The sequence below is a fragment of the Rana temporaria genome, chromosome 8 (assembly GCF_905171775.1).
Source record: "Rana temporaria chromosome 8, aRanTem1.1, whole genome shotgun sequence".
Lineage (NCBI taxonomy): Eukaryota > Metazoa > Chordata > Amphibia > Anura > Ranidae > Rana > Rana temporaria.
Genome location: NC_053496.1, coordinates 12,738,930 through 12,811,018, shown reverse-complemented (window position 1 = coordinate 12,811,018; position 72,089 = coordinate 12,738,930). Strand labels below are relative to the sequence as shown.

At 45.1% G+C, this 72,089-nt stretch overlaps 1 protein-coding gene across 1 annotated transcript; it reads left to right on the top strand.

Moving 5' to 3' along the window:
• Positions 1-29,240: 29,240 nt before the first annotated feature.
• Positions 29,241-67,685, top strand: LOC120910363 (C-type lectin domain family 7 member A-like). Its single transcript, XM_040322122.1, has 7 exons — positions 29,241-29,301; positions 42,112-42,213; positions 42,392-42,460; positions 59,212-59,277; positions 61,447-61,598; positions 67,356-67,468; positions 67,562-67,685. Exons 1-7 carry the CDS (start codon positions 29,241-29,243, stop codon positions 67,683-67,685), a joined length of 687 nt encoding a protein of 228 aa, XP_040178056.1.
• The last annotated feature ends 4,404 nt before the right edge of the window (positions 67,686-72,089 follow it).

Below are 72,089 nucleotides of genomic sequence, written 5' to 3'. Positions count from 1 at the left end.
CGGGGGGGGGGGGGGTGGCTGTGTCAGTTTCATTCCGGGACACTGTATTGTCCTGGAATGAATGTGCCCGGGACAAACCTGCAAAATGCGGGACTGTCCTGGGCAATCCGGGACATGTGGTCACCCTAATTCAGACTCCATGTTTCTTTTTCCTGGGGCAGGATAAAGAAAAGATGATGATATGTGGCTATTATGGGCATTAGCCTTGTCATCTGTCCTTTGGTTCCAACACTATTAGCTAGATTCATGTACCTTGCCGCATCTTTGCGGTGGCGTAGCATATCGTATTTACACTACGCCGCCGTAAGTTAGCTAGGCAAGTACTGTATTCACAATGGGCCATATTCACGTAGCCCGGGCGCAGCGTAACGTAACCGATTTAGGTTACACCGCGCGCAAATTTTCTGGCTAAGTGCCCGATCCACAAAGCACTTACCTGGAAATTTGCGGCGGTGTATCCTAAATCCGTCCGGCGCAAGGCGGGCCAATTCAAATGGGACGGGTACCATTTAAATTAGGCGCGCTCCCGCGCTGAACGTACTGCGCATGACGTGCTTTGCGCGTAATTACGACGCGCCAACGTTTTGTGAATCGCGACGTGAAAAAAAGACTTGCGCCGGGAAATTTTTTTTTTAAAGAAAATTCAAAAGCGACGTGGGATAGACAGGTATACTTTTACATGGTGTAGTAAGTTTACACTTTGTAAAAGGTGCCCTATCTTTGCGACGGCAAACTAACACTTACGGCGACATAACGACGGGAAAAAGTTTTGTGGATCGCCGTAACTGCTAATTTGCATACCCGACGCTGGTTTACGACGCAAACTCCCCCCAGCAGCGGCCGCGGTACTGCATCCTAAGATCCGACAGTGTAAAACTATTACACCTGTCGGATCTTAGGAATATCTATGCGTAACTGATTCTATGAATCAGCCACATAGATAGAAACAGGGATACAACGGCGTATTAGCAGATACGCCGTCGTATCCCTTTTGTGAATCTGGCCCAAAGTACTTGCCTGCTAAGTTACGGCGGCGTAGCGTGAATAGGCCGGCGTAAGCGCGCCAAGTTCAAATGAGGTTGTGGGGGGCATGTTTTATGTAGATTAACTGTGACCCGACGTGATTGACGTTTTTTTACAAACGGCACATGCGCCGTCCGTGTACATATCCCAGTGTGCATTGCGGCAAAGTACGCCGCAACGACGTATTGGTTTCGATGTTGACGTAAATTACGTCCAGCCCTATTCACGGACGACTTACGCAAATGACGTAAAATTTTCAAATTTCGACGCGGGAACGACGGCCATACTTAACATTGGCTACGCCACCTAGGGGGCATGTTTATCTTTAGGCGGCCTATCTCTTACGGAAACGGTGTATCTTTACTGCGACAGGCGGATGTACGTTCGTGAATAGGCGTATCTAGTGATTTACATATTCTACGCCGAACGCAATGGAAGCGCCACCTAGCGGCCAGCCTAAATATTGCACCCTAAGATAGGACGGCGCAAGCCGTCGTATCTTAGATAGGTTTAAGTGTATCTCAGTTTGAGAATACACCTAAACTTAGGTCGGCGCAGATTCCGAGTTAGGTCGGCGTATCTACTGATACGCCGGCATAACTCTTTATGAATCTAGCTATATAACTGTAAATGAACATAAAACAAACATACAAGCAATAATAGGACAGTACACAGGACTATAACGATATCATGTACAAACTCAACTGAAGATATTTCCATATCAGCCTCCTGATATATAAAGGCCCAAGCCACAAAATTCAGCTTACATCAAGAGATTATCAAAGCTCCAGGAGTAGAAGTGGCAATGATTTCAGATATCCATGTCCTTTATTAAGTCATATTTTTTATATGCTGATGTATTACCATAGGCCACTCATTTTTAGACAGGTCCTCATGTACCACTACAGTATCTCCTAGTTCATATATTACGTGAAGATTACGTGAAGTGAAGAATTTCTTGATACTGCATCTAAGGCCCCTTTCACACGGACAGTCAGTTTTGACGGCGGACCTGAACGGCCGCTCCATGCAGTCCTATGGAGCGTCAGATGTCAGCGGAGACATGTCCGCTGACATCCGACCCGACCCGCCAAAATCAGACGTATGACGATACATCCATATCCATCCATGGCGGATCGGATCGGGTGAGATCTGATAAATGGTCATGCTGTCCGTTTTCATCAGATCGCTCCATAGGAGACAGCGGTGCTGTACAAGCCCCTCCCCGCTCAGTGAGCAGAGAGGGACTTGTCATCCGCCAGCTCAGCGGAGATCTGCAGACTGATCTCCCGCTCAGCTGGCGGGAGCAGGCAGACTCCGTCTAAACAAACCCCTGATGTCTCACTTTTGACGCAAAGATTCCCCAGTGTCTTTCTCTGCAGCCAAGCAGCAGGGGGAATTTGAGCAGCACAGGGTGATTACAGTGTGCCCAGGCACACCTGGCACACCCTGTGCGCACGCCTATGTCTATGATCATGCTCCAAACTCAACCTTCACCCACTCTAAACAGCACTGTCCCTCCTAACTTTCTCTCTGATACCCTCTGGCCCTTTACACAGTCTTGCCAGCACTCCTGTCATGAACAGGTGTGACCAGACTGTGTGGACTGCATAGAGAGAACCAAAACACATGTACAGTGAATAAAAATTTATTAAAGCGGGAGTTCACCCAATTAGTTTTTTTTTTCTCTTTTCCCCTTAGATGGATGCTCGTTTTGTCTAGGGGAATCGGCTAGTTGTTTTAAAATATGATCCGTACTTACCCGTTTTCGAGATGCATCTTCTCCGTCGGCTTCCGGGTATGGGTCTTCGGGAGCGGGCGTTCCTTCTTGATTGACAGTCTTCCGAGAGGCTTCTGACGGTCACATCCATCGCGTCACTCGTAGCCGAAAGAAGCCGAACGTCGGTGCGGCTCTATACTGCGCCTGCGCACCGACGTTCGGCTTCTTTCGGAAAATCGTGACGCGATGGATGCGACCGTCGGAAGCCTCTCGGAAGACTGTCAATCAAAATAGGAACGCCCAGTCCCGCAGCCCATACCCGGAAGCGACGGAGAGGATGCATCTCGTAAACGGTAAGTACAGCTCGTATTTTAAAACAACTAGCCGATTCCCCTAGACAAAACGAGCAGGAATCTAAGGGGAAAATGTAATATATACGGGTGAACCTCCGCATTAAGGAAAGTAAATATGAATAAATACACCACCAATAACAAATTGAATACAATCAACCCACAACAAGACAGTGACTCAAAAACAGCAACAGACAAACAAGCGAGAATAGATAGAATGGGTTATACCAGAATCATAAACGTTAGCCAGGCCAGGGTCATACACAGGGGGTCAGCAGATGGGGGAAGGGACAGGACAGGAGAAGGAGAAGGTAGACGGGATCAGAATATAGAGCAGGCTTGCAGGGTAACAGGAACACAGGAGGGACAGGATCAGGATAGGCTCGGGATCAGGATCGGGTACAGGCTCAGGATCAGAATCAGGAGCAGGCACAGGTTCTGAATAACAGGCTCGCAGGTCAGGGCACAAGGACAATACCAAGGCAACTTGTGTGTGTTGTCGGGTATTTATACACATCTCCTGCAATCAGGCTCAGGTGACGCCTGATCGCAGGAGATAATGAGCTAGATAATGGGCTAGATTCAGGTAGACTTACGTTGGGCGTATTAGTAGATACGCCGTCGTAAGTCCGAATCTGCGCCGTCGTATATTTAAGCATATGCTCAAATTGAGATACGCTTAAATGTTGCTAAGATACGACCGGCGTAAGTCTCCTACACCGTCGTATCTTAGCTGTCTATTTACGCTGGCCTCTAGGGGCGTGTACGCTGATTTACGCCTAGAATATGTAAATCAGCAAGATACGCCTATTTACGAACGTATGCACGGCCGTCGCAGTAAAGATACGCCGTTTACGTAAGGCGTTTTCAGGTGTAAAGATAAACCACCAAAAAAAACCACCAAAAACATGGCGCAGCCAATGTTATGTATGGACGTCGGACAGCCATCAAATTTTTCACGTTTTACGTCGTTTGCGTAACTCGTCCGTGAATGGGGCTGGGCGTAAGTTACGTCCGCGATGAAAGCATTGACTTTTTGCGACGTGATTTGGATCATGCGCACTGGGATACGTCCACGGACGGCGCATGTGCCGTTCGTTCGAAGCGTCATTTAGGTGAGGTCACGATTAATTTACATAAAACACTCCCACCTCTTCCACATTTGAATTAGGCAGGCTTACGTCGGCCTAGTTACACTACGCTGGCGCAACGTACGGCGCCAGATCTTTCTGAATACTGGTCTGGGCTCACTATTTTACGTCGGCGTAGCGCATATGAGATGCGCTACGCCGGCCAAACTATACGCCGAGCTACGTGAATCGAGCCCAATGTCTGCTCCACACTGCCGGAAAGCACCCACTGGTGGACACCGGTACCACGACCCACGGATCCAACCGTGCCACCAGCAGGTGAAACCCTTTACTACAGGTCCTGGCTGTTAGAACACACCCACTGGTGGACACCGGTTCTACGATCCCCAGCGCCAACAACAGGCAAACATTTTCATGACAACTCCTACTTAAACCAATAAAAATTAATAGTAAAGTGAAGTGGCGCTTAATATAAGACACAAATATGCAATCCTGTGCTAGTATATAGAAACAATCCTTATGTGCATAATAATAAAAAATGATATATAAATATATAAAACAATCAAATCAAGTGTATTGCAATATATCCGTGAAATAAAAGTGTTTTCCAATCTTAAATAAAGACCATAAAGAACCAGCTGCTGACAGACACTGTTCTTCTGCACCAACCCAGGTCAAGTAAAACGTTTTCTTCCTCATTCTGCCTACAAACCAAAGCAATAGTCCTCTATGTATTGCTTTATTCTTCCCATGTCACATACAGAAACAGCATATGCTGCATTTAGCCGACCACCATTTCCGTACACCGTTTCCATCCAATCCCATTGTAAATTCTGGTTTATTCCCATTCTTTGCCCCAAATTCTATATTGTCTTCTGCAGCACTTATAGCCATAGCACACTGTTGGTTCACACACATTGGCCTAAAATTAGGAGGGCCGAGCCTAGTCTTTTTAGGCTACACCGCCGTAAATTATTTAGGCTAGTAGTGATTCTTAAACCACTTACCTGCTAATTTTCGGCGGCGTAGCCTAAAACGAGCCGGCGTAAGGGCGCCTAATTCAAATAAATGGGAGGGGGGCGTGTAGTATGGAAATGAGGCTTGACCTCACGTTTTTTACACTGCGCATGCACCGGGCGACTACATTTCCCAGTGCGCATTGCGGCTAAGTAGGCCGTACGGGCCTATTGATTTTGACGCGGACGTAAACGATGTAACTCCCGATTCGCGGACGACTTACACAAACGACGTTAACATTTTGAAATTTGCGGCGGGAACGGCGGCCATACTTAACATTGGCTAGGCCACTAGAGCATAGCTCTAACTTTAGGCGGCCTATCCCTTACGGAAACTACGTAATTCGACGGCGTAGGCCTGCCGTATGCTTGCGTTCGGTCGTGAATTGGCGTATCCCCTCATTTAAATAATCTACGCCGGCCGCAATGGAAGCGCCATCTAGCGGCCAAAAGAAACATTGCAATCTAAGATAGGACGGCGCAAGCCGTCCTATCTTAGATGTGTTTAAGTGTATCTCTGTTAGAGAATACACTTAAACATAGGTCGGCTTAGATTCAGAGTTAGGTCGGCTTATCTGTAGATAAGCCGGCTAACTCTTTGTGAATCTACCTATGTTTTTTTAGCATTCATTATATAATGTAGTCCTACATTGGAGAGACATGTTAAATCAAACTTGTGTGGGGTATGGCCTCTTCTTCCCAAATCCTTTGCGATATCCACTTGGCTGTAGGACCATCTACCAAATACAGTGCCTTGCAAAAGTATTCACCCCACTTGGCATTTTTCGTGTTTTGTTGCCTCACAACCTGAAATTAACATGGATTGTTTGAGGATTTGCATAAATTAATTTACAGAACATGCCCACAACTTTGAAGATTTTTTTTTTATATTGTGAAGCAAACAACAAATAGGACAAAATAACTGAAAAAGTCAATTAGGTGGATTCAGAAAGACTTAGGCTGGCGTATCAGTAGATACGCGAGCCTAAGTCTGAATCTACGCTGACGCAAATTTAAGCGTATTCTGGTAACCAGATACGCTTAAATTAGGCTCAGATACGAGCGGCGTAAGTGTCTTACACCGTCGTATCCTAAAGTGTACTTTTTAGGCTGACTGCTAGGTGGCGCTTCCATTGCGGTCGGCCTAGAATATGTAAATGAGTAGATACACCGATTCACTAACGTACTCTTGCCCGACGCAGTAAAGATACGCGGTTTACGTAACGCACTTTCAGGCCTAAAGTTATTCCATCAAATAGCTGGAATAGTAATGTTAAGTATGGCCGTCGTTCCTGCGTCGAAATTTGAAAATTTTACGTTGTTTGCGTAAGTCGTCCGTGAATAGAGCTGGACGTAATTTATGTCCACGTTGAAACCAATACGAACGTGCGGCGTACTTTGCCGCAATGCACACTGGGATATGTACACGGACGGCGCATGCGCCGTTCGTAAAATACGTCAATCACGTCAGGTCACCCCCCATTAACATAAAACACACCCCCTCAGCCGAATTTGAATTAGGCGCGCTTACGCCCGCCCGATTTACGCTACGTCGCCGTAACTTAGCAGGCAAGTACTTTGTGAATCATGTACTTGCCTCGCTAACTTACGGTGGCGTAGTGTAAACACGATACACTACGTCGCCGCAAAGTTAAGGCGGTCTTTATGAATCCAGCTAAATGTGCATAACTATTCTCCCCCCTAAAGTCAATACTTTGTAGAGCCACCTTTTGCAGCTATCACAGCTCCAAGTCGCTTTGGATAAGTCTCTATGATCTTCCCACATCTTACCACTGGGGTTTTTGCCCATTCCTCCTCCTCGCAAAACTGCTCCAGCTCCTTCAAGTTGGATGGTTTGCACTTGTGAACAGCAATCTTTAAGTCTGACCACAGATTTTCTATTGGATTGAGGTCTGGGCTTTGACTAGGCCATTCCAACACATTTACATATTTCCCCTAAACCACTTAAGTGTTGCTTTAGCAGTGTGTTTGGGGTCATTGTCCTGCTGGAAGAAGAACCTCCAATCTCACACAGAGTGGTACAGGTTTTGCTCAAGAATATCTCTGTATTTAGCACCATCCATCTTTCCCTCAACTCTACACAGGTTCCCAGTCCCGACTGCTGAAAAACAACCCCACAGCATGATGCTGCCACCACCATGTTTCACGGTGGGGATGGTGTTCTTTGGGTGATTTGATGTGTTGGGTTTGCGCCAGACATATCGTTTTCTTTGATGGCCAAAACGTTGTGTTTTAGTCTCATCAGACCAGAGCACCTTCCTCCATACATTTTGGGAGTCTCCCACGTGCCTTTTCGCAAACTCAAAATGTGCCGTTTTGTCTTTTGCTGAAAGTAATGTCTTTCTTCTGGCCACTCTGCCATAAAGCCCAACTCTATGGAGCGTACGGCTTATTGTCGTCCTATGTACAGATACTCCAGTCTCTGCTGTGGAACTCTGCAGCTCCTCCAGGGTTACCTTAGGTCTCTGTGCTCCTCTCTGATTAATGCCCTCTTTGCCCAGTCCGTGAGTTTTGGTGTGCGGCCGTCTCTTGGCAGGTTTGCTGTTGTGCCGTGTTCTTTCTATTTGGTGATGATAGATTTGATGGGGCTCCTAGGGATCATCAAAGATTTGGATATTGTTTTATAACCTAACCCTGACTTGTACTTCTCAACAACATTGTCCCTTCCTTGTTTGGGGAGTTCCTTGGTCTTCATGGCAGTGTTTGGTTAGTGGTGCCTCTTGCTTAGGTGTTGCCGCCTCTGGGGCCTTTCAGGAAGGTGTGTCTATGTAATGACAGATCATGTGACACTTAGATTGCACACAGGTGGACATCATTTCACTAATTATGTGACTTCTGAAGGTAATTGGTCGCACCAGAGCTTTTTATGGGCTTTATAACAAAGGGGGTGAATACATACGCACATGACAATTATCAGTTTTTTCTTTCTGAAAAATAGTTTTATGTATATATTCTTCTAATTTTACTTCACCAACTTAGACTATTGTGTTCTGATCCATCACATATAATTCAGATACAAAAAAAAAACATTGAGCTAAAGGCTGTAATGTAACAAAATAGGTAAAAAGCGAAGAGGGGTAAATACTTTTGCAAGGCACTGTAGCTGCTCAATAGGAAAAAAAACCTCTGGTAGACTGTGGGACATTGTGGATGTTGCAGAGCGCAAACAGAAGATAGGAAAGAAGACAACCCCAGTCCCACCCATCCTTTTGAATTACCCAACACAATATACTTTATAGTGCTTTTTTTAACCACTCCATCAGTATTGGTTGAACTGGATGGAATCTTTTTTCAACCAGCCTAACTATGTAACTATAAATGATATACAGAGATTCTTAAAAGTTTGATCTTCAGCAGTGTAGATATTGTAACTCCTTCATCATTTCTGACATAAAGGAAGTCCCTTGATTCATAAGGATCTCTTTTGCTATTCTAGCACAGATGAACACATAGGGGTAGATTCAGAAAGTTGCGCGCATCTTTCTGCGGGCGTACCGTATCTCTGATACGTTACGCCGCTGTAACTTTGGGCGCAAGTTCTGTATTCAGAAAGAACTTGTGCCCTTAGTTACGGCGGGGTAACGTATGTGTGGCGGCGTAAGCCCGCCTAATTCAAATGGGGATGTTGGGGGCGTGTTTTTTATTTAAATTTTACTTGACCCCACGTTTTTCAAGTTTTTTTTTGAACGGCGCATGCGCCGTCCGTAAAACATCCCAGTGTGCATTGTTTCAAATTACGCCGCAAGGACGTATTGGATTCGACGTGAACGTAAATGACGTACAGCCGTATTCTCGAACAACTTACGCAAACAACGTAAATATTTCAAAACTAGGGTCGGGAACGACGGCCATACTTAATATTAGCTACGCCTCATAGAGCAGGGGTAACTATACGCTGAAAAAAGCCTAACGTAAACGATGTAAAAAAATGCGCCGGCGGGACGTACGTTTCTGAATCGGCGTAAATACCAAATTAGCATATTCCTCGCATAACTATACGGAAGCGCCACCTAGCGGCCAGCGTGATTATGCAGCCTAAGATACGACGGTGTAAGACACTTACACCAGTCGGATCTTGGGGATATCTATGCGTAACTGATTCTCTGAATCAGGCGCATAGATACGATGGCCGGCACTCAGAGATACGACGGCCCGCACTCAGAGATACGACGGCGTATCAGGAGATACGCCGTCGTATCTTGTATCTGAATCTGGCCCATGGACTTGTTCTTTGGTGATGGTTTTTGCCAAGATGTTTCTCAAAGGAATCGATTCTGGATAGGGGGTTGCATATTCAAAAACAAGAATATACTGGTGGTCCCTAGCAATCTTCACCAATGGTCCAATCAAATCCACTACAATCCTTTGAAAAAACACCCAAATAATGGGCAGGGCTTATCCATGCCCCACCCATGTAAAAGGGCAGGATGCCACAAGTTGTTCAAGTGTTTCTGCATTTAGTTTTGGCTAAGTGGTACAAAAGGTTGTTGGTGGTGATTTCCACTATCCATGGAAACCATGTCCACCATACCTGGGACCTGTGGAACCCCACAACATGCATGACGCTATTAGCCCCACCCACTATTTCACCCGACTCTCAGGAATTCTTTCCAAAATGTCTCAGGTATGACCATGGCTGTCACATGTGGGCCAGATTCACATACATTTGCGGCCATGTAACGTAACCCGTTTACGATACACCACCGCAAGTTTCCAGTTTTAGTGCCCGATCCACAAAGCACTTACCTGGAAACTTGCGGCGGTGTATCGTAAATACGTCCGGCGCAAGGCGGGCCAATTCAAATGGGCGTGTGCCATTTAAATTAGGCGCGCTCCCGCGCCGGACCTACTGCGCATGCTCCGTTTCGCAATTCCCGTCGTGCTTTGCGCGCAGTGACGTCATTTTTTCGAACGGCGACGCGCGTAGCGTAATTCCGTATCCCCGGACGGCTTACGCAAACGACGTTCATTTTTAAATTTCTACGCGGGAACGACGCCCATACTTTATACAGCAATACGATTGCTGTGTAAAGTTAAGGCAGGTCAAATAACGACTAACTTTGCGACGGGAAACTAGACTAGCGGCGACGTAGCGAACGCGAAAATCCGTCGTGAATCGCCGTAACTCCTAATTTGCATACCCGACGCTGGTTTACGACGCGAACTCCCCCCAGCGGCGGCCGCGGTACTGCATCCTAAGATCCGACAGTTTAAAACAATTACACCTGTCGGATCTTAGGGATATCTATGCGTAACTGATTCTATGAATCAGTCTCATAGATAGAAACAGAGGCCCATATTCTGAGTAAATTTCCGCCAGCTGCGCTTAAGGCACTTACACTCCGCTGTCCCAACTTACAGGAGCAGGTGTTGTATTCCTCAAACACTTGCTCCATAAGTTGGGACAGCGGAGTGTAAGTGTCCCGGCGTAGCCTGGCGGATCTCCAAGGGGGCGGCTTCTATTCAAATGAAGCGCGCCCCCGATGCGAAAGAACTGGGCATGCGCCGGGCTTCAAAAAGCCCAGTGCGCATGCTCCAGTTCTCGGCGGAAAACGTCAATGACGCCGACGTGTGCGTCATTGACGTAAAGTCGTATTCAAGAACGACTTACGTAAATGACGTACCCGACGAAAAAACACGACGGGGACCCGACGCCATCCGTAACATGGCCTACGCGAGACTTGCGGAAACTTACCCCTCATATAGCAGGAGTAAGTTTCCGCTTACGCAAACGACGTTAGCGACGGTTACGTGGCGCGAACTCGTTCCGGAATCGGCGTAGAAGGATCATTTGCATACGCAAATGACTCCTTCACTTAAATGCCATCTAGCGGCGGCCGGCGTCATTGCATTTAAGATCCGCCAGTGTAAGTGACTTACAGATGGCGGATCTTAAGTGTATCTATGCAAAAATGATTCTAAGAATCAGTCGCATAGATACACTGGCCAAAAAAGGGAGTTACGATGGAGTATCCTGAGTTACTCCATCGTAACTTCACTGAGAATATGGGCCAGAGATACGACGGCGTATCAGCAGACACGCCGTCGTATCTCCACTGTGAATCTGGCCCATAGTTCTGAAATATAAAGTAAGGAAGGATTTTGTCCTAGTATGATTAATTCATGACTTATTGAAAATCTCTACAGATAACGGTGGGAAGAAACTCTGGCGTGCTTCCTGGAAAGGGGTCCTTTTAACCCTCCTTGTGGGATCCAATATCATCCTCATCCGTATCATTGGAGCTCTGGGTAAGTTATACAGTATGGTGGACACAACCCATAAGAAGGGAGAGTCTCTGGACCTGATTTATCAAACTGTCTAAAGAAATGTAGAACCTGATTGGTTGTTGGAGGGACACAAAGACCATCGGGAATATTTATTCTCGCTGATTTGCACCATAATAAGCGATGACCCTTCTAAAATGTAAGAGTTTTATTCTACTTATTATTTATCCTGTCTTTGTGTCTTCCAGTTTATAAAAGTCAGTCTTTGGGAAATGAGAACAACCAGCTGAGGATGAACCTCACTCAGTCATCTGAAGGTAAGTTTGTAGTTTGTAGTGTCCATTACATTGGTGGTCGGTGGAAAAGGGCCCGCTTATATTGGTAGTCGGTATAGTAAACTAGGGCCCGGCCACTGGTGTTCTTACTCTCTTCTCTGCAGCAAGCAACTAAGTCTCAGCATCAGAATCAGCAGGCAGCCATAGCTCCGTTCGCACATAGTGTCAGAGTGCAGCGCCTGGCGGAGGACTGTATCTGTGTCCCAACTCCCGAATGAATGGATTGATCGGCACTGGCTGCATTGATGGGTACTGGTAGGCTGCATTGATGGGCACTGGTGAGGCTGCATTTGATGGGTGCTGGTGAGGCTGCATTGATGGGTGCTGGTGAGGCTGCATTTGATGGGTGCTGGTGAGGCTGCATTGATGGGTGCTGGTGAGGCTGCATTTAATGAATGCTGGTGAGGCTGCATTTGATTGACGCTGGTGAGGCTGCATTTGATGGGCGCTGGTGAGGCTGTATTTGATGGGCGCTGGTGAAGCTGCATTGATGGGCGCTGGTGAGGCTGCATTTGATGGGTGCTGGCGAGGCTGCATTGATGGGCGCTGGTGAGACTGCATTGCTGGGCGCTGGTGGGCTGCATTTGATGGGTGCCTCATTAGAAAGGTGGGGTATACATGAGCTGGGCAAATGGTGTGGAGTTCAGGGGTGGAGCTAAGGGGGGTGGCAGAATGAGATTTCGTCTAGGGTGTCAGAAATCCTTGCACCAGCCCTGCCCATACATTGATAGCCAGTGAGGGAAGGACCCCTTTTATTAGAGGTCAGTGGGAGAAGGACACTCTTTGTTTAGATTCAGAATTCAGAAAACGTTATTGATCCAGAAGAGAAATTATTATTGCTGACCAGTGGGAAAGCTGCCCCCTTACACACAGCTAAAAAGATCATTGATATTGGTGCTTACTGATAGATAGCAGCCTCTGGAGGAACCCTTGTTCTGAAACCCTGGCCTAGGTGTTATCAGACCTTCCACTGACACCATATGGAGGATTCTTTCCCAGAATGCAGATCAACTCAGGCCAATCAGAACAAGGACTTAGGAAGGACTCTGAGATGTACATTGCACTTCACATTTATGCATTTATATAACAGACTCTATCATTGTACAACATATCTATGATGAAATAACATGATTTTCTACCAAGCAGATACTTATCATTTAAATGTATAGCAGTTGTGTACAGATTAGTTTTTCTTTATTATGGACAGAATTAAAATATTACAATTTTTTCTTTGTTTAATCAGGAAAATATGAAATATTGATTATGAAAATAATGTCATATTTTATCCAGTGGATGTAAACCCAATTTTTGTAATTTTTTTTTTTTAATTAAGGCTTGCATCTTGTACAGTATAGGACAGTGATGGCAAACATGGCACCTCAGATGTTTTGGAACTACTTTTCCCATGATGCTCATGTACTTTGTAGTTGAGCATCATGGGAAATGTAGTTTCAAAACATCTGGGGTGTGTCAAGGTTCGCCATCACTGGTATAGGATTTCATGTCATCTGTGGCCAGTCTTGTCACGAAGAGTTATTCCAGCTCTGAGCCGTCCTCTTATCTTTTTTTCAGTGAGATAAAAATGGACACACAGAGAAATAGATGTGTGTTTCTCCCCCTTGATGTGAGTGACAGGTGATTTATATCTCTCATGCACGAGCCTCAGGCCCCGTACATACGTCCGAGAAACTCGACGAGCAAAACACATTGTTTTGCTCGTCTAGTTCCATGTGAAGCCGCCGAGGATCTCGGCGAGCCAAGTTTCCTCATTGACTAACGAGGAAATAGAGAACATGTTCTCAATTTGGCCCGATGAGATCCTCGTCGGCTTCCTCGGCCAAAAGTGTACAGACGACCGGGTTTCTCGGCAGAATACGACTCTGATCGAGTTCCTGGCTGAATTCTGCCGAGAAACTCGGTCGTGTGTACGGGGCCTCAGAGAGACAGTCTGTGTACTTCAGATCCCCTCCTCCTTTTTTCTCCAGCTCTCCCAGGATTGGCTGCTCCACACCTCTGCATGATTGGGCATGCTGAAGTCATGTGGGGACTTTTCTGGGTTTTGACTGGATTTTAGTGATCATAGCAGAAGTTCAGTGTAATGCCGCGTACACACGATCGGATTTTCAGATGGAAAAAGTCAGACGCAATTTTTCCATTGGATGTTCCGATCGTGTGTAGCCCCATCTGAGTTTTTTCATTGGAAATTCCGATGAATTCCATCGGAGTTTAGATCTAGAACATGTTCTATTTTTCTCCGGTGGAATTCCGATGTGATTTGGCCTGGCAAAATCCCAATCGTGTGTACGCGGATTAAGAAATACACAGGTGAAAATGCATGTTGACAAGGGGAGTGTAGAGATGGGCGGGGAGTCTATTGACATCACGGCTCCACCCACCGAGCTCTGGACAACAGACCCACCCACAGAATCTGCAGTTTTTCGGGTCTCATAACAGACAGAGGGGAGACATTCGACAGGTGAGGATACATGCAGGAGGCATCTATATCCTTATAGATCAGCACTATGGTAGTAGTGGATGTAAACCCACTATGAGAGTGGGTTTACATCCACTTTAAGTTTTAGGCTCCTTTTCACATTCCCCTGTCATTTCCCCTGTCTCTGTACCATGTGCTGAAATATTTTTTTGTTTACAGAGCTCAAGAGCTTAAGTTGAAATGTACAAACACAAGTGAACGAATTAGAGCAGTAACTCCTCCTCATTATAAGGCCTGAAAGCAGGCTTATTCTGCAATGCTGTCTCTAGCTAAGCCATAGTGCCCTGGAAATCACTTCCCATGTATTTGACGTTTATTAAAAAAATAAAAAATAAAAAATACTATGTATATATAAAACATTATATTAAAATTGACCCCAAACCAGTACGGCTTCCTCTTTATGCCAATTATCTTTATTTGCAGGTACATTTTTAGATGTGTCATATTTGATAAATTATAAAAGCTATTTCACACCAGGAAACTGAATATAAATTGTAAATCATTTTTACATACAGACTTATTGATTTTTCATTGCTTTCCTTGTTTTTAGATCGGCTTTGTGAAAAAATAAAGAAGCAGCTCTGTATGGACATCAATGAGAGACCTGCCGGTACGTCCTGTTGGATGCTGTTCATGTGATCTTATCTAGTAGCGAATGACTGGAATGGTGCACAAATGCACACCTTGGAGGGGTGGAGAGTTCAGGATGGCTTGGTGATATACTGTATAGAGTTAGAAGCCTTGACCTGTAAGATATTTTTGGAGTCTTGTAGCGCCCTTTATCCATTTGAAAAACAGGTACATTTAAAAAACAATTAGAATCCCAAATGTTAGGTCTGATTCACAATTGTATGCTTTCCCTTATATCTACAGACCTGGACACAGACTTGGTAGGTGTCTCCCAGGGTGGTCACTAAGGATGAGCTTCGTATTCGAGTCAAACTCATGTTCGACTCGAACATTGTATGTTCGATCGTTCAGCGAAATACGAACGAAACGGGTCGTTCGCGCCAAATTCGAGTTACGTTTCACAGACCATAATTCACTGCGGCATCGCTGGCTGATGATTGGCCAAGCATGCACTATGACCCGCATGCTTGGCCAATCACAGCTTGCAAAAAGTGGAGAGCCATAATTGGCCAAAGCCAGGGTGGCTTTGCCAATTATGGCTCAGGGGGTTTAGTACATGCCCCACACTATAAAAGGCCGCCTGCAGGTCGGCCTTGTGTAGTGTGTTGCGGTGGTTAAGTTAGGACAGAGAGAGAGTCATTTTTTGCAGGTAGATAGAGCAGGCTAGTCAGTTAATGTTACACTGTGTAGAGCAGGGGTCTCAAACTGGTGGCCCTCCAGCTGTTGCAAAACTACACGTCCCATCATGACTCTGCCTGTGGGAGTCATGCTTGTAACTGTCAGCCTTGCAATGCCTTATGGGACTTGTAGATTCGCAACAGCTGGAAGGCCGCCAGTTTGAGACCCCTGGTGTAGAGGATATATATACATCCCAGATGTTGTACATATATTTATACACTGTATAGTTTAGCTAGATCAGTTCTTCCTAATTTACTGGCAGGCAGGTGATTGTGCTAGCTGCAGTATTCTTACATGGTTTATTGCCTGTGTGCTCTGTAGTTTGCACCTAAAGCTACTTGGTGTGTACTGGTCATGTGCTCTGTAGTTTGCACCTAAAGATTCAGGAGCAGTGATTTTAATGATGCTTAAATAAAAATTCCTTTATATATTGTACCTGCTGGGTGTCTATAGTATGTCTGTGAAAACGTCTTTGAGAACCCGGGTCTTGCCCGAGGGAAAATGTATCAATGGAAAAAAAGTTTTAAAAACGGTTGTTTTTTCAGGAGTCCTGAAAAAAACTACCGTTTTTAAAACTTTTTTTTCCATTGATGCATGTTTCCTGGGGCAAGACCCGGGTTCTCAAAGACGTTTTCACAGACATACTATAGACACCCAGCAGATACAATATATAAAGGAATTTTTCATATTTTTTTATTTTTTATTTAAGCATCATTAAAATCACTGCTCCTGAAAAAACTACTGTTTTTAAAAAAAAAATTCCATTGATACATGTTCCCTGGGGCAAGACCCGGGTTCTCAAAGATGTTTTAAAACAATAACTTGCATATTAGGCTTTAAAATTAACACTTTTGAATTCGAACGTTCGAGTCCCATAGATGTCAATGGGGTTCTAAATGTTCGTGCGAACGTTCGGTCCGTTCGAAGGTTCTGGTGCGAACCGAACGGGGGGTTTCGGCTCATCCCTAGTGGTCACTTTTTACTCTTTTGAATAGAAACAAAGCTCTGCTCAAAAAGTTTTAGGCAAACGTTCTCCTTTATATGCGTACGCAGAGGATGGGACTTATAGGTAGGAGAATATAGGGTGTTATTTTTGGATTCTGAATTGGAGACTGTAACGAAACATCCCACATTCCGCTTGAGTGCGTTTGTCATATACCGCTTCCTTCCAGTCTGAATATAGATATCAGATATTCCAACCGCTGACAAGCACAAAACAAGACAATACTTGTTTGATTGCTGAACATAAACTGTTTATTAGAACCAGAATACAAGTCTTATATACAGTTCAAGAGGAGGTTCCCCCCTTCTGCTCATATTTCTCTAACAATACACCTGTAACCAGAAACATAAATTAACATGAGCTAATTAACTAATCCCTTTAAGCAGCTGATGTGACTCCCTGACTACAATACGCATTATCATACATATCAACACATAACTCCTTCATAAAATTGCAGGGTCAATTAGCACAAACAACAATGGGTGAAAGACTTAGAAGATGTGGCAAGTCATACTAGACTCATTTACATGATAGCAGACAACAGACAGACAGGTGGCTGGAGTTGACATCAGCATCTCCTAACAGTATGTGTCCCAACATTATAAATCAGTCACTGTTTCTAATATGGCATATACAGGGTTCCCAGAGTCTGTGTGTCTTGGGGGGACATGGACCTTAATCCAAAGTAACACCACCTCAAGGGTTGAAGAAATTGATACCATTGAATGGCCCCCACACTCACCTGACCTAAATCCAAAAGAACACCTCTGGGACATTATGTTTCAGTCCATCTGGTGGCGCCAGGTTGGACCTCAGTAGACATGTGCACAGAAAAAAAAAAAGTTTTTTTTTGTTCTGTTTCGTATCGTTCCGTAGGTTCGTTTCCGTTCGTTTTTCGTAAGACGCCCGTTTTCCTGTTTGTTCCCGTTCGTTTTTCGTACGACGAGATTTTTTCGTATTCCGATCGTTTCGTATTTTCGTTACCGTTTTATTTTCGTACATGCGGGATGGTACGTTATTCTGTTTAATTCATGTTCGTTACTTGTTAGACAATAATTTTCGTGAATTTTCGTCAATGATTTGCATTCTGTGTTTTGGATTCCTTTTTCTGTTCGTGTTTTCGGTCGTGTGTTCGTGTGATATCTATGACAATTTGTTGTGGATGTCATATGAACATGCGACTGAAGATACGAACAGAAAAAGGATTTTCGTCATTTTGTACTTTCGTAAATATATCGCGGGATTCGCGGCACTTTCAACACGCGGCTCATTCATATTAACGATTGTTAAGCCCCATACACTTGGCCAGACTTTTTTAACAACAAACATAAAAACGATAGTTTTCCGTTCGTTCTCAGAAAATTTGTTCGTTTTTAAACTCCATCAGAAAACCATTTTTGGGTTCAAAAGTCTGGCCAACTGATCTCCCTTCAGATGAAAATCCACAGAAAAGTTTATTTGGCTTTACTGTACTACTCAGCATAAAAGAGAAGCTGCTTTACTAACTACACTCACTGCCCATTCAAAAAAACGAAAATTACATCTGTGGCAAGGGATTTGCATTCTGTGTTTTGGGTTCTTTTTCTTTTGGTGTTTTCGGTCGTGTGTTCGTGTGACATCTGTGGCAAAAGATTTGCATTCTGTTGAATCCAAAATACGAACAGAAAAAAGGAATTCAAAATACAGGGTGCGGGTCTTTTGTTGAGGATGTCATATGAGCATACGACTGAGGGTGCGAACAGAGAGGGGATTCAAACAGGATACAGAATGCAAATCTTTTGTTGTGGATGTCGTGTACACATACGGCTGAGGATACGAACAGAGAGGGGATTCAAACAGGATACAGAATGCAAATCTTTTGTTGTGGATGTCATGTGGACATGCGGCTGAGGATACGAGCAGAGAGGGGATTCAAACAGGATACAGAATGCAAATCTTTTGTTGTAGGTGTCATGTGGACATGCGGCTGAGGATACGAGCAGAGAGGGGATTCAAACAGGATACAGAATGCAAATCTTTTGTTATACATGTCATTTTCGTTCTTTTGCCGTTTTCGTTTTGTCGTATTTTCGTCAGATCGTTCGTTCGTATTTGCGGTTGTTCGTTATGCGGCTCATTCGTAATCCCGTCGTTTTCGTATTTTGGTGCTTTAATTTTTTTGTATGTACACATTATTCTGCGGGTACGAAAATGAAAATTTCCGTACAAAAATAACATTCGTACGAACGGGAATGCACATATCTACACCTCAGTCTGTTCAGGAGCTCAGTGATGCTCTGGTCCAGATCTGGGGGGAAATACCCCAGGACACCATCCGTTGTCTCATTAGGGGCATGCCCTGATGTTGTCAGGCATGCATACAAGCACTTGGGGACCATACAAACTACTGAGGACCATTTTGAGTTGTTGCAATGAAATTTCAGCAAAATGGACTAGCTTGCTGCAAAAAAATGTCACTTTAATTTTCGTGGTGTCTTTGAATTCAGCCCTCTGTAGGTGGATAATTTTCATTTCCATCAAATAATGTGCCATCCTTTCATTCCTAACACATTACCCCGTCCATATCAGTATAGATATCCAGCATGAGATTTTTGCCCGTTGAGATCTGATATGTTTTCAAAGTGTTCCTTTAATTTTTTTATAGGGTGCACAGTTTGTCCTGATGGCTGGTTGTGGCACAATGAGAACTGTTATTATATTTCATCTGCCAGAGAATACAGAACATGGAATGAGAGTCAGGAAGTGTGTGAAGGGATGGGAGCCCATCTACTGGTCATAGAGGACCAGGAACAGCAGGTATGGTATAACATAGAAATAGATGTGAGACGGATGGACAGATACAGAGAATTTAGACTCCATTGTTCCAACATCTGCATGTTTATTATACAGGAATGACCAGAACAGATGAGATTGCGCATGTATACATTTTAGGGTTGCATTGATACGGGTATTGGTTCCGATGCTAAGTATTTGCACGAGTATCGGTACTTGTGCAAATGCTCTGATACCTGAAACCGAACCTTTTAGGCTTGGTTCTTTCAGCTGTCAGCAAAATTCCTCTACTGACAGCAGAAATGTAAAAAAAAGCCAGCAATTATCGGCTGCTAAGGAGCTGGGCTATCATGTCCTTAACAACCGATGACTCATTCAGCTGTCAGTGGGATTCCCCTGTTGACAGTTGAAGTGTAGCAAAGCAACAACATTGCTTAGCCACTGAAACAAAAACATAAAAATTTAAATTGTTTCTTTTTGTATCCTTCTGCGTTATTCATCTAAAGATCAACAGCATGATCTGCAGATGAAGTCATCTCTCTCACCCTTTCTCCATCTCCCTTCTTCCCCTTTGTTCTTATTTCTACCTCACTATAATAGGATTTTTAAATACAGCTTACCTGTAAAAACCTTTTCTTGGAATACATCACAGGACACAGAGCCATTGATAATTACTTATGGGTTAGATAATCACCACAGGTGATTGGACACTGGCAACCCTAATTACAAGGCAAGTTCCTCCCCTATATAACCCCTCCCAGGGGGAGATAAAAGACCACTGGGGGCTTAGTGGGACCCCTCTTATGCGTATGTGGCAGAGCCTGCAACGGAGGAGGTGAGTGGTGTTTTAAACAAACCCACTTCACTGAGCGTGTCCCTGGATGGCATGTAAGAGAACACCAGGTATGTAACTTACTCCCTCTGCTGGCGGAAACCAGGTAAGACATGCCTACTCACAGAAAATAACATTTAAACAAATTATCTTCACTTACTTTATCCCCGCCGCAGGAAAGCTACTAAAAATAGCAGATCCAGCCTTCACCCATCACGACGAGTAGTGTTGTGCCAACTTTCAGGTTCATGGGTTCCTTCTTACAGGATCCTCTTACCCGGACCTGTAGAAGACTCTGACAGAACTTTTCGTGCCACTGTTGTCTTAGTACACCAAAGCCTGTATCCCAGAGTCCAGACCTCCGCAGAGAGACATTACAGGCAAACCTCGTTTCTTCTTTACACAAGGACCGGGTACCATTCATCTTAGGCGTTTAGTATTGGCCCAAGGTATGGATCCGGTTGTATAGATCCTAGGTCTCCACAGAAACCATCAACAGAGCCCTCTTCTTAGCACATGTTCAAAGTGACCAACCACCTTTGACACTGGCGAAAAAACTGAGATGCTCTCCATATGGGGGGGGGGGGGGGTTATATAGGGGAGAAACTTGCCTTGTAATTAGAATTGCCAGTGTCCAATCACCTGTGGTGACTATCTAACCCACTAAGTAATTATCAATGGCTCTGTGTCCCATGATGTATGAACAAGGAACAAGAAATATATATTGTCTTCAACATCTTTTTTTTTTTTTTGGAGAGAGATGTTTATTCTTTATTATGACTATATATTATATTGTCACGGCGAGGCGGAGCTCACTTGTTTACGTTGATTTTGCTACTCTGCCAAGTTAGTCTCACTGCTCAGACCATATGTTTGCCTAAATTATCTGTATGTTTCTACACTACTCAAAAAATGTCGATAAAAAAAAAGAATATAAGTCCTGTATAATAAAATTACCTATTGCGCCTGTAAAACGTTTTTCCCTTTCACATTGCCATCTATTCTGATACTTCTATATAATAGTTGGCCAGCATTATGCCGTTGGTCCAGCCATATCTCTTGTAATGTCCGGTTTGACAGGTCTGAGTCTCCTCCTCAAGGCCGGATTTACATCTCATACCTCGTACACACGACCGGTTTTCCCGATGGGAAAACTGCCATGCTTGCTTTTGGTCGGGAGGATCCTGTAAGAAGGAACCCATGAACCTGAAGGTTGGCACAACACTACCCGTTGTTTTCTTTTTTCCTGACGCGATTCTCATCTTTTTTTTGCTCGCCAGTTTTCCTATGGGAAACACTGCAGTGGAGCATACATGTGGCCGGTTTTCCCGACCAAAGCTGTCATGGCGGTTTTCCTGTCGGGAAAACCGTCCGTGTGTACACGGGGAAAAGCAATCGAGCAGGTTCTCGGTTTTCCCCTCGGTTTTCCTGGTGAACTTTTGACCGCTGGGAAAATTATTGTGTGCACGAGGCATTAGGAGCCTATAGGCAGAGAATTCTGAAGTCCCCCCCCCCCCCAAAAAAAACAGCACTAATCATTGCCCAGGCAGCCTGCTTGCCCATCTATGACAATGGGGATATCTAATCTCACCAACTCCACTAAACTGGTTTAGTTAATCCCATCTATGATCTGTTAGCTGTCTGTGATCCTGGCAGAGGGGAGGCAGCAGTTGTTTCTTAAGCCCCCCCTGCGTGTAATTGTTGCCCTCACCTGGCAGTCATATAGTAGGATGCACTGCTCCAGGATCCACTCCTCCAGCTGCAGACTCTTCTACAGCTCCTTGCTGTCATACTCGATGGTGACTTTGCCCAGACTTCGGATCCTTCATCTCGAATTGGAAGTAGACTCAGAGAGAGGTGGGGTGGTGGCTGGAGCCAGGGCTGCTGAACACGGCCATGGGGGGAATTGACCAATCGCCCGCAGGTCAAGTGACAGCTGGGCAGACAAAGGTAGGTGGCAGTTGAAGACGGAAGTGTCAAGATCGGAGAGAGTTCAGCAGAGAAAGGCACGTGTGTGCTGGAGTTCCCACATTCCACTGATCATTCCACGAGTGGTCAGCTGTCTCCGATCACCCCTTCCATCCCCTCGCCTGGCTGTCCTTTCTCCTCCCATTTGGACTCTTGGCACTTCTCAATCTCCTCTTCCTGTTCTCAGGGTTAGTGCAAGGAGTTTTGGCTACACAGTGCGCCAAGAGAGGTGGGCGGTGCATTTTACCTAAAGCAGTTGCCTAATGCCCTGTACACACAAGTGGAATTTCCATCAGAAAAAAGTTGGATGGTTTTTCCGACGGAATTCTGCTCAAGCTTGGCTTGCATACACACGGTCACACAAAAGTTCTCTGAATTTTCAAACGTTAAGAACGCGGTGACGTACAACACTACGATGAGGCAAGAAAAATAAGTTCAATGCTTCCGAGCATGCATGTTATTTTTCGCGTTGGAATTGCATACAGACAAACAGATTTTCCAATAGGAATTTTTTTCCATCTGAAAAATTGAGAACCTGCTCTCAAACTTTTGCTGGCAGAAATTCCGCCAGCAAAAGTCTGATGGAGCTTACACACGGTCGGAATTTCAGATGAAAAGCTCACATCAGACTTTTGCTGGTGGAAATTCTGCTTGTGTGTATGGGGCACAAGGCTGGCACAGGCCCTGCATGTGTAGACTAGAACCCCTCTATGAAGGTTGCCTGTAGGCACATGTCTACAGTGTCTAATAGGAAGTCTCACCCTGCTCCTCCTGTACCATTACATTTAACTTGAATGACAGATTGTTCTCTTATGTAAAAGGATTCTCTGCTACATTTAGGTTACGCATAGACAGTAGTCATTAGATCATACTGAAGGTCTTTCCATAAACAGTGACAAGGATCATTCACTCTACACATGATAGTGCCGGGTATTATTGAGTGATGCTTTTTTTGTGCTGGAAGTGAGCGTGAATATTATGCGTAATCTTTAATTATCTAGTATAGAAGATTAGACATGTAAAACGAATGAGTTTCCAGTGGAACATCGGGAAATTTACTAATAATTCCAGATCACAGAACATTATTTTTTTCTGGTGACATTTCTCCACAGTCGAGCTTTTGTAGAAATGATGGAATAGACCAGTGGTTCTCAACCTGGGGGTCGGGACCCCCTCGGAGGTCGAATGATGATTTGCCAGGGGTTACCAGATCATAGGCTGTTCTTGAAGCCCGCTCCCTGGAGCAGGGCTGTTCCTGGAGCCTGCGGCCGCCAACTCATCCTCTTAGCAGCTGCCCATTCAGTTCATGGCATGGCTGGGGGGCAGAGACTAGAGGTCAACTGACTAGTTGGAGGGGCTGGAGGAGACCCTATCTCCTGATTTCGTCATAGGTGTCACTGCTACAAGACACCACAAAGTCAGAGACACAGTGAAGCCGGAGACACAGTGAGTAACGCTACCTGTGATTATAGTTGCCATTAAAAGTCCCCACTACAGTTCTCAGATCAGCAGATGACCTGAATCAAAAGCACCTAATCCACTCATCCCATTCCCCCCACCCCCCACCAAGAAGTAAGAGAAGGAATAAAAATAGAGAATACATGGCAGGGAGAGAAAAAGAGGGGGAGAAACAAAGAAAAAGGGAGAGAAAGAATAAGAGAGAGAACAAGAAAGACAGCTAGAGAGAGGGATGGGGGGGGAAAAAACAAGAAATTAGGATAAAGAGAGATAAAAGGGAAAGAAAGGATAACAAAGCGAAAGAGTGGTATATCCTAAAATGTACAATAAGGGGTTTAATGTTGTACGAGTGGAAGGGACTCGGGAGTGCTAAATGTCCGTGGTTGAGGGGCACAAATTACTTGGGTGACAACCCACGCTATGAAAATAATTTTACTGTTAGAGGTCCCTACAACTTGGGAAATTATATGAAGGGGTCACGGCACTAGAAAGGTTGAGAACCACTGGAATAGACAGATCTTCAGACTTGTATCCAATGTGTGTGTCCAATGTCTGTGGCTGGATTGTGACGGATGATTTTCTCTCCTCTCAGGAGTTTATAAACCGATCCAGCAAAGGACAAGAATATGACGTGTTCTGGATCGGTCTCTATAGAGATGGAGATGGATGGAGATGGGTGGACGGTCGGCTCTATGATACCAGCCTGTAAGTGACTCTTCATCTACACTGAGAATATGAATGTTGTTCATCCAGAAAACAAAAGATCCTCATAACTCCTCATTGTTATTTATTACATAGATTCCAGATATCAAGAAAATCCTCAGGAGACTGTGTATGGTGGCAAGCAGGTTCTGGATATAATAATGATCGCTGTCAATTTAAATACAACTGGATTTGTCAGAAGAGAGCCCTGAAGATCTGACGGTTACATCACAATATACCAACACACTGTTCAGACAAAAGATCACACACAATGCAAAGTAATACAGGAAGATTAGATCCAATATCCTATATCATCACCATTCTGGATGTTAAAAAAGTAAAACTAAAAGGCAAAAACACTTTTTTTTCCCATTGTGTCCCATTGGGAAGATTTACCTTCACTTCCTGTCCCATAGCCAAACAGAAAGTGAGAGGAAACCCCAGGAAAAAAAAGTGAATCCATTGCGGCCTCCTAGGCCATCAAAACTAGTGTCCTCATTGGAAGAATTCTTATTTATTACCTTTCTGGGGACAACCCAAATTTGAGTAAACAGGACCAATAGAGAGGGGAAATCTCTCTAACAGGGGCACAGATAGCAATATAAACTGATAGGTGTTCAAATCCATCTCCACTCTATCCAAAACGTTAAAAAAATTCCCTTTCTCCTGGTAATGACACATTCCCCCCCCCCCCCCCCACCAGTTAAAACAAATCAAATGCCTCGCCCCAATAGGGTAATAACTGAGAACCCCCCCCCTCCTAGTAACACACATGCCCCCCCTCCAAGTAATGACACATGTTCCCCACCTCTAGGTAATGATAAGTACCCTCCTTCTAGTAATAACACATGACATTCCCCCTCCCCCACCATCTTAGTAATGACCACGCTCCACACCTTCCCCTTAGCAAGGAGGGTGCTGCACACAGAGTGCAGAATTCCGGAGGGTGTTACAAACAGACTGCAGGGTCCAGGAGGGTGCTATGTACAGAGTGTAGGGTCCAGGAGGGTGCTATGTACAGACTGCAGGGTCCAGGAGGGTGCTATGTACAGAGTGTAGGGTCCAGGAGGGTGCTATGTACAGAGTGTAGGGTCCAGGAAGGTGCTATGTACAGAGTGCAGGGTCGAGGAGGGTGCTAGGTACAGAGTTTAAAATCCAGGAGGGTGCTAGGTAAAGAGTGCTCTCTCCCCCTGCCTGGCCAGCTCTGTGACAGGCTGCTTAGTGCTCACTGTCCCCAGTTGTCAGCACACACAGCACAGACGTTTTCTTTGTCCTTCTCGTCCTCCTCACTTCATGAAATAGCATGTGTACCTCACAGCTTCTCCCCAGCCAATGAGAGTGAAGGGGTGTGGACTGTGGAGAATGCAAGGCAAAGTGGAAGATTAGAACTGGAGGACTGGTGCTTGGCAGTGCGGATGGAGCTCGACTATGGGATTTTGTGGAGGCATGTATGCAAATATGTCAGAGAGAACGCACAGGCCCCCTGGATCAAGGGGCCGGGATGCAATTACGACCCTTGCAATTTCTGATGTTACGCCAATGCCTCCCCCGTTCATAGATTCTGTTCCATTTACAGACACTGTCATACTTTTAGAAATGGAGGAGCATAGTCAGACTCTCTTGATGAGATACTGTGACAGCCTGTTAGCTGTATTTACACCCAGCACACCGCAAAATTTCTGCAGGGGAGCATCCGGGGAGGAAGATTTAATCTAAAGGAGGACACAACAGCACAAGGAACACATCCTACTGGTTATAAATTATGTTCCTTGTGCTTTTAAAAAAAAATGTAGGCTTTAAAGAAAAGTCTTGCAGCTATATTTGGGAGAAATGGGAATGCCCTGAGTGCAGCAAAGACACTTCCTCCGATCACTGCAATGACACCGGTAGCCCAGTGATCTGATGAACTTACGAGAAGGACCAGCAGGGACTGTCATTCCAGAATGGTGTGATGAGATATTCCCAGAGGAAAGATGACAGTGGCCCATTTACATCCAGGCAGCAGTGAGGCAAAGATAAACCGGTAAATAAAACCTGGAGGAGGGGGGGGGGGAGTAAAAAGGTAGACGAGGGGGTAGGGCATGGGAGTCCCAGGAGCTTGGGGTAGTAGGAGGTCATAATAAAGTACTGGCCATAGGGGCCCTTTCAGAGTATAATTGAAGCCAGGTGGCAGATTCTTGTTTATTCTGGGCTGCCACATTTGGTGGTATCCTATCTCTTAGCATAACTTTTTTTCCATGGATCTTGGTTTGGGTGGTTCTGATAGTTTCAGGCCTTGGCTATTGTTTTTTGGTAACATTAGTAGCTTGCAATAGGAGTTTAAATCGTGCATTAACAGTATCAGGTCTGTGTTTATTAGGGAGTACTAAAGTTGGGTCTGGAGGTATGACTTTGTCTGATTTCTAACCTAGTGAATGTGATATCTACCAATAATTCTTCCCACTGATCACCAATGTAAGGAGCATTCTTCCCACTAATCACCAATGTAAGGGGCATTCTTCTCACTGATCACCAATGTAAGGGACATTCTTCTCACTGACCACCAATGTAAGGAGCATTCTTCCCACTAATCACCAATGTAAGGGACATTCTTCTCACTGATCACCAATGTAAGGGACATTCTTCTCACTGATCACCAATGTAAGGAACATTCTTCCCACTGATCACCAATGTAAGGAACATTCTTCTCACTGATCACCAATGTAAGGAACATTCTTCTCACTGATCACCAATGTAAGGGACATTCTTCTCACTGATCACCAATGTAAGGGACATTCTTCCCACTGATCACCAATGTAAGGGACATTCTTCTCACTGATCACCAATGTAAGGGACATTCTTCTCACTGATCACCAATGTAAGGAACATTCTTCCCACTGATCACCAATGTAAGGGACATTCTTCCCACTGATCACCAATGTAAGGAACATTCTTCCCACTGATCACCAATGTAAGGGACATTCTTCCCACTGATCACCAATGTAAGGGACATTCTTCTCACTGATCACCAATGTAAGGAACATTCTTCCCACTGATCACCAAAACTAGGTTAGAACATATAAACATAAGCATAGAGTGTAAAATATATTAATGTTGTGTAGCAGTCCATATAAAAGTCCACCACATGGAAAGGTACAACACTATAGAAAAAAAAATCTTCACCTGCTCTACACAACACCACATTGAACAAATTACAGGCTTACCAGAAAGCCATGACCTCCTGCATGAGAGTGATCAAAGAGCGCTTGTTATTATAAAAGGTTCCACAGCTCGTATCCCTTCTTACTCTATATGAGGTCACAATGGGTCCAGTAAATGTACAGCAAATGAAGGGAAAGAAAAAGTGTCAAATACCCAATAATGTAAATCTGCAAATCAATTTTATTAAAAAATGAATTAAAAACACTCACATAGAACTTTAAAAATTATGCTGTATAGAAAACCCTACTTGCCGGGAAACGATGATGCACTTCCAGTTTTGTGTGATTCCGTAAAACCAGACGTCATCATGCAAAAATGGAAGTGTATCATCATGCACAGAGCTACAGAGTAGAGGATGATTGAGCACTGAGGAAATTTAACTTCTACTTTCCATCATGGAGTGTATTTGAGTACCAGTGTATTGTAAAATTTGTATATTTTATTTATATTTGTAGTTTTTGTATCGGGATACTTCATTAGATTTTAATTATGGATCAATAAAATTCTTATGTTTTATCTGATGTCTAATCTGTTCAGGGTACCAAGATAGTCCATTTTTTTTCTTGCTCTGGAGACTCCTTTTGGGGAATTGTCTCCTTGCACTAAATTATCCATTATTGCTATGTGGATGATGGTACCCCCTAGCAATTCCCTTGATTTACTTAAAGTAATACTATGGGTTCAGTTTTTTTTTTAAATAACAATGTCATACTTGCCTCCACTGTGTAGTTTGTTTTGTACAGAGTGGCCCAAATCGTCCTCTTCTGGGGTCCCATGGCGGCTCTCGCGGCTCCTCCCCACAATAGGTAACCCCCTCTGAGAAGCGCTATCCCAAAGGGGGTTACCTTGCTGGCATGCTTCCGTGTCATGCACTCGGTGTCCATAGCAGCTGAGTGTATGACTCGGTCCCACCCCCCGGCGGCCACTTCATTGCATTTGATTGACAGCAGCAGGAGCCAATGGCTGCGCTGCTCTCAACCTATCCAATGAAGAGCCAGAAGCTGTGGGGAGAGTGACGCAGGATCGCGCCCATGAAAATTCAGGCCTCAGGTAAGTAAAACGGGGGCGCTGGGGGGCCAGGCACAGCATGGGTTTACAACCCCTTTTATTGGAGGTTTCCCTGCTATACCTCACATATACCCAGTAATGTGAACAGCCTCAGATGATACACAGGGATGAAACAAATCTCCCTATATAAGTTTTACATGTATATCTGCTGTCTTCATCTATCTGCATTCTTTAGAAAGTGCATATTGTGTTCTTCCTGTTTCAGCAGTAGGTGTGGAGTCTGGGCATACACTGTGTGACAGCTGATTGGAGGAAAGACACATCCCCACCCCCCTCCCCTCCACATAGGCAGAGGAATGAAGAAACGTGCGGAGCTCTGCTGTGAATAGACCAGCTCTCTGCTTATCTGTCTCTAAGTTCACACACATTTCCAGCTGCTTTTATCTCCTGTGTTGGAAAGCTTGTCATAAATTATGCTGAGAACAGAGGAACGGAGCAGCAGAAAGACACGAGACTTAGGGCTTTGGAGAGAGATAAGTAAACACTCCAGATATATGTGCCAATGTCAGATTTCATGAATGGGGTTTACATCCACGTTAAAGTCCGATTGGCTCCCACGCTGCCTCTTCCTCTCTCATCATGGTGATGTCCAGGGCGATTACAGAAAGCTAACTTGATAGGACAACTGAAGGAGCACCCATGGCAGGCTAACAATGCTTCAGCTTAGTGTTGTTAGTCTGCAACAGGAAGAGCTGTTACTGGCAGGATCTCCAGGTAAGAAACTTTGCAACAGGGTTACAAAAATGTTTTTTTTTTTTTTTAAAGTATATTTTGTGCGTGTACTCGAGAGAGGAGCCGGACTGCAGGAGTTGGGAGTAGGCCTCCCCCAGAGGCAATCTGCCACCTTTCTCCATGCCCCGGGTGGCAATGGTGGGTGTGTGAGGGGGTCCTCCCACACAGCCCGCCCTACCTGCTCCGCTTTGAAGCCCAACGGGGCAGAGGGACTCCCTATAAGGGAGTGAGAGGATCTAGCCCGCTCAACCAGCCCCGTTAGTCCTTCGCCTCTCTTTTTTAGAGACCGCGTGGTCAAAGTGCGTGATGTTAACCCAATTTCGAGTGCGTGTAAGTGTGGTGGTTTTTGTGGGAGGGCGGTGGGCGTACTAAGCGCAGGCTTACCTCGCACAGCACACCCACCGGGAGCCGGGCTGAGACCACCAAACTCAATTCACATGTAGATGAGAGCGGGATCCGAAGCCCTAGCTGCAGAGGTGAATGGCTTGTCAGCGCAGTGCCAATCGCGTTTGAGCCACCGCAGCTCCCCTGTTTAAGAAGATTGTATACAGCAAGGTACGATGTGAAACATACTAGAATTTTTTTTTACACTTACTTTATATATGTATTTTAAGAACTTTTTTGCAGTGTGGTATCTGTTTGTGTAATGCCTCGAAGTTCTCCATCTCTGTGTGGTCATCTTGTGTTATCATCACAACGGGTTCTGGTGGTTTTGTTTTCTCTGTAAAACCTTCTTTCCATCCACAGAAAATGTCTCTTTTCAAAAGAAATGAAACTTCTCATTGCCAATCTGATATTATGCTCATCCACTTTAAATTAAGGTCCTCCCAGAAAGTTCTATGTGCCAGGAGGGCAACTATTAAAGTTCCTGTTCAAATGCAATCCGGGGACAGACTTGGTCCGGGGACAGTGTCCTCAATCCGTAGACTGTCCCCGGAAACCGGGGATGTCCGGTCACCCTATACTAAATACACACTGTTTAATTTACATTGTCTCTTCTATTTCTGTATGTGGATGATGACCCTGTAATTATTTTAATAACAAAAATCTTTATTATTTTTTGGCACAAACATGGCATGGGTGGATTGATGACAGGCTATGTCGCGCCCCTCCAGCCTGTGTACACACGAGAGGATCTATCCGCTGGAATTTATCCGCGGATCGGTTTCAGCGGATAGATCCGCTGGTGTGTACGACCCAGCGGATATTTATCCGCGGATATATTTCGGGCCGATGGATTTCCAGCGGATAAAAATTTCTTAGCATGCTAAGAAATCTATCCGCTGGAATCCAGTCCAGTGGATTGATCCGGTGGTCTGTACAGACTCACCGGATCAATCCGTCCGCTCCCCTCCCTCGCATGCGTTGTAATGATTCGACGCATGCGTGGAAGTCCTTATATTTCAGCGTCGCCGCGTCATCATCGCGGCGACGGCGCGACACGTCACCGCGGAGGGAATTCTGCGCGTATTTTGATCTGATGGTTAGTACAACCATCAGATCAAAATCCGCCAGAGGATTTATCCGCGGGAAACGGTCCAGAGGACCGTTTCCGCGGATAAATCCTCTCGTGTGTACAAGGCCTTAGAATCATAGGGAGGTGAAGCCTCCATCAATCAATATGTTATATCCCACCCGACTGTATTTAGCTGGTTAGTGTGCATGAAGGAGGGAGGGAGTTGGCTGTCATTTACCACTGTGTATACACCCACATGTGCTGCTCTATAATCACATGGGATGCTCAGATGTGATAGAGAGGAAAAGCTCAGGGTAGAAAATACACTGAAAACTGAACATGTGCAGAGCTGCCAACACTGCTCTGCAAAATCTCCAACTGCAGCAGGGACAAGGACTGGAGGGGGAGACAGAGAACAACAGAGATAAGAGAGACAGAGACAGAGAACAACAGAGATAAAACGATTATCGTGTCAATTTATAAAACTCTGGTTCGGCCGCATAGTATTCCACTAAATTTTTTCTCCCTGAAAAAGAGACACAGCGATCCCAACGTAAGTATGAAACTTTTTAGTCACAATGGGCCAGATTCACATACATTTGCGGCGGCGTAACGTATGTCATTTACGTTACACCGCCGCAAGTTGTCAGCGCAAGTGCTTGATTCACAAAGCACTTGCCTGTAAACTTGCGGCGGCGTAGCGCAAAGCCGTCTGGCGCAAGCCCGCCTAATTCAAATGGGGCGTGTATCATTTAAATTAGGCGCGTTCCCGAGCCGAAAGTATTGCGCATGCTCCGTTTTTAAATTTCCCGCCGTGCTTTGCACGAAATGACGTCGCACCGACGTAATTTTTTGAACGGCGACGTGCGTTACGTCCTTTCCTATTCACGGACGACTTACGCAAAAAAAATAAATTTAATTCGACGCGGAAATGACTGCCTTTAACATGGCCTGTCTATTTTTACACCACCTAAATAGCAGTCGCAACTTTACGACGGGAAAAACCGACTACCGACGACGTAAGAGAATGCGACGACCGCGCGTACCTTCGTGGATCGCCGTAAACAGATAATTAGCATACCTGACGCGGAAAACAACGCAAACTCCACCCAGCGGGCGCCGAAGTATTGCATCCTAAGATCCGAAGGTGTACGAAGCCGTACGCCTGTCGGATCTTAGCCAAATGCCGTCGTATCTTTGTTTGAGAATTCAAAATAAAGATACGACGCAGCAAATTTGAAAGTACGCCGGAGTATCAGCAGATACTCCGGCGTACTCGCTCTGTGAATCTGGCCCAGGGAGTGTAAGCGGAAACAGGGCTACACGATAAGACTGGAAAAAAGCGGTTTAAAGTGGTTGTAAACCCCTTTAACCTACAGGTAAGCCTAGATTAAGGCTTACCTGTAGGTGCAACAAATACCTCCCAAGCCTAAAAGGTTTAGGAGATATTTGCAGAAATGACAGACGCCGATGTCTACGGCGCATGCGCGCCGTAGACAACGGTGCAGGCGCACTGAAAGTGCAGTTTTTGTCACTGCCATTATCGGGGTTAATGCCGTGATTTCACGCATGCGTGGGGACCTGCTGTCCCGCGCCTACGTGCGGGAGTGACGCCATCGCCGCTCCGGCCAATCACAGCGCCGGAGCGGCGATAACACGAAGATGCGAGGAGACATGGCGGCGGAGGGGAACGAGGAGGACTTCGGGGGCTTCGTTCTCAGTTAAGTGCCACATAATGAGCCAGTATGCTATGCATACTAGCTCATTATGCCTTTGTCTTGCAGGTTATTTTTTTCCCCCGTTTTTCGGGGAGGGGAGGTTAACTTCCTCTTTAAAGGGGTTGTAAAGACGAAAATATTTTCCTCTTAAACTAAAGTCTGACAGTAGCTGATAAAGTAAAAAGTAATGTTTTGCATTATAACTAGTTTGATACCTGTTGAAATCGAGCTGTTTTATTCACCTCCGTCACTCCTGAATCATTATTCTCACTGGGGTAGATTCAGGTACCGCTGCGCACTTCTTACGAAGGCGCAGTGTACCGTTTTTACCCTGCGCCTCCGCAAATTATCTGCGCTACGCTTCATTCACGAAGCAGTAGCTCAGTAATTTGCGTGGGCGCTCCGTAAAAATGGCCCGCGCAAGGACGCGTAATTTAAATGATCCCGTAGGGGGCGTGGATCATTTAAATTAGGCGCGTTCCCGCGCCGAACGTAGTGCGCATGCTCCGTCGGGAAACTTTCCCAACGTGCATTGCGGCAAATGACGTCGCAAGGACGTAATTTGCTTCAAAGTGAACGTAAATGGCGTCCAGCGCCATCCACGATTCACTTACGCAAACGACGTCAAATTTTAAATTCGCGACGCGGGAACAACGGGTATACGTAGCATTGGCTGCCCCTGCTAATAGCATGGGCAGCCTTACGTGGAACCCGACGAACGGAAACGACGTAAACTGCGTACGCAGGGCTCGCGTAGGGTTGTGAATCGGCGTTAGTATGCAATTTGCATACTATACGCTGACCACTAAGGGAACGCCACCTAGCGGCCAGCGTAAGAATGCAGCCTACGATACGATGGCATAAGAGCCTTATGCCAGTCATATCTTAGGCTGCAGTCGGCGTATCGAGCTTTCTGAATCAGGAGCACTTGATACGGCGGCGCAACTAAGCAATTGCGCTGCGTAACTATGGTTACGCAGACGCAATTGCTTTCTGAATCTAGGCCACTGACTTCCTGGTTTGCGGTGCGCATTCATTCTTGCTACATCACGGCCTAATGGGAACTACAGTTCCAATTAGGCTTAGCCTCCATGCCTGTGAGGAATAAGAGAGCATCTTCACGCAGGGCTGTAGTCATAGAGAGGGGGTGAGCACATTCTGCTTTCCACCATGCAAAACGGCTCAGATGCTGGTGGAAAGCAAGAAGAGGAGAGACAGGAAATGGCATTTTCCAACCTGGATTACTGTATTTTGAAGGTCAAAAGGAAAAACGAGGTAAGTGATATTTATGGTTGGAGCCCTACGGCCGACACGGACATGGACACAGACTGACTAGGACTCACAACATAGAATGGCCTGAAGTGTGCGCTGGCCCTAATGGACGGTACGCCAGAATAAGGGGGCATACCCTGTTAAATGATAGATGTTGTGGAGAGGAATGAACCTGGGAATTCCTGTGAAATGGGATGGGGGGGGGGGGGGTGGGCGAAGTGCGCCGGAAGTCTCGTGCTGAGACAGGAAGCCGACGGAGCCCGGAGGGAGGTGAGGAGGTTATATAGGCTCCCCGGGCTCCTCCCATAAACACAGGCCGCTCCTCGGCCTTCTTAATTAAATGCTCTAGCTTACAGCAATCAATTGATCTAATAAAAAACGAACCTTTAGTGTTCCTTTAACCTCAATGGGCCAGATTCAAGAAGCACTTGCGCCCGCGCAACCATAGGTTGCGCGGCGCAAGTGCTTACTTGCTCCGGTGTAACGAGTGCTCCTGATTCAGGAACCTCGTTACACCGAATGCAGCCTAGGATGTGACAGACATAAGCCTCCTTATGCCTTCACATCCCAGGCTGCATTCTTGCGTTGGCCGCTAGGCTAGGCCATTGTGATCGGCGTATAGTATGCAAATTGCATACTACCACCGATTCACAAAAGTTGCGCGGGCCCTGCGCACACAAGGTACGGAGTTTCCGTACGGCGACTTTAGCATAAGGCTGCTCCTGCTAATAGCAGGGGCAGCCAATGCTAAAGTATAGCCGCCCTTCCCGCTCGTGAAATTTAAATTTCACGTCGTTTACGTAAGTGAACCGTGAATGGCGCTGGACGCCATTCACGTTCACTTAGAAGCAAATGACGTCCTTGCGACGTCATTTGCCGCAATGCACGTCGGGAAAGTTTCCCGACGGAGCATGCGCTGTTCGCTCGGCGCGGGAGCGCGCCTAATTTAAATGATTCCCGCCCCCGGCGGGATCATTTACATTAGGCGCCCTTACGCAGGGCTATTTAGCATATCGCCCGCGCAATTTACGGAGCAACTGCTCCGTGAATCGCGGGCATTTCAAAATATTTGCGTGGGCGCAGAGAAAAATCTTTGCTCTTTGCCCACGCAAATATTCCGTGATTCTACCTGAATCTGGGCCAATGTGTGTAGGGGGTTTTCATTGTCAGGGAGGTAAGGATGTGGAACCCTCTTCCACAATCGGTGGTGTCGGCAGGAAGTATGGATAGTTTTAATAGACTCTTGGACGTGCATCAGACCTTCACCTCCTGCACCCTGAGGGAGCTAACAATCTAATATCCTTACACAGTCATAAAAAATAAAAAAAATACACTGGTACATACTCTGAAATACAGGATGTTATGATCTTCACATTGTTCTTTATGGTTAGACTGGACTGGGCAGATCTCAGCCTGGGTGACCACACAGGAACAGGGGACTAGGAGTGCAGTCACAACATGTATAGTGTATTTGATATCATACATAGAGCCTATTACAGTACAGCAGTTCAGGACTCTTCTTATATTTTCAGACATGGAGACAGCAGGTAAGAGGATCTTTTGTCTTATATTATTGCTGAAATGATTGATGGGATTTAGGATTAATTCCAGGACAGTGATCACTGGTATTATGAAGGATGGGAGGTGTTGGGGCGCTCACCAATATTAAAAAATATAGTATACCGTATTTATCGGCGTATATCGCGCACTATTTTCCCCTTAAAATAAGGGGGAAATCGTGGGTGCGCGATATACGCCGATAGCCGCTTCCCGCGCTCAGTTTGAAATCCTGCGCCGACATATACCGAGTGCAGTACACTCGGGTACATTCGGCTAGTCTCGGCTTCGCTCGTGCTCACGCATAAACGTCACAGAGCGTGAGCGCGAGCGACGCCGAGCCTTGCCGAATGTACCCGAGTGTACTGCACTTGGTATATGTCAGCGGAGGCGTTTCGAACTGAGCGCGGGAAGCGGGGACTCGACTTGAGGCGCGCGCTGGATAAGCCGGGAGGACACCATCGAGGCCGGAGACGGACACCGGACCGGACGATGGACGATGGGAAGACACCAAAACTGTAATGCCGCGTACACACCATCACTTTATGTGATGAAAAAAAACGACACTTTCTGTGAAGTAAAAAATGACGTTTTTGAAACTTCAATTTTCAAAGACGAAGTTGCCTACACACCATCGTTTTCTCACAATGTTCTTGCAAAGTGAGGTTACGTTCCACCACGTTTTACCATTGAAGCTTGCTTCATAAGTAGCTTCTGGGCATGCGTGGATGAAAAAACGTCTTAGAAAACGACGTTTTTTGCTACACACGGTCAATTTCTGTAAAGTAAAAAGTGCACTTTTGAAAAACGACACATAAAATTGAAGCATGCTTCAATTTTTTTTGGTCATTTTTTACAAGACATAAAACGACATTTTCCCCCACACACAGTCAATTAAAGTGACGTTTTTAAAAACGTCATTTTTTTTCATCACATAAAGTGATGGTGTGTACGCGGCATAAGTAATAAAATCATATAACTTTTTTTTTACAGGAATTTCGTGGGCAACTTTAGGGGTGCGCGGTATACGCGGGAGCGCGTTATACCGCGATAAATACAGTAAATATAAAAAATTAACTAATTAATCAATAGAATAGAAATTTGCTCATTAAATATAAGTGATAATATCAGCATTAAATAAGCAATATATAATTCACACAATCTAAAAGTGCAGCGAATAAATTAATGTGCCTGAATAAATGTGTGCTGATCATGTGCATCACATATATTGAAATAAAGTGCTTAGATACATAAATGAATTAATCAATAATGTCCATAATAAATAGTGTAAGAATAGTCTCTCGTGCAAACGTGCAATATAAATCCAGGGCAGAGTCCCAAACATGCAGCCCACAAATAGTTAATATCCACACGATATTTCCAAGGTGCTGTGCTCGGGAAGATTAAATCCACAAAAAACGTGCTCCACTCAAAAAGTGACCTGTAGTACTAGCCTCTCACCTCTTGGAGGCTTATAGTAAGCCTTGGTAATAATCACAATGGCCCAGATTCAGGTACGATTTGCCCCTTTTTTACGGAGGCACAGGGCAGCGTTTTTGCCCTGCGCCCCCGCAAATTATCTGCGCTGCGCGCGATTCACGGAGCAGTAGCTCCGTAAATTGCGTGTGCGCTCTTTAAAATTGCCCTGCGTAAGGGCGCCTAATGTAAATGATTCCGTAGGGGGCGGGAATCATTTAAATTAGGCGCGCTCCCGCGCCGAGCGTAGAGTGCATGATCCCTCGGGAAACTTTCCCGACGTGCATTGCGGCAAATTACGTCTCAAGGACGTCATTTGCTTCAAAGTGAACGTGAATGGCGTCCAGTGCCATTCACGAATCACTTACGCAAATCACGTAAATTTCGAACGTCGCGACGCGGGAACGACGGGTATCCTATAGCATTGCCTGCGCCTGCTATTAGGATGTGCAACCTTACGCGAAACCCGACGTACGCAAACTACGTAATTTGCGTACGCAGGGCTCGGGCAACGTTGTGAATCGGCGTAAGTATGCAATTTGCATACTATACGCTGACCACAATGGGAACGCCCCCTAGCGGTCATTGCAAGAATGCAGCCTAAAATCTGCGTGGCATAAGAGCCTTATGCCACGCAGATTTTAGGCTGCAGTCGGCGTAACGAGTTCTCTGAATCAGGAGAACTCGTTACGCCGGCGCAAGTCAGCAATTGCGCTGCGTAACTATGGTTACGCAGGCGCAAGTGCTTACTGAATCTCGGCCATTGGCCGCAGCTTCTCTTCCCTATTTCATATGCAGGTTACTTGCAGTTCCACACCAAACAGCAGCGTTTGACCAGTATTCCTTCTTTCCTCAAACCAATGGCTCTCATGCGATGCCTATGAAGGAGGAAACACTCACAATAGTGTGATATCGCAACAGCAAATAGTTTATTCAAACGCAGTACACTCACATTTAAAAGTTCCAGTTCAAGAACATCAAACGAACATGTAGATATCACCGCTCCCGGCCGAGAGCGGAGATGACGTCACCGACGGCTCAGCTGTTCCTCACTTATATTTATTGAGCACATTTCTATTCTATTGATTAATTAGTTAATTTTTTATATTTATACTATATTTTTTTAATATTGGTGGGCGCCCCAACACCTCCCATCCTTCATATATTATCAATGTGCGAACATTATTTAGTTGTGGCAGCTGCCTACGTTGTTTTAACCCCTTATTCACTACATCATTCCATCATTGATGCAGTTTTAATTTACTAGCTAGTCTCACTATAGTGTGGTTAGCGCATTAGTTCCCCCCATTATTACTGTATTTATCGCGGTATAACGCGCTCCCGCGTATAGCGCGCACCGCTAAAGTTGCCCGAATCCTGTGGAAAAAAAGTTTTTTTTGTACTTACAGTTTTGGTGTCTTGCACAGTGTCCATCAGCGGCCTCGTCGGGTCCGGCGTCCGCATGCGGCTTCGGGTGTCCTCTTCGTCGGGTCCAGCGTCCTTCTGCGGCTTCGGGTGTCCTCTTCGTCGGGTCCGGGGTCCGTCTGCGGGCTTCGGGTGTCCTCTTCGTTGGGTCCGGCGTCCTTCTGCGGCGTCCTCGGACAATGGCAGCGCTATCCCTGCTGCGTTCAGCCAAAGCCCTCCTCTGTTCTCGCATTCCATCTGGTCGTGCACAAAGAAGAAGGAGGAACATCAGTTTCTCGCTCTCCTCTGTGAAAACAGAGGGCCATATTCTCATAGAAGTTACGATGGAGTATCTCAGGATACTCTATCGTATCTCCCTTTTTTGGCCCGTGTATCTATGCGACTGATTCTTAGAATCATTTTCGCATAGATACACTTAAGATCCGCCATCTGTAAGTCACTTACACTGGCGGATCTTAAATGTAATGACGCCGGCCGCCGCTAGATGGCATTTACGTGAAGGACTCATTTGCGTATGCAAATGATCCTTCTACGCCAATTCCAGAACGAGTTTGCGTCGCGTAACCGTCGCTAACGTCGTTTGCGTAAGCGGAAATTTACTCCTGCTATATGAGGAGTAAATTTCCGCAAGTCCCACGTAGGCCATGTTACGGATGGTGTCGGGTCCGCGTCGTGTTTTTTCGTCGGGTACATCGTTTCCGTAAGTCGTTCTTGAATACGACTTTACGTCAATGACGCACACGTCGGCGTCATTGACGTGTTCCGCCGAGAACTGGAGCATGCGCACTGGGCTTTTTGAAGCCCGGCGCATGCGCAGTTCATTAGAATCGGGGGCGCGCTTAATTTGAATACAAGCCGCCCCCTTGGAGATCCGCCAGGCTACGCCGGGGCATTTACACTCCGCCATCCCAACTTACGGAGCAAGTGTTTGGGGAATACAGCACTTGCTCCTGTAAGTTGGGACAGCGGAGTGTAAGTGCCTTAAGCGCAGCCCATGGATTTTTAGAGAGAATATGGGCCAGAGGCCTTAAGTGATGAAGATTTCCTTGGAGGGCAGAGGAGGGATTAGGGGTCTAATAAACCCCAGATTTCTCTATTAGTATATGTCACTACCCAAGGTATCACAAGGGATGATAAATATCACTAATTTTTTTTAGCTGTTTTTTTTGTTACGGTTATCTGAAAGATGGGTTTCAAATGTTTCGACAGGGGCGCAGTTTTAGTGCTTGCTATTTTCACTAGACTATAGGAATGTCATGTACAAACACAACTGGAGGGATCCACACATTACCTCTTAGTATAGAAAAGTCCAAACTACAAGATTCAGCAAATATCAGACATTTTTCATAGATTTAGCAATAACAGAGGCAATGATTTTCGATATACATGTCCTTCATCAGGCCATATCTCTAACATCCTGCTGTATTACACATGGTCACACTCCAAACTCAACTTTTGCCCACTCCGAACAATGCCGTCCCTCCTAATTTTCCCCCTGATACCCTCTGGCACCTTTTCTCATGAACTTGCCAGCACTGCTGATCACAGACTCTGTGCTTCTGCACTAGGGATGAGCCGGAAACCCCCCAGTTCGGTTTGCATCAGAACAGGCAATAAATTTGTTCGAACATCCGAACACTGTTAAAGTCTATGGGACTCAAATATGAAACATCGAAAGTGCTACTTTTAAAGGCTTATATGCAAGTTATTGTCATAAAAGGTGTTTGGGGACCCGGGTCCTGCCCCAGGGGACATGTATCAATGCAAAAAAAAGTTTTAAAAACTGCCCTTTTTTTTCGGGAGCAGTGAATTTAATAATGCTTAAAGCGGAGGTTCACCCAAATAACATCTATACAAGACCAAATTCTTTATAAGAGTGCCCCCCTTGTCCTCTGAGTTGACCGTAAAGTGAATAACTCAACACCAAGTTCACTATATGGACCTCTTATATATTTGTACATGTTGATCATATCCCCCCTTATTCTCCTCTTCTCAAGAGAGAATAAATTCAGTTCCTCTAATCTTTCCTCATAGCTGAGCTCCTCCATGCCTCTTATAAGTTTGGTTGCTCTTCTCTTCACTTTCTCCATTTCCCCGATATCCTCTTTGAGAACTGGGGCCCAAAACTGAACTGCATATTCCATATGAGATCTTAATAATGATTTTAACAGGGGGGCAACATGATATCTCTCTGTCTGGAGTCCATACCCCTTATATACAAGAAAGGACTTTGGTCAGGTGGAATCAACCTTAAGGCGGCACCCCGTCTTAGAGATGAGAGTTCCTCTGTGAAACACTAAGTCCCATGTCACTTCACACCTTAACTATACCTGTTGTATTTAGGAGGGACACCAATGGGCCCACGCCTTCTCCACCTATCTAGCATACCTCTGCCACCTCACTCCCAGTGACAGAATAGGGTAACGCCAAGCACCTACGGGTTCCTCATGTGTGCCCTTTATTAACTCTTTACTCTCTCCCGTACCATGCAGCTTGGCTGGGGGTCTCTGCAACGCAGAGCCTGATTACTGACCCCTTTGCTACCAGAGGACCCTCCACCCTGACAGATACCACACTTTACGACAGCCTACTAAAACAATGTAAACCAGTCTTTGGTTACCTGTGACATCTGCTACCTTCCTTTCCTCCTGATGCTGAGTTAAACCTTCATAATGGGCTTGCTTTTTACTCCATATATGCTTTAACTGACCCAGGTTTATTTAGCTGCCACTGACCTTCATGCACTTCTTTAAAGTAACTTTAGACCAGGCTCGGGCAACAGTTTAACAAACTTTAGAGCTAGATTCACAAAGAGTTACGCCGGCGTATCAGTAGATATGCCGTCGTAACTCGGAATCTAAGCCGTCGTACATTTAAGTGTATTCTCAAATTGAGTTACACTTAAATGTAGCTAAGATACAACTGCCTGCGCCATCGTATCTTAGCTGTCTAGTTCCGCCGGCCGCTAGGGGCGTGAACGCTGATTTACGCCTAGAATGCGTAAATCAGCGAGATACGCCGATTCACGAACGTACGCTTGCCCGTCGCAGTAAAGATACGCCGTTTACGTAAGGCTTTTTCCAGCGTAAAGTTAGTCGAACAAATAGCTGGCCTAGCCAATGTTAAGTATGGCCGTCGTTCCCGCATCGAAATTTGAAATTTTTACGTTGTTTGCGTAAGTCGTCCGTGAATGGGGCTGGACGTAATTCACGTCGAAACCAATACGTCCTTGCGGCGTACTTTGGAGCATGCGCACTGGAATATGTACACGGACGGTGCATGCGCCGTTTGTTAAAAACGTCAATCACGTCAGGTCACTAGTCATTAACATAAAACAAGCCCCCCTGTTCATCATTTGAATTAGGCGCGCTTACGCGCTTTCGCCGGCCCATTTACGATACGCCGCTGTAACTTAGGAGGCAATTGCCTCTTTGACTTACGGCGGCGTAGCGTATATGCGATACTACGCTACGCCGCCTTAAAGTTATGCCAGTATTTCTGAATCTAGCTATTTGTATGTAATTATACATTTGATATCCCCCTTTGGTATAACATTTGTTTTGACATTTGCTGGAAAAAATTTAATGTTTTATAAATTTAAAAAAAGAATATACTGGTGGTCCCTAGTGGATCACCAATGGTCCAACCAAATCCACTGCAATCCTCTCAAAAGGCAACTCTATAACAGTGCAGGACTTATCCATGCCTCACCCATCTAAAAGGGGCGTGATACCACAAGTTGTTCAAATATTTCTCCATTTATTTTGGCAAAGTGCTACAAATTTTTTTCAAAAGTTTCCATGTAAGACCATGGCAATTATTAAATGTAAAGGAGGAAGGGTTTTATCCTACTATGATTGATTTGTGATTTATTGATGATCTCTACAGATAACAGTGGGAAGAAACTCTGGCGGCCTTCCTGGAAAGGGGTCATTATGACCCTCCTTGTGGGATCCAATATCATCCTCATCCGTATTATTGAATCTCTGGGTAAGTTATACAGTCTGGTGGTCACAACCCATAAGAAGAGAAAGTCTCTGGGCCTGTATTATTAAACTGTCTAATGAAATGTAGAATCTGATTGGTTGTTGAAGGGACACAAATACCATTGGAAATAGTTCTTCTCTCTCATTTGCACTGTGATAAATGATGACTCTGTGTCTTCCAGTTTATAAAGGTCGGTCTTTGGAAAATGAGATCAGCCTGTTAAGGATGAACATCACCCAGTCATCTGCAGGTAAGATTATTTTTATTAGATACAGCCTAGGATATTGTCAGAACTTCCACTGACTCCATATGAAGGACTCAAATTAGTACAAGAAATAACGAGGGACAATGTGAGATGTACAATGCACTTCACATTAATGGATTTATGTAAAATCATTCACTATACTAAGTATGTAATGAATAAAGATATTTATAATGTAATGAAGAGATAAAGAACAAAAAAGTACAATTACCTTTTGGATTGGAATATATAAGGCTTTGTACATCATTTCTTTCTCATGGACAGAACTAAAGTATAAAGATTATTTTTTTTAGTCAGGGATGTAGTATTTTATCCAGTCAGCAGGTGGAGCTTTGGACTCCTTTATAAATTGTTTGTTTGTGTTGTTTATAGAGTTCAAAAGCGTCAGCTAAAATTGACACACAAGTGAATAAATCAGAGCAGTGACCCCCCCCCCCCCATCCGAGGTTTCAATGAGAGACAGGTTACCTGAAAGCAAGCTTCATTAGTAGCACTGTCTCTACCTAATCCATAGTGCTTTGGAAATTCCGTCTCATGTATTATATTTTTATTAAAGTGTATGTGCCACATGCCTGATGAAGGGATCCTGCGTGGCTCCAAAACGTTGCAATTTGCTGTAATGATGTGATCGCGGAATTAAGCTTTGGACCCATTTTGGAGAGATCTTGGTGACATTTCCCCACCTGGACCTCTCTCTGTAGGGGAAGACCCAGAGCCCACCCATATGCTCATCAAATATGTATATGTAGCGCCCCCTTACTTTCAGTATGGGCACTACGCTAAAGTTAGTGGGGAATGGGAGAGTTATTTTGCCCCCATTCGTAATTTGTTAAATTTGGGCTGCTGTCATTCCTGAACTGTCCTGTAGGTCAGTCTGCGCTCCAGGGGTGTCGGTTCCACCCCTGGGCGACAGGTGGCGCTAGAGGGGTTGAGGCAGAGACGCTTTTCCCCAGCAGCCAATTAGAGTTTTCCCTCACGGAGCATGCTAGGCAGGAGTATATCTGTGGCAGACGCCATTTTCCTTGGTTCTTCGTGGGTTCCAGGTTCCAGGTGCGGCACCCACCTTCAGGGTGTGCGCATCCAACAGACCCCGGCGATGGCCAATTAGGCCGGGGTCGCATTCTACGCGGGGTTCCATTTTGCTGAGAGGGGCCCCAGTGACTTACTGGGTCCCCTCATCTACTAAAAAGATCCCAGGCTGGGTGCCGCTCGATTGGGGGATCGGCTTGAGGAGAACCCGGAGGCAGGTTGTCCAACACACTCCATATTATTGCCCACTAACACACAGCTCCTTTCTCTATCTGCAACGTAGAGAGCGTCCTGACTCTCCTGTAGTCCAAGGGAGGGGTGAGCACGACACTCCACACCAGGGAGAAAGCCTCGCATTACTGTGTGGAGTTACAGACAGAAGAACAGGAAGTGAGGATTTCTCAGAAGAAATAAGGACATTTAAAAGCAAAATGGAAGGATGAGGTAAGTGAAGGAGGACTGCACTAAGGAAGCTATTTAGGGTGATCAGAGGCAGAAGCAAACACAGGAACAGGAAGCTGAAGACCGGTCAGCAATGTCTATGTGCCACAGTCATCCTTTTAAAGGTCTAAGGGGAACCAGGATCTGAGGTGCATTGCATGCGCCAGCGCACACACATCTTCGCCATGGCGAACGTGTGCTTGCAATACGTGTGCGCATATTCGTGCAGGCGCGGCCATATTAAAAATTGCCTAATGTGCGAGGTCTATGGGCGACTATCCTCCAGCTAGTTCCTCCACAAAAAGACTGTGGGGTTAATTTACTAAAACTGGAGGGTGCAAAATCCGGCGCAGCTCAGCATAGAAGACATTTAGCTTCAAAAAGAGGAAGTAAACTCCCCTGATGATTTGGTTGTACCTATACCGATAGTTACTGGAAATATCTCCTAAACTTGCACTGTTTCGGAGATGTTTTCTGTATACGCTGCCGATTACGTCATCGGAAGCATGCGCTCTGGAGGAACACCCGCCCGTGCCGTTTCTTCAAGGCCCACTGTCAGCAGTGTGCGGGGGCGCCGCTGGAGGCCTTAACTCTAAGGTAAGCATTTCATAATGAGCTAGTATGCAATGCATACTCACTCAATATGCCTTTGTCTTACAGGTTTTTTTTGGGGGGGCGTCACTCCTGCACAGCTACAGCTAATAAACGGCACGAGCGGCCTGTTTCTTCAGTGCGCATGCGCCGATGACATCGGCACATGCGGATACAATGAATATCTCCTAAACCGTGCAGGAATATTAGATATTCAGGCTTACCTGTAGGTTAAAGTGGTGTAACAGGGTTTATAAGCACTTTAACCACTGAAACCCCCGGACCATATTGCTGCCCAAAGACCAGAGCACTTTTTGCGATACGGGACTGCGTCGCTTTAACTGACAATTGCGCGGTCGTGCAACCGTGGCTCCCAAACAAAATTGGCGTCCTTTTTTTCCCACAAATAGAGATTTCTTTTGGTGGTATTAGATCACCTCTGCGTTTTTTCTTTTTTGCGCTATAAACAAAAATAGAGCGACAATTTTGAAAAAAATGAATATTTTTTACTTTTTGCTGTAATAAATATCCCCCAAAAATATATCAAAAAATATTTTTTTTCCTCAGTTTAGGCCGATACGTATTCTTCTACATATTTTTCGTAAAAAAATCGCAATAATCGTTTATTGATTGGTTTGCGCAAAAGTTATAGTGTTTACAAAATAGGGGGTATTTTTATTGCATCTTTATTAATATTTTTTTTTTACTAGTAATGGCGGCGATCAGCGTATTTTTTCCGGTACTGCGACATTATGGCAGACACTTTTGACACATGTTTGGGACCATTGGCATTTTTATAGCGATCAGTGGATTACTATAAAAATGCCACTGGCAGTGAAGGGGTTAACACTAGGGGGTGGGGAAGGGGTTAAGTATGTTCCCTGAGTGTGTTCTAACTGTAGGGGGGGGCTCACTAGGGGAAACCACTGATCTTCTGTTCATACATTGTATAAACAGAAGATCAGCATTTCCCCCCCTGACAGGACCGGGAGCTGTGTGTTTACACACACAGCTCCCGGTCCCCGCTCTGTAACGAGCAATCGCGGGTGCCCGGCGGCGATCACGCCCGCCGGAGCACGCGCACGGAACTCGGGGGCGCGCGCGCCCCTAGTATCCTGCGAGAGAGCCGACGTAGAGCTACGGGCTCTCGCGCAGGGGAGCCAACCTGCCGCCGTAAAACGACGGCGTCAGGTCGGCAAGTAGTTAAGGCCGGATTCACACTTGTGCGGTGCGAATTTCAGCTCTCTTATCTCTGCAGAGAGATAAGAGAACTGTTGAGCAGATCATCTCCGTTTTAGATGCGAATTTGGAGACCTGGGAGAGGGGAGGGGGGAAGTGTATTGAGGTGAATGAGACAAATCCTGAAGAGAAATTAACACATCTGCGAATCAGATGCGTACCCTCAGAAGATAATGGGCCTGAATTCGCACCTGAGCCGCACCGCAATGCCTAAAAAAGGCACGCGTTTTTTCGGCAATGCGCAGTGCGAATGCATCGCACATATGTGAACCAGCCTCATTGAAAACAATTAGGTAGATTCAGAGAGATTGGATTAAATTTAAGGCGGCGTAGCCTAGCCTGTTTAGGCTACAACGCCGTAAATTAGCTAGGCTAGTAGTGATTTTCAATCTACTTACCTGCTAATCTACGGCGGCGTAGGCCTCAAACGAGCGGGCGTAAGGGCGCCTAATTCAAATTGGTTGGAGGGGGGCGTGTTGTATGGAAATGAGGCTTGACCTCACGTTTTTTGACGTTTTTTGCTACTGCGCATGCGCCGGGCGCCTACATTACCCAGTGCGCATTGCGGCTAAGGACGCCGTACGGGCCTAATGATTTTGACGTGTACGTAAACGACGTGACTCCAGATTCGCGGACGACTTGTGCAAACGACGTAAAAAATTCGAACCTCGTGGCGGAAACGGCGGCCATACTTTAACATTGTTATTCCACTTCATAGGTGGAATAACTTTAGGCCGCCTAAGGCCTTACGGAAACGACGTAATACGACTGCGGCGGCCGCGCATACGTTCGTGAATCGGCGTACAAGCTCATAAGAGAGGTATGGACTCCAGAGACAGAGATATCATTTTGCCCCCCTGTACAAATCATTAGTAAGACCTCATCTGGAATATGCAGTTCAGTTTTGGGCACCAGTTCTCAAAAAGGATATCAGAGAACTGGAGAAAGTGCAGAGAAGGGCAACCAAACTGATAAGAGGCATGGAGGAGCTCAGCTATGAGGAAAGATTAGAAGAACTAAATCTATTCACTCTTGAGAAGAGGAGAATTAGGGGGGATATGATCAACATGTACAAATATATAAGAGGTCCATACAGTGTACTTGGTGTTGAGTTATTCACTTTACGGTCAACACTGAGGACAAGGGGGCACTCTTTACGTCTAGAGGAAAAGAGATTTCACCTCCAAATATGGAAAGGTTTTTTCACAGTAAGAGCTGTGAAAATGTGGAACAGACTCCCTCCAGAGGTGGTTCTGGCCAGCTCAGTAGATTGCTTTAAGAGAGGCCTGGATTCTTTCCTAAATGTACATAAAATAACTGAGTACAAAGATTTGTAGGTAAAGTTGATCCGGGGTAAATCCGATTGCCTCTCGGGGGATCAGAAGGGAATTTTTTTCCCTGCTGTAGCAAATTGGATCATGCTCTGCTGGGGTTTTTTGCCTTCCTCTGGATCAACTGTGGGTATGGAGTTGGGTGTATGGGATTGTACTGTGTTTTTTATTTTCTTTGTTTATTTTGTTGTGGTTGAACTGGATGGACTTGTGTCTTTTTTCAACCTGACTAACTATGTAACTATGTAACTATTTACATCATCTACGCCGGCCGCAATGGAAGCGCCACCTAGCGGTCAGCCAAAACATTGCAATCTAAGATAGGACGGCGCAAGCCGTCCTATCTTAGATATGTTTAAGTGTATCTCTGTTAGAGAATACACTTAAACATAGGTCGGTGCAGATTCTGGGCCAGATTCACAAAAGAGATACGATGGAGTATCTCAGATACACCATCGTATCTCGGATTTTTACTGGTTCTATCTATGCACCTGATTCATAGAATCAGATACGCATAGATAGGGCTGAGATCCGACAGTGTCACACTGTGTTACACTGTCGGATCTTTTTTTTAATTTAAAAATGGCGCCGGGGGCGTTCCCGCTGATTTACACTGAATAATATGTAAATCAGCGAGATACGCGAAATTCACGACCGTACGCGGACCCGACGCGGTGTTCTTACGTCGTTTCCGTAGCGCGGTACCCGTCGTATACTTACCCTTGCTAAAAGCAGGGGTAAGTATTGTTAAGTATGGCCGTCGTTCCCGCGTCGATTTTGAAAATCCCTACGTCGTTTGCGTACGCCGATTCACGAACACGCGCGTCGCAAGTCCCGCTCACGTCGCAACCACTGACGTCCTATTGACGTCAGTGGGAGCAATGCACGCCGGGAAATTCCCCGGACGACGCATGCGTATTTAAATCGGCGCGGGAGCGCGCCTGATTTAAATATGACAATCCCCTAGCCGCGGAATTTGAATTCCGCTGGGGGAGTTAGGATCCGCCGTCGCAAGTTTGGAGGTAAGTGTTTTGTGAATTTGACACTTTCCTCACAAACTTGCGAGGGCGGATCTTAAAACACATAGGTTACACGGATCTAAAGATCCGCTAACCTTTGTGAATCTGGCCCTCTGAGTTAGGTTGGCTTATCTGTAGATAAGCCGGCCTAACTCTTTCTGAATCTACCTAAAAGTATTTTATAATGTTATGCGAATTGGATGCGGTTTAGGCCGCAACCAATTCACATAGGTGTGAATCCGGCCTAAGGGCCAGTTCACACCAGACACAGTTCCGTACAGTTTTGTGTGCATTTTTTCTGAACTAAAAATGCATGCACAGTGTTTCCATGTATTCCAATGGCTCTAGTTGGCTCTAGTTCACACCATGTAGTCAGTTTCTGGTGCAGAAAATGACCGGAAACTGACTGTGAACTAGAGCCAACTAGAGCCATTGGAATACATGGAAACACTGTGCATGCATCTCCATATACGCCGGCGGAACTTCTTTGAGAATATGGCCCTATGTGTTCGGGTTTAAAGGGATGAGGTAGCAACCCTAGATCTGTCTCACTCTTTTGGGGTTTACCCTAATTTAAAAAATAAATCAATTAAAAACCAAAACCTGCTGTGTTGGCTACCTCCTCCTCCTCCACCGCCGCTTCCACCTTCAGTCACATTCTTAGGCTTGCGCACTGCAACTGCTTTCTTTAAGTCCCACCAGAGGTTCTCAATCGGATTTAAGTCTGGTGACTGCGATGGCCACTCCAAAATGTTCCAGCCTTTAATCTGCAACCATGCTCTACTGGAGTTGGAGGTATGCTTGGGATCATTGTCCTGTTGAAAGGTCCAACGTCTCCCAAGCCTCAGGTTTGTGACGGACTGCATCACATTGTCATCCAATATCTCCTGGAACTGAAGAGAATTCATGGTACCTTGCACACGCTGAAGCTTCCCTGTACCTGCAGAAGCAAAACAGCCCCAAAGCATGATTGACCCCCCCACCATGCTTCACAGTAGGCAAGGTGTTCTTTTCATCATAGGCCTTGTTCTTCCTCCTCCAAACATAGCGTTGATCCATGGGCCCACACAGTTGTAATTTTGTTTCATCAGTCCACAGAACACAATCCCAAAACGTGTGTGGTTTGCCCACATGACTTTCGGCATACTGCAGTCGACTCTTATTCTTTGGAGACAGCAAGGGGGTGCGCCTGGGAGTTCTGGCATGGAGGCCTTCATTACGCAGTGTGCGCCATATTGTCTGAGCAGAAACTTCAGTACCCACATCTGACAAATCTTTTCTCAGTTCCTCAGCAGTCACACGGGGACTTTTCTCCACTCTACGCTTCAGGTAGCGCACAGCAGTCAAAGTCAGCATCTTCTTTCTGCCACGACCAGGTAGCGTTTCAACAGTGCCCTTTGCCTTGAATTTTGCATTTACTACTGTATTACAAAACCAATTGATGTCATATTAGTTGCATATGGTTCTTTATGAAGTCCTTGCAGGATTTCATTCTGAATACAATTACAAATGTACACTAAATTCCCTAAAACCCTTTACAGCATTGGGGGGATCAATAATTTTGAACAAAACTGTATGGACCTCGTCCTCAAAGGTTAAAAATCATTATATTTTTATTTTTATTTTTTTTATGTTATTTTAAGTTATTTCCCTATCCACATTTATTTCCAGAGTACTTGCCATGCTCTTCCCGACATTGTGCTGCCATTTGCAGCCCTCCAGCCCTTTCCCTTAGTTTTTTAGAGACATTTTTGTAGTCAAAAGTCCGGGTCCCCATTGACTTCAATGGGGTTCGGGTTCGGGTCAAAGTCCGGGTTCGGGTTCAGACCCGAACCCAAACTTTTTTTTCAAAGTCCGGGTTTGGGTCCGAACCCGAACATCCAGGTGTCCGCTCAACTCTAATTGTAACGGGTTAGCTCGGTAACGGGGTGTGTGACCCCCTGGATGGGTTCACTACACACTGAATTTATACAGACAGGCAGTCGAAGACGGTTGAAAACAAAGGTTTTGGTTTATTCTTCCATCTTGCTGGAAACAAGTGCAAGCATCCAAACAGCATAAACAAAATCAAACATAAAATAAACCCTGGCCACTTGGGGCGTCTACCTTCACCACACAGGAACCTATCTAGGGAGTCTGGCATAGCCTAGTGCTGGGCAGACACTGCTGGTCATACAGCAGAAAAACAATAGTCTCTTTTTGATTTTTGTCACAACAGAAAAATCAATCACCACCTCACCTCCTCAGAAGACTTTCAGCTACTGCTCTCCTTACTCACAAAGCCTCAGGATGGAGCAATCAGTGGTAATCCTCTGGATTACTTATAGAGGCCTTAATTGCCTCATTCTGAACAGCTGAAGTTTTCCAACGCCCTTAAACCTTTTCTGGCTACTTCTGCAGCCGACGCCTAATAGCAATTGGTGTATTGTCTAAACAAGGCAGAAATGTATCTCCCTTCTGTGACAACACCCACAGATTTACCTGACTTCCTGTCACATACCCCCCCTCTTGTTTCAACAATAGGGTTGGGACACAGGTTGCCAGGCAGGCATGCACTCGGGACAACCCATCTGCATTCCCCATTTTAGCACCGGGGCGATGCGTTACCACAAAACTAAATTCCTGGAGGGCCAGGAACCACCTACCGTATTTATTCTCCTATTGGTCTCTTTGTTCTGTGCCATCCACTTCAATGGGGCATGATCCGTCACCAGTTCAAACTGTCTACCCACGAGGTAGTACCGGAGAGAATCCAAAGCCCATTTCACCACCAAACATTCTTTCTCAATGGTGACATAATTTTCCTCATGGGCCTTCAACTTTCGGCTGAGGTACATAACAGGGTGTTCCTCCCCCTTGATAATCTGAGACAGTACAGCTCCTAAGCCCACATTTGACGCATCTGTCTGAACCACAAAGTCCCGTGAAAAATCAGGCGAATTTAAAACTGGCTGACTACATAAGGCCTGTTTTAAAGCCTGAAAAGCTGTTTATGCTTCGGGAGTCCATTTGGTCATTACAGACTCCTTCCCTTTGGTCAAATTGGTCAGGGGAGCAGCCTGTGAGGCAAAATGGGGGATAAAGCGGCGATAATAACCCGCGATCCCCAAAAATGCACAAACCTGTTTCTTGTTGGTGGGATGTGGCCAATCCTGAATAGCCTCAACTTTGTTTATTTGGGGCTTGATTAGACCTCTTCCAATGGTATACCCCAGATACTTTGCCTCTTCTAGCCCAAGGGTACATTTTTTTGGATTGGCTGTAAACCCGGCTTTCCAGATGGAATGCAACACTGTGGATGACAACGTCATCGAGGTATGCAGCAGCATAGGCTCGATGAGGCCGAAGGGTCTTATCCATGGTGCGTTGAAATGTGGCGGGAGCATTCTGTAACCCAAAAGACATCCTCCGATATTGGAAAGATCCGTCTGGAGTTACAAATGCTGTTTTTTTGCTGGCCGACTCCGAGAGAGGAATTTGCCAATAACCCTTGGTCAGGTCTAACCTTGTCATGTACCGGGCAGTGCCTAGGCGATCAATCAGTTCATCTATGCGGGGCATAGGATAGGTGTTGTAGAATGTGAAGGGGGAAGAGAGGGACAGAGACAGAGGGGACATTTTCCTCCACGTGTCATGTGATATGTCAAATCTCTCCTTCATCCCTTCAGGCGTTGTTCCCAATATACAGACATAGGTTTCCTTCATTATACGATGTTTATTCTTCAGGACAGCAAACAGTTAATGCTTACATTGTTACAGCTGGTAAAACATCATTGCAGGATGGTACTTCAGAAAGTTAACAGACGGAGGAAAGATATTATGATGGTATGATCTTTCTCCTGGGAGAGGGTCCCTTCCCCACCCCCATCTCTCTGCAGAGTCCGATGACACTGAGACCCCCGTCGGGTCGGGTGACCTTGAGGTTCCTCCTAACTACACAACCCACATGTGTTCTTATACTGTTTTAACAGCCAAGCTAAGCACAATTCATATATAGATTAGCTCCATGGAAGGTTGGTGATGAACGTTAACACCCACTTATGTATTTTTAAGTAACATCTCCACCCACTGTTTTGACGTATCTCCTAAAATACATGAAGCCTACGACAGATGTAGTGTCGTCCTGTAACTGACCTTGTCTGCCCTCAAAAGCTACCATGTTTAAACCAATGATTCAGAAACATTTATCACATAATAAATATTAATGAATTTAAAATCTAACAGGTGTCAAACTTAGTGATTTTATTCAGGCGGCGAAAGTCATTAAAAAACCGCCAACTTCCATCTGGTTTGGGCACTAAGACAATGGGACTGGACCAATCACGATTTGACTCTTCTATCACCCCCAGCTCAAGCATTTTTTTTACTTCCTGGCGAATTGCCTCTCGCCGGGCTTCTGGAATTCTATAAGGCTTCAACTTGACCTTATCCCCTGGTGTGGTGATAATGTCATGTTCAACTCCGGAGACCCAACCTGGCAGGTCGGAAAACTTCTCCTTATTACGGAAAAACAAATTCTTTAACCTCTTGTTGCTGAGTTTTGGATAGAGTCTCCGCTATCCCAACTTCAGGGACAGCCAGGTTAAATGGAGCAGAAAATCGGGTAGTCTTAGCGACCAAGGACTCTCTATCCTTCCATGGTTTCAGCAAGTTCACATGATAGAGCTGCTCAGGTTTTTGTCTTCCCGGTTGGCTAATTTTATAATTCACCACCCCCATTTTCTCCAACACTTCATAGGGACCCTGTCATTTGGCTAGGAATTTACTTTCGACCGTGGGGACCAGCACCAACACCCTATCACCAGGTGCAAAGGAACGGACCTGGGCCCCACAATTGTAAATCCTTTGTTGAGCCAATTGGGCTTGGGCTAAATGTTCCTTCACAATCAGCATCACTTGGGCAATTCTATCTTGCATTTGGGCCACATGTTCAATCACACTTCGATGAGGGGAACTCTCACTCTCCCATGTTTCCCTGGCAATGTCCAGTAGGCCCCGGGGGTGCCTCCCATACAGTAGCTCAAACGGAGAGAACCCTGTGGAAGATTGGGGAACCTCTCTTATTGCAAACATCAGATAAGGGAGCAGATAATCCCAATTCTTTCCGTCTTTATCCACCACCTTCCTCAACATTTGTTTTAAGGTTTTATTAAACCTTTCCACTAACCCGTCTGTTTGAGGGTGATATACTGATGTACGGAATTGGGTCACTTTCAGGAGTTTACAAAGTTCTTTGGTCACCCTGGACATAAATGGGGTGCCCTGGTCAGTTAGGACTTCCTTAGGAAGACCCACATGGCTGAAAACCTGAAATAACTCTTTGGCAATTGTTTTAGCAGAGGTGTTTCGGAGAGGAATCGCTTCTGGGTACCGGGTGGCATAGTCCATTATTACCAAGATGTGCTGGTGCCCTCTAGTGGACTTCAATAAGGGGCCAACCAAGTCCATGGCGATCCTCTCAAAAGGGACCTCGATAATGGGCAGGGGTACCAACGGACTGCGGAAATGTGGCATGGGTGCAGTAATCTGACACACTGGACATGAAGAGCAGTATAATTCCACTTCCTTAGTGATCCCTGTAACGGTCATCACCGTTTACGACCTTCCATCCCATCCAAGACAGCTTATAGACACTCCACAATCAGGCAAACGAACATGACCCATAAGAATTCCCCCAGAAACGAGACACACAGCTCTGTTTGAGGTTTAAAACAGGGAATGAATCTTTATTATCTGCACATGGTAACACATTTCTCTTCAAAATACATCCCTCCCACCCTTGGGAAACAGGATGGGTTAAATTGTCCAATGACAATGGTGATACAGGTCAGGTGTGTTCAAACTTCTCCTTCAGTAAACAGTCTTAGCAGGGGGGGGGGGGGGTTGCTGGAGTGATTCCCCCCTTTCCTCACAGCAAGACATATAAACATCCCATAATAGGGTCCAACAACATCTCTATATCGACCAGTTGCTCAAATATTGGGAAATTCCAGCAACCCAAATCAGACACTCTGGCAATTTGCTTTTAAATGATGTATTTTGTAATATACAAAAACCGATCTTTTTTGAGGTTTTAAATAAATTGTTATAAAACTTAATTTTCTGACATTGTCTATGTTTAAGCACCGCCAACATCCCATTCGCTCCATTATTCTTTTCTACTATACCAGGGATGAGGTGCGACTTGTGTATCTGTGCTTGATTGGATCACTATCTTCTTCCTTCAAATCCCATAATAGGTATCCAGACTGTCTACCAAGCTCCAATCCACATAGCAGACTTAATTACCACAATAGACAATGGAATGCAATCACACCCCACCCCTTTCATCACAGCAAGCTTACTAGTATACATCAGCCAACACACAATATATATACAATATATACAATATCTGACCGCATTAAATGTGACTAGCACAGACCATAGTGGGGTTCTCATTCACCCTGTGCCCCTAAAGTGACTCCCGTTACAATCCCAGGCCAATAAAACCTCTGGGTGATCCTCTCCTTGGTTTTTTCAGCTCCCAAATGTCCCCCAAGAATGTGCCCATGGGCCAGTTCCAAAACCATCTTGCGGTACGGTTTAGGCACTACCAGTTGCTCAATGGTGTCCTCTATCCTCTGTGACACTCGATATAACAGGTCCCTTTTCAATAATGAAGTAAGGGAGGGCAACCCTCTCGTCAGGGTTAACTAACTCCTCATCTATCTTCACTACATTCTCCCGGGCTCTTAGCAATGTGGGGTCCCTCAATTGCTCAGTGACAAAATTTTCTCTGTGCACCTTGAGGTCATCAAACCCTATCGGCCGCTGTTCCTCTTCTGAGGTAGCAGGCTCCTCCCTAGGGACTGGTGTTTCCCCTGCTAATACTGAGAATGGAAACTCAGGAGAATCCTCACAGTTATAGGTTTCTGGAGTAGATGGTTCAGACTCAGAAGAACCACCTACTGGGAAATCCCTTCCCACAATGGCGTCATGTGGCAGTTTGGGAACTAAACCCACCTGGTGACACAAGTTACCGAGGGAGGTTTCACAGGAAACCGTAGTCACCGGATATTCTCGAGTGTTCCCATGTACACAAACTACAGCCATTTTCCTAGGATGTAATGTTTTTCCCACCACTAGATCACTTTTCACTAAGGTGACCAGGCTACCTGAATCCAACAATACCACAACATTTTTACCATCTAAGCACATTCTATATAAAGGTTTCTCATTTCCCTTTACTGCAGTGCATGTGGTTGCAAAAAGGGACTGTAATCTCTCTGTCAGAAAGTCACACTGCATGCGGGTTCATCACCTGCTGGGCAAACCGCTGCTACATGTCCCTCTTCCCGGCAACGGTAACAAATCAACCTTCTGGTTCTCTCCTGGGGGATGGGTCTTCCAGGCCGCTCTCGACAAACATTAGCAGTAGTTCTGTTAATTCCTCTAGTTGTTCCTTGGTCCCTCTCTCCACCCCCCATCCCTTGATGCAGTCTTACCTATAGGTGGGGAGGGTCTGGTCTTAGGGTGGAAAGTCTATGCGTCTCTTGTGGAAGAGGACAAATTCTCTGTTGTTAGGTACCTTTCAACCAGGTCTACAAGTTTGTCTGCGGTTTCTGGACCACCATGGTTCACCCATTTCTGCAGGGTGTTAGGAAGAGACCTAAGAAATTTGTCCATGACTACTCGCTCCAAAATTTTTGGTCCGGACAGATTTTCTGTCTGCAGCCATTTCCTAGCCAAATGGATGAGGTCATACATCTGCGACCGAGGTGGCTTCCTCAGCTGATAACTCCAATTGTGGACCCGCTGGGCACGGACATCCAGGGTTACACCAAAACGTGCCAATATTTCCTCTTTTTACCGGTCATAGTTTTTTCGCGTCTGCCAGCTCCAAATCAAAATATGACTTTTGGGCTTCTCCAGATAATAGGGGGGCCACTAGTCCAGCCCACTGGTCTTTAGGCCAACTCTCTCTTTTCGCTGCTCTCTCAAACGTGGTTAGAAACATCTCAGGGTCCTCATCTGCAGTCATCTTTGGCAATAAGTGTCTTACCCGAAAAGTCGGTATGTTACTGGCCTGACTCCCAGCCTCGGTCTGCTGTCTCTGAAGCTGTTTCACGATGGCCTCCATTTGCTGCTGGTGTCTCTGTTCCAAGCCTGCAATGCTCTCTCGGTGAGCTGCAAGGCTCTCTTGGTGAACCTGTTGTTGAGCTGCCATGCTCTCTTGGTGAGCCTGTTGTTGAGCTGCGTGAGCCTGTTGTTGAGGACAGTGTCTATGGGAATGTTTGACCATTCTTCCAGAAGCGCATTTGTGAGGTCAGGCCTGATGTTGGACTAGAAGGCCTGGTTCGCAGTCTCCACTCTAATTCATCCCAAAGGTGTTCTATCGGGTTGAGGTCCTCCATTTCTTTATGGATCTTGCTTTGTGCACTGGTGAGCAGTCATGTTGGAACAGAAAGGGGCTGTCCCCAAACTGTTCCCACAAAGTTGAGAGCATGAAATTGTCCAAAAAGTCTTGGTATGCTGACACCTTAAGAGTTCCCTTCACTGGAACTAAGGCCAACCCCTGAAAATCAACCCCACAACATTATTCCCCCTCCACCAAAGTTTACACTTGGCACAATGCAGTCAGGCAAGTACCGTTCTCCTGACAACCGCCAAACCCAGACATGTCCATCTGATTGCCAGACAGAAAAGCGTTAATTGTCACTTAAGGCTGTATTCACACCTTTGCGTAGGCGATTTGCGATGTTTTGTACCGCGGTTTTGTATAGGTCATTGTCGGCTATGGAAAATGCTGAAGCCGCCCGATACGCGCGACAAAAAAGGGTCCGGGACTTGTTTCAGATTCAGGCGTTCGGTGTTCGGCGTGGAGATGTGAACCATCTCCATAGACAATAATGTTATTTTTCCCCTCCAGTGTATTGTAGCGTCGCGCTGCAGGCGACAAAATGCCTAGGTGTGAATGCAGCCTTAGAGAACGCGTCTGCACAGCTCTAGAGTCCAGTGGCGGCGTACTTTACATCACTGCATCCGATGCTTTGCATTGCACTTGGTGATGTAAGGCTTGGTTGGATACAGCTGCTCGGCCATGGAAACCCATCCCATGAAGCTCTGTATGCGCTGTTGTTGTGTTAGGGCCCTTTCACACGGGCGGATCAGTAATGATCCGCTCCGTGTGTTCGCAAAAGCTCAGCGGGGATCCTCCGTAAAATCCCTGCTGAGCTGGCAGCTGACAGGGCGGTCCCCGCACACTGTGCAGGGACCGCCCTGTCTTTCCTCCGCTCTCCCCTATAGGGGATCGGATGATCACGGACCGTATGTCCGTGTTCATCCTATCCGGCAGACGGAAGAAAAATAGGATTTTCTTCCGTCCGCAAATGCGGATCTTTGCGGAGGCGGACGATTATGGGTGTCAGCGGATGGTCATCCGCTGACACCCGTAATCACATAGGGACCCATGTATGTCCCCTTTCTATCCGCAACGGACGGATGAAAATGTGGACATACGGTCCGCACGTGTGAAAGGGCCCTTAATCTGAAGGCCACATGAAGTTTGGAGGTCTGTAGCTTTTGACTCTGCAGACAGTTGGTGACTTCTGTGCACTGCGAGCTTCAGCATGACCCCGCTCTATCACTAACAGGTGACTGTGGAATATTTATTATCAAGGAAATTTCACAGATGGACTTATTGCATACATGACAACCTACAGTATGACGGAACCACGCTTGAATTCACCGAGCTCCTAAGAGTGACCCATTCTTTCACAAATGTTTGTAGAAGCCGTCTGCATGCCTAGATGTTTGATTTTATACACCTGTGGTCATGGAGGTGGTTGGAACACCTGAATCCAATGATTTGGAGGGGGTGTCCAATTAGGGTGACCACGTGTCCCGGATTGCCCGGGACAGTCCCGCATTTTGCAGGTCTGTCCCGGGTACATTCATTCCAGAACATTACAGTGTCCCGGAATGAAACTGACACAGCCACTCCCCCCCCCCCCCCCCCCGGGGCCAATCCGATGCCCCCAAAAAAGGCCGCCACATCACCGCTTTACTCACTGACAGTACTTGTCCTGGAGGAGCACAATGCCGCCCCCTGCTTGTGATTGGAGAAATCATAAATCCTGCCTCTTGTGTCCAATCACTGTGCTGTGATTCCTTACAGCACAAGCTGATTTTTGGGATGGGGGGATGTCCCTGAATGGTAGTTTGGAAATGTGGTCACCCTATCTTCAACACTTTTGGCAAGATAAGGGTGGATTCAGGTAGGGGCGCGCAAAACTGCGGCGGCGTAACGAACAACATTTACGTTACGCCTCCGCAAGTTTTACGGGCAAGTGCTTGATTCACAAAGCACTTGCCTGTAAAGTTGCGCGGCGTAGCGTAAAAGGGGCCGGCGTAAGCGCGCGTAATTCAAATGATCTCGTAGGGGGCGTGGATCATTTAAATTAGGCGCGTTCCCGCGCCAAATGTACCACGCATGCGCCGTCCCTAAATTTTCCCGACGTGCATTGCGGTAAATGACGTCGCAAAGACGTCATTGGCTTCGACGTGAACGTAAATGGCGTCCAGCGCCATTCACGGATGACTTACGCAAACAACGTAAAATTTGAAAATCGCTACGCGGGAACGACGTCCATACTTACCATTGGCTGCGCCTCCTAATAGCAGGAGCAGCCTTACGGCGAAACCGACTTACGCAAACGACGGAAAAAACTACCGTCGGGCGCGCGTACGTTTGTGAATCGGCGTAAGTATGCAATTTGCATACTCTACGCTGACAACTACGGGAACGCCACCTAGCGGCCAGCGTCAGAATGCACCCTAAGATACGACGGCATAAGAGACTTATGCCAGTCGTATCTTAGGCTAAAGTCGGCGTATCGAGCTTTCTGAATACAGAAAGTAGATACGCCGGCGCAACTAAGCAATTACGCTGCGTATCTATGGATACGCAGGCGTAATTGCTCTGTGAATCTACCCCAATGTGTATATGTACAATGACAAACCTATTTCACACAAGAAGTGAATATAAATATTGAATACCTCCTACGAAAAAAGACTTGTCTTATTTTTCCATTGTTTTCCTTGTTCATAGATCAGCTCAGGAGGATGATGGAAATAAGGAAGCAGCTCTGTCTGAACACTGGTGAGAAACCTGACGGTACGTCCTGTTATCTACTATCCATGGGATTGTATCAAGTAGATGGAGGCAGCTCACAATGACTCAGTAATATATGTTATTACATCATAGAGTTAGTAGCCATTGCCATGAAGATATTTTGAGAACCTTGCAGTGCCCTCTCTCCAACTAAAATACAATTTAAATCCCAAATGTTAGGCCCGCCTCACACTTGTGTCCCTTCCCATATCTCTCATATCTACAGAACTGAACACAGACTTGGTAGGTGGCTCTCAGGGAGGTCAATTTGTTAAATTTGTTTAGTTTATTTGAATTAAACTTGATTCGAACTTGAATTCCATTTGATATCAAATTCCATTCAAATCGCATTCCATTCTAAATCAAATGTACTGTATTCTATTCGAAATGCAAATGTTGGAAGATGGTATATTCTTTCTATTCCCTTCAATACATAGTTTTTTATATTCTATTATATTCTATTCTTTTATTTCATGTTCTTTTCTTTTATTTTCTATAATATTCTATTTAAAGGGGTTTTCCACCCATTTTTTAAGTTTATTAAAAGTCAGCAGCTACAAAAAGTGTAGCTGCTGGCTTTTAATAAACTGACACTTACCTGCTCCAGCGTTCCAGCGACGCGCCGGCCGGGGCTTCGCTCCTTGCCCCCCCCTCCCCGGCCGGCGTCTTCATTGTCACTGTGGGCACCCGGCCGTGACAGCTTTCGGCTTCACGGCCGGGCACCCACTGCGCATGTGCGAGCGGCACTGCGCATGCGCACGCTGCGCGGCCCGGCGCTGCGCTGTTTGATTGGATCGCCTGGGACCTGTCACGTGTCCCAGGCGATCGCCTACAGGGAGGGGCTGCCAAAAGGCGATATGACGTATCGCCTTTGCAGCCCCTCGGCGGAAGGAGGAAGTAGGACAGGAAGTCCCCTTCTCCTGAAGCCCCCACTCCCCCCCCAAAAAAAATTACATGCCGAATGTGGCATGTAAGGGGGAGAGGAGTGGGATTAGAGGAAGTTCCATTTTTGGATGGAACTCCTCTTTAAATTTGAATTTTGGAAAACAGTTATATTTCTTTTTTCCTTTCTATTGTCTATTCGATTCTATTATTCTCTATTCTAGTATATTCAAATTCAAATGTATTCTATTAGAATTTTGATTAATGGTTTTTCTACTCTATTGTATTTTATGTTCTATTCTATTCTATGCTATTCTTTTTGAATTTATTCTATTTGAATCTGAATTTCGGGAGAAGGATATATTCCTTCTTTTCTATTCTATTTTTCTATTCTATTCTTTTCTTTTTATATTATATTCTATTGTATTAACATTTATTCTATTTGAAATTCCAATTTTAGAAGATGGTTATATTCTTTCTATTTTATTCTATTCAATTTTTTTTATTCTATTCTGTTCTATTCCTTTATTTTATATTCTATTCTATTCTATTTTTTCTAGTCTATTTTTTTATCTTCAGAAACTTAAAGAGGAGTTCCACCCAAATTTGGAACTTCCTCTTAACCCACTCCTCTCCCCCTTACATGCCACATTTGGCATGTAATTTTTTTGGGGGGGGAGTGGGGGCTTCAGGAAGAGTGGGACTTCCTGTCCCACTTCCTCCTTCCTGTAGGCGACTAAGCTTAATCGCCTTCAGGAAGGGGCTGCTGTAGGCAATCGCCAAGACACGTCACAGGTCCTAGGCGATTTCCTGGCCAATTACACGGCGCGGCGCCGGGCCGCGCCGGTCGCGCATGCGCAGTGGGTGCCCGGTCATGAAGCCGAAAGCTGTCACGGCCGGGTGCCCACACTGAGAATGAAGACGCCGGCCGGGGAGGGGGGGAGAGGAGCGGAGCCCCGGCCGGCGCGTCGCTGGAGCAGGTAAGTGCCTGTTTATTAAAAGCCAGCAGCTACACTTTTTGTTGCTGCTGACTTTTAATAAACATACAAATGGCTGGAACTCCCCTTTAAATTCAATTTGAATTTTTTTTTAAACTTATTCAAATTTGAATCTCGTCCAAAATCTTGGATTTGTTTAAATTTGTTACTATTGTATAATGAAAAAGTTGTCTGAATTTCAATTTGGAAAGAAACAAACTGCACTTGTCTAATTGTTTGGCTAAGGCAACTGAGTTTTAAGGACATGGTTTATTTATACAAATTTAAAGGCAATAAAAACATTTTCTTCTAGGATGTACACTTTGTCCTGATGGTTGGTTGCGGCACAGAGAGAACTGTTATTACTTTTCATCTGTCAGAGAATACAGAACATGGGATGAGAGTCGGGAAGTGTGTGAAGAGATGGGAGCTCATCTACTGGTCATAGAGGACCGGGAACAACAGGTATGGTAGTGAGCTCTTGATTGATTTAGACCCAGCCACGGTGGAATTATACTGATCGTTTTGTTGTCTTTGTGTAAAAAAAAAAAAAAACTATTGTAAAACAAATTAAACAGTGGCCCAGATTCAAGTAGAATTGCGCGATATTTGCGGGGGAACAGGGCAACGATTTTGCCCTGCGCCCCCGCAAATATTTTGCGCTGCCCTCGATTCACGGAGCAGTAGCTCCGTGAATTGCGAGGGCGCGCCGGCAAATTTGCCCGGCGTAAGCGCGCGCAAGTTAAATGATCCCGCTGGGGGCGGGAATCATTTAAATTAGGCGCGCTCCCGCGCCGAGCGTACAGCGCATGCTCCGTCGGGAAACTTTCCCGACGTGCATTGCGGCAAATGACGTCGCAAGGACGTCATTTGCTTCTAAGTGAACTTGAATGGCGTCCAGCGCCATTCACGTTTCACTTACGCAAACGCCGTGAAATTCAAATTTCACAGCGCGGGAAGGCCGGCTATACTTTAGCATTGGCTGCCCCTACTATTAGAAGGGGCAGCCTTGCGCTAAAAGTAGCCGTACGGAAACTCCGTACCTGGCTTGCGCGGGGCCCGCGCAAGCTTGTGAATCAGTGGTAGTATGCTATTTGCATACTACATGCTGATACACAATGGGAGTGCCCCCTAGCGGCCCCCGCAAGAATGCAGCCTAAAATCTGCGAGGCATAAGAGCCTTATGCCGCGCAGATTTTAGCCTGCAGTCGGTGTAACAAGGTTCCTGAAGTGAAACACTTAAGTAAGCACTTGCGCTGCGTAACCTATGGTTGCGCGGGCGCAAGTGCTTCTTGAATCTGGGCCAGTGTAATCAGTCTGTATATGCAGTAAAGCATACTTGTTATACTCACTATGAAACCAAGGGGTTAAACCTCTGCATTGTTTAAAAAAGCTGTTTTATCCTGTCTTCTCTGATCCTCTCCCTTCTTCCACTGTCCCCAATCCATCTCCTGATAGTACAGAGCCTTTGGAGTCACTCTGCACATGCTCAGTTTGGTATGTATTGCTAGAGAGTTTTTTCTTGGGAATGTGCATGTGATCAGCACAGTGCCAATAAGCACTGTCCAGACAAAAGGGTATGGGATCCTGCAGCCTCACAGGACAGTCAGAGTAGAATGCAAACTCCTCCTACAAGCTTTAACCAGACACTGATGCCGCGTACACACGGTCGTTTTTCGGCATGAAAAAAAAAAACGTCATTTTTCAGCATGTCCAAAAAACAACGTTTTTCCAACTTCATCATTAAAAACTATGTTGCCCACACACCATCGTTTAAAAAAAATGATGAACAAAGCGCGGTGACGTACAACACGTACAACGGCACTCTAAAGGGGAAGTTCTATTCGCCTTTGGGCTGCTTTTAGCTGATTCCGTGTTAGTAAAAGACGATTCACGCTTTTTTGTCTGTTACAGTGTGATGAATGTGCTTACTTCATTATGAACGGTAGTTTTACCAGAACGAGCGCTCCCGTCTCATAACTCGCTTCTGAGCATGTGCGGGTTTAAAACGTCGTTTTAGCCCACACACGATCATTTTTTACAACCCAAAAACGACATTTTAAAAAGCCGAAAAACGATGTGAAGCCCACACACGATCATTTTTAATGACGTTTTTAAAAATTTCATTTTTTTTCATTCCGAAAAAAGACTGTGTGTACGCGGCATTACAGACGTCACAAGACTGCTATATACTGCTGATGAGAACTGTTCTGTGTGCTGTGTATCCCGTGAATGCAGGGTCCTGAGTTTAGTAATACTTTGAATACTTCTCTTTTGAGTCACAGGAGTGCACTTACCTTACTCTCCTGTGACCCAGAATCATCTAATAGCGAGCTTTTTCAGTGTTTTCAGCTGACTAAGCAGAGTGACTCCAGGATCTGGAAGGATCCCAATAATATTGTCAGGATCCACCTGTTTACCTTATTGGCAGTTGGCTCCACCTCTCAATGCATTGGCTGAGAGCCGGAGGCAGCTGCGCCTGCCCCCCTCACCTGCCCAGTGCTCCAGTGAATGCTGGAAGAGCAGAATGGAGAGCGATGTCTGGCAGTTACTTCTCTCTGCCCTGAAAAGACCAAGAGCTGAGTGATCAGTCTGATCGATAAGATCTCAGACTTATGCCGTGTACACACGATCGTTTTTTTTTCGATGAAAAAAGTCTGATGGACTTTTTTTAATCAGAAAAAAAGATCTTGTGTGGGTCCTATCGGACTATTTTTAATCGGTGTAAAAAAATAGAACATATTTTACATTTTTCCGATGGAAAAAAACGATAGGAAATTCTGATCGTCTGTGTGGAATTCCATCAGAGAAAAATCAACGCATGCTCAGAATCAAGTCGACGCATGCTCAGAAGCATTGAACTTCATTTTTCTTGCCTCGTCGTAGTGTTTTACGTCACTGCGTTTTGGACGGTTGGAATTTAGTCTGATATAGCCAGATTCAGAGAGACTTAGGCTGGCGTATCAGTAGATACGCCAGCCTAAGTCTGAATGTGCGCCCGCTTAAATTAGGCTAAGATACGTGCGGCGTAAGTGTCTTACACCCTCGTATCCTAAAGTGTAATTTTTAGGCTGACCGCTAGGTGGCGCTTCCATTGTGGTCGGCGTAGAATATGTAAATCAGTACATCCGCCTATTCACGAACGTACGCCCGGCCGACGCAGTACAGATACGCCGTTTACGTAACGCATTAGCGGCCTAAAGTTATTCCATCAAATAGATGGAATAGTAATGTTAAGTATGGCCGCCGTTCCCGCTTCGAAATTCGAAAATTTTATGTCGTTTGCGTAAGTCGTCCGTGAATAGGGATTTACGTCGTTTACGTCCACGTCGAAATCAATAGGCCCGTGCGGTGGACTTAGCCGCAATGCACACTGGGAAATGTAGGCGCACGGCGCATGCGCAGATTCAAAAAAACGTCAGGTCAAGCGTAATTAACATAAAACACGCCCCTTCAGCCAAATTTGAATTAGGCGCCCTTACGCCCGCCCGCTTTAGGCTACGCCCCCGTAACTTAGCAGGCAAGTACATTGTGAATCATGTACTTGCCTCGCTAACTTACGGCGGCGTAGCCTAAATGCCTTAAGCTACGCCGCCGCAAGTATGCGCTCGCCATCCTGAATCTAGCTATTAGTGTGTAGGCAAGATTGATGGAAGTCAGCTTCATCGGAATTCCGATGGAAAATTCCATTGTATTTTATTCCATAGGAATGTGTGTACACGGCATGAGAGTTGATGTCAGGAACAGGTGTAACCAGAAATATGTAGACTGCCGCAGAGAATACCAGGCATAAGTAAAGTGTAAAATAAAATAATATAATTTATTTAAAAATAAGTGAATAACATAAATGTAAACACACCTCATATATACCAGAACTGTGTAAAACAAACCAGATAACCAATCAAATAGTGACACACAATGAACTGCCCAAACCAAATATATACAGGAAACAGGATAAGCAAAGCGTAGTGGTAACAGAGACAGGGTCATACACGGGAGATCAAGCAGAGGGAGCTGGGAGCCAGACAGGACAGGGAGAGGGTAACAGGAGACGGAGAGAGCAGGTGGGAAGGGATCAGGTTGCAGAATCGGTATCTGAGTCTAGGATCAGGATCAGGATACAAGATGCAGGAACACAGGTCAGGTGCACATAGGGTTGCCACCTCATCTCTTTAACGACTTCAGCCCCGGACCATTTTGCTGGTCAATGCCCGGGCCACTTTTTGCGATTCGGCACTGTGTCGCTTTAACAGACAATTGCGCGGTCGTGGCTTCCAAACAAAATTGGCGTCCTTTTTTTTCCCATAAATAGAGTTTTCTTTTGGTGGTATTTGATCTCCTCTGCGGTTTAATTTTTTTTCGCTATAAACAAAAATAGAGTGACAATTAAAAAAAAATAAATGAATATTTTTTACTGTACTGTAATAAATATCCCACAAAAATATATAAAAAATATATTTTTTTCCTCAGTTTAGGGCGATACGTATTCTTCTACATATTTTTAGTTAAGAAAAATCGCAATAAGAGTTTATTGATTGGTTTGCGCAAAAGTTATAGCGTCTACAAAATAGGAGGTAGTTTTAATATTTTATTTTTACTAGTAATGGCGGCGATCTGCAATTTTTATCGGTACTGCGACATTATGGCGGACACTTCGGACACTCTAGACAAATTTTTGGGACCATTGGCATTTTTTCAGCGATCAGTGATATAAAAATGCATTGATTACTGTGAAAATGCACTGGCAGGGCAGGGGGTTAACACTAGGGGGCGAGGAAGGGGTTTATTATGTTCCCTAGGTGTGTTCTAACTGAAGGGGAGGTGGGATTGACTAGGGGAAATGCGAAATGACGTAATAATACGTGATTTCGCGCAGCCGAGCCGACCTGCCGCCGTAAAATTGCAGCGGCTGGTTGACTAGTGATTAAACCCTATAACATATGAATTACACAGTCTCTGAGGCTAATTAAATGCAGATAAGACACCAAGTGAGTTTAATTACAACCTTAATCAGCCACAGAACCTGTGTAATTAATATGTGTTTGGGCTTAAAGAGATGAGGTAGCAAGCAACCCTAGGTGCACATGGAGACAACACCAAGGCAGGGATGAAGGGCAAAGGCAGGGTTTAAAGCAGATTTCCGCCTGGGTAATTTTTTTTAAAAGGCAGCAAATAAAAATAGTGCAGCTGCTGACTTTTAATATAAGGACACTGACCTGTCCAGGGAGCCCATGATGTCAGCACCCGAACCCGACCCGTCCCTCAGCTCTGGGTGGTGGAGGCGTGGGCATCCTTACTAAGGTGCATGCGCGGACCTGTGTGTCTCCCAGAGGGCCGTGTAGGGGGGGAAGTGGAGGGCCGGACATTGCGTAGTTTGCCGTACAAGATTGCGGCGATCTTCCCCTGGAAGTGTGATACAAGGGCCTCATCCCCACAACCGTGGCCAGTGGTTGTGGGGGGTCTGCGAGCGGGGGACTTATCCTTTAACAAAGGGCTCCCAGATCCAGGCCCCCCCCCCCCCTGTGTGAATGAGTATGGGTTACCCATTCACTAAAAAAGTGTCCAAATGTAATAAAATCATTTTTTGACAAATCCTTTATAAAAAATAATAAAAAAGTGTCCCCCGATGTAGATCAATCGTCAATCACGCCGCACCCAAAAAAAAAAAAAAAAAACATGCTCTCCCCGACACAGAGGCCATCTGCCTACTGTGGGCTCCTCCATTTGGCATTTCTTATATAGGTAAGGGGCGGGCCACCTTACCTTGTTCTTAGGTTGTAGGTTATGGTAGTAGCAAGAAATTAACAGTTAAATAAAAATAAAAAAAAACATTTTTTTTTTTTACTATTTTGGGCCAGTTTTCCCTTGATAATGAAAGAACATCATGAGATATCCATTACCATTTACCACCAAATGAAAGCCAATTTGTCCTTAAAAAAAAAAACAAAAAAACGCGGTATAAGCCACCTGAATGCACAAAGTAGTTGTGATAATATAATCACTGAAGAGTGGGGTGATGATGTCAGCAAGAGCAATATGGCCACACCCACTGTTCACCGTATTACTACTCTCCTTGGGGCACACAAATATGTCCCAGGTCTTTTATAATCCTATAGTGTTTACTGCAAAAAAATATAAAAATTGCCTTGTGCCGCTAAAGTGGTTTGGCTTGGAGGAAAGGTGGCAACCCTAATTGTGACTGATGATGTTCTCTTCTTCCAGGAGTTTATAAACAGATCCATCAACCAACAAACAGATATAAAGTTCTGGATGGGTCTGTACAGAGATGGAGATGGATGGAGATGGGTGGACGGTGGGCACTATGATACCAGCCTGTAAGTGACTCTTCATCTACACTGAGAATATGAATGTTGTTCATCCAGAAAACAAAAGATCCTCATAACTCCTCATTGTTATTTATTACCCAGGTTACAGATATCAGAGGAATACTCAGGAGACTGTGTATGGTGGGAAGCAGATTCTGGATTTGATAAGGATGACTGTCAATACAAACACAACTGTATTTGTCAGAAGAGAGCCCTGAAGATCTGACAGATTCCTCCCAACATACAGACACTGTGGAGACAACAGATCATCCACAATAAAATATTACATCCAAATCCAATATCCTATATCTTCACCGTTCTATGGTATCGATTGAAGCTACTAAACTCCTTCATATAGTACAGAGTTCTAATTAGCAGAATACACAATAATAAAAAAAATCCTGTAATACACTTCCCATCCCTTTTATATACAGCAATAGGTGGAAGTGGTTAAACTGGGATTTTTGATTGCAGCTACAGTCATAATCCTGATACTGTTTTTTTCAACAGCCAATTCACTTTTTTAATATAGCCACTGGATTACTTTTACAGGCATCTTTACCGGGTTCTTCCGTTCAATCTGGGGGCCCAGTATAGTATAGTATAGTATATATGTAAAATATGCCTTTAGACAGCTATTACTAGAACAGGGGTCCCCATAGGAAGATGTCCCCTCTCCTGTAGTTCAAATGAAAGCTGAGAAAAAGCAAAAAAATACATTAGGGTTGGAGACAGCCATATAATCATGAAGAAGGTAGCGATCTACGTGGTGGCCCAGAGACATAAGCTTGAGCGGCGATTTGAAGCGGTTATTAGGTCCGGGAGCAGATCTTTAACCTGGAGACCTGCCGCCATTTTGGGGCCCAGTAAACATTATACCCCTCGATCTAAAGTACTGTGACAGCGGGCTAAACGAACACAGCTTCCGATCGTTATGTGGATTGAAAGCTAAAACTGTGACAGTGATCCTTACACCCTGTGGGGTGTCAAATTATCACCTCAGAATTGGATGAAATACCTTGGAAAGATTTTATAACTAAACTGCAGAGGTGACACCGCCATCTTGTAGACTGTAAGTATATTACCACAGAATTCATAAGCAATTCAATTGCGGAGGTGACACCGCCATCTTGTGGCCTGCAAGTTTATTAACACAGACTTGATATATATTTAAACTGCGGAGGCAACGCCGCCATCTTGTGGCCTACAAGTATATTACCACAGACTTCAAAAAAAAAAAAAGTGTAACTGCTTTTCTGAGGCGAAAACTGCTGAAATTAAACACTTTTCTCTTATAATCCACCTCAGTGACTAAAACTCAGTGTGTGGTGACTTGTGACCATTATCCTGCAAAACTACTGCGAGGATCTGATAGAGTGTAGATGGATTTTATCCCCAGTTCACCGTAACATCTTGCAACCTAAATAATCCATTATATCACACTATTTGGAATTTTTATTATATTAATTCCTTCTCTACACTGAGGTAATTTTTTGTACACTGGATACCTGACTGCAATAATAGACTAATCACAGTAGTCAGAGATTGGTTACCAACTCGATACGGTCCCCAGGGCCTGTGTTATACAATATCGGATTATCCTATGATTATTCCTGCAATGGAAACTTACTGAGGGGTTCCTACTCACCGTCCGATGTTAGTCGAAGATAGCTGCAGACCTATCCACTAATATGACACCTGCATGATACGTAATTTGAGACATTTTTATGATGCTGATCTTTTCACAATACTTACTGTAAAGGCTCAAATCTGGACCTGGTCAGTTCACATAAGCAATACCCACTGTAAGATGGTGGTTATAAGACTGTTATGCCTATAGGAGCTGATATAGGAGTGAACTGTTGATTTTACGATATAGAACAACTCTACCCCTGCTGATAAGAATTCACTATAACACTTATTTTATATGAAGGGGAAACAGGGCAAAAAAAATAAGAACTCAATTATCAAGGAGAGTCTTTTTGATATGGACACCCCTCCTCATACAAGTCCTCAGGTACCTGTGGTGGATCCTAAGTTTACTGAACATTTCTCGTCTCATGTGACACCCTCCTCATCACCTCCTACCTTAAGTTCTACTACATCTTCAGCTTTATTTTCATCTGTAGTAAGGGAGGGTATAACACCTATAATGGCTGATCATGGGATTCCTATGGTTTCTCCATCACATGACCCTATACAAGTAACTACTAACGTTGAAAATGCTCCAGAAGTTTCTTTCAATGTTGCTGATCTCTATAACAGGATCTCTGAAATGCTGGAAAGGGGTTTAGCTCACACGGCTGAGAAAATTACTAAAGATATTAGGGCAGACTTCCAATGTCTTGGCAACAGGATAGACTCAGTTGAGCATAAATTGGACACTAACGTCTCTAAAACTGAACAACATGATGATCATATCCATTTCCTACAAGAACAACTGGAGGCTGCTCAAACTAAGATTGACGATTTGGAAAACAGGTCAAGAAGAGAAAACTTCAGGGTTAGGGGTCTTCCTGAGTCCATTATGGACGTTCATTCAGCAATACGAGACATTATGAGAATCCTCCTTCCATCTGCACCTGATATAAAATTGGAAATTGATAGGGCTCATAGATCATTAGGTCCAATGAGAAGAGATGGTTTGCCCAGAGATGTGGTGGTCAAGCCTCATTATTTCTCCACCAAAGAAGACATTATGAAACGGTCCAGACAACAGGAGAATCTTCAATACCAAGGTACTAATATACAAATATTTTCTGACATTTCACCATATACCATTCAGAAAAGAAGAGCAATGAAACCGTTATTGTCTGCCCTCATCAACAAAAACATCAAGTATAAATGGGCTTTCCCCTTCGCCTTAAAATTCAATTATAATGGTAGAAACCATATAATACATAATTTCCAAGAGGGTGAACGACTTCTGTATGATCTGAAAATTATATCTCTTGATCCTGTCATGGACACTAATCCGCCTCAACTTCCATCTGCCAAGAGGAACACACCTACTAGTCCGACTCAAAATCCTTGGAACAAGGTCAAGTACAGGAAAATTGGAGGGGACCAAGCACCCTGATATTGAATAGACTTATCCAGGACGTATCTCTTAATCTTTAATTCAGATGAATTTTTATCCCGGATGCTTTTTAAAAACAAAGAAGATTCCGGGTTTACATGTCTAGTTTAATGCCGTTTTTCTTTAGATTATTCTCCTACTGTTTTTGGGCCATCCTATGATTCACTTGCCTTTTATCTTAAACTTGTTTTAAGGTGTAATGTTTAATCTGTCGGCAACTGACGACGGTGAGGTATTGAACCTCAACTTACCTCTTGTGTCGACACTTTGTCGACCCAATGGGTAAGAATATAGTCCTTTTCTGGGACTATACAAAAATTTCTTGTTTGAATGAGGGAAGGAGAATCATTCTCTTCCCCCATTCTGGGTCACGAATTGACCTTGCACGATCTAATAGTTTATTGTGCCATATGTTTTTTTATTTTTCTCTTTTTATCTCTCCTTTTCACTTTTTTTTCTTTCTTCTTCATACTCTCTTCGTTTCTTCAGCCTGCCTGCCATTGTTCGTATTTGCGAGACTATTGATGATATCTGTACGGTCCCGCATGTTCATAGATGTAGAAAAGACTTATGGCTGGATCGAATGATGTATCTAAACCCCTTAGTGTTGTTACTCACAACACTCAGGGGTTGAATTCTCCTGTTAAGAGGCGCAAAGCCTTTCAAGTATACAAATCTCTCCGTGTAGATGTGGTTTTCCTTCAAGAAACCCACTTTCCTAGACGATACAACCCTTCCTTTATGCATGCCCACTTTCCATTGTTTTACCTAGCTAAAGCAGAAAACAAAACTAAGGGTGTGGCCATTTTGTTTTCTAGGTATTGTAACTTTAACCTGACTAAAGAATTTGGAGATCCGGAAGGTAGGTTTCTATTGATACAAGGTACCCTTGATGGCAGACTATACACATTTATCTCTTATTATGCTCCTAACAGAGGTCAGAAAAAGTTTTTCTCTCAGATGCTTGACACCCTCCGACCATTTATGGAGGGGATCATTCTTATGGGTGGAGACTCTAATCTAGCTTTTGACACGGGATTGGATAAATCCAAACCTTCTGCCAATGGAATCGTCAGACCGACTAAACTTAGTTTACAAGTAGCACGTATTCTACATCAGTCTAGATTAACTGACATCTGGAGGGAGTTGAACCCCAAAATTAAGGACTATACCCACTATTCTAGCCCTCACCATTCTTATTCACGTATAGATCATATATTAATCTCTAACCATCACGTCCCAGCTGCCATTAAGTCTCACATAGTTGATGTTTCTTGGTCAGATCACTCGATGGTTCTATTGTCACTGAGGAGAGAAGACACTTCTCCTAAAGTGTCTCATTGGACACTAAATAAGTCTATTTTGAAGGACCCTGCCCTAATGAAGGATATTGAGCAATCTCTTCTAGAATACTTTAAGCATAATGATACAGGAGATGTGTCCCCTGAAACTCTGTGGGCTGCCCACAAGGCTTCTATCAGAGGCAAAATCATACAAGTAGCCGCTGGCCTTAAGAAACAAAGAAACATAGACATAAGGAAGCTGGAAAAC

Excerpts from the sequence above, each read along its gene's own strand:
- LOC120910363 (XM_040322122.1), top strand. The coding sequence starts at position 29,241 with ATGCTTCAGCTTAGTGTTGTTAGTCTGCAACAGGAAGAGCTGTTACTG. Across the intron at positions 42,214-42,391 it reads CCGTATTATTGAATCTCTGG|TTTATAAAGGTCGGTCTTTG; the intron begins GTAAGTTATACA and ends TGTGTCTTCCAG. Across the intron at positions 59,278-61,446 it reads CACTGGTGAGAAACCTGACG|GATGTACACTTTGTCCTGAT; the intron begins GTACGTCCTGTT and ends ATTTTCTTCTAG.